This window comes from Balaenoptera ricei, chromosome 13 (assembly GCF_028023285.1).
Source record: "Balaenoptera ricei isolate mBalRic1 chromosome 13, mBalRic1.hap2, whole genome shotgun sequence".
Taxonomy (NCBI): Eukaryota; Metazoa; Chordata; class Mammalia; order Artiodactyla; family Balaenopteridae; genus Balaenoptera; species Balaenoptera ricei.
In genome coordinates, this window is record NC_082651.1 from 36,683,759 (window position 1) to 36,755,499 (window position 71,741).

Sequence of the window (71,741 nt, forward strand, 5' to 3'; positions counted from 1 at the left end):
AGCCCTGTCACTGACTGCAGCGTGGCAGGTAACCACTTCTCCCCCTAACAGGCACTCTGGATTCTTTGGCTGGATTTTGGCCTTGGGAGCGCCACTGATAGGCTCAGAGGCTTTCTGTTTGTTCTTCCTGGGTTGATCAGAGGGAACCTTTATGACACTTGGCTTTTCCTGCACCTGATTCACCTTAATGGCTCTGGTGTCTTTAGCTTTGATCACGTTGGGACCTTGGGATTGATCAAGATCTTTCAAAGGATTAAAGAGCTGGGGAAGGTGAATATCCTCCGCCAGTGTAGTAATGTCTGCAAGACCACTGCTAGGTTCAGTCCCATTTTCAAGTGTCCCTAGGTCCTGACGACTCCGGCTGTTCTCTCCCAGATCAGCATTTTCAGAACCAGGCTGCTCCTCTTGGCTGAGGGGATCGGTGCAGGCCAGCGGCTGGTGAATATCAGGGATTCCTAAAGGGAGTAGTGGAGGATCTTGGTTCTCTGTTGGGATCTGGTAGGCATCCAGAGGCTTTGAAAGCTTGGTTTTGATATCATCCACGTGCTTACTCTCTATTTGTCCCTGGCTTGGAGCTGGAGGCAGGGCCAGGAGACGCCTGGCACTCTGGACTGGAGCTGTCACTGAAATGTCCCCAAGTTCAGATGGTGGGTTACTCTCAAGTATGTGGCTGTTTCTGCTACTGCAGGACTTGGGGAGTTCTTGACTTTGTGTCACACAAAACGTCTGGCTTGGAGGTTGCAATCCCAGGGAATTTTTCATCACCAGGGGGGAGGTCTCCATCCCTACAAAGGGATCAAGGGAGAAGTCAGTCCCTGGTAAGTGAGATGCTCCCCCTAAACACCAACACAGCAGTCGTGTACCTTTCAAGGGGTTCAGGGGCAAGATGGGCAAGGCATTTCTACTAACTCTTCTTAAGGATCATGGACAGTGCCCTATGCTACGAGGTAAGCGGTGACTGTTGTAATTCTTACTGGTGAGCCTTTCCTGTCGCTGATTCTCGGCTCGCTTTGTATTTCATAGGACTGTTATAAGTCCAATACAAAATGAGTCTTATTTTTAAAAACCTGAAATGTTTTACAAAGCCTAGCATATTCTCATATAGGGTCCTTTCCATTCTCCCCACTCTCCCGAGAGGCCAAGAACACGTCACACCATGAACTAGGAGAGGGGGTAGAGCCCTTTCTGATGAAATACATCAGCAAAGACAGAGTCTTAGCCTGCTTGCTCTCTGGACAGGATCTCGGACCACAAGGTCTTCAATCCTGGTATAAATGAAGGAAGTGAGGACAGTTCAACTGGCACTCTCATAACAAGAGTTCTGAAACACCTTCCAAAGAGACTATAGCAGTAGATGAGGGAAGGGAGTGCTACAGTGTGGCAGTACAGGGGGAACGATCGGCTACAGCAGTGAAAAGTGTGGTACCGATTGGTGTGCTCTCGGGGTTCTTGTACATGTAGCATAGATGACCTCTACAGTGGCCCTCCCACCTTCCCACCTGCATTAGGTGTTCTTCTTTTTGTAATTTATGTTTATGTATTTATTTACTGTTTGAACTTATTTATTCTGCGTATTTATTTTTTTGGCTGCACTGGGTCTCTCATTGCTGTGCACGGGCTTTCTCTAGTTGGCGGCTAGCGGGGGCTACTCTTGGTTGCGGTGTGCGGGCTTCTCATCGCGGTGGCTTCTCTTGTTGCGGAGCATGGGCTGTAGGCACGTGGGCTTCGGTAGCTGAGGCTCACGGGCTCTAGAATGCAGGCTCCGTCGTTGTGGCACATGCGCTTAGTTGCTGCACGGCATGTGGGATCTCCGCAGACCAGGGCTCGAACCCGTGTCCCCCGCATTGCATTGGCAGGCGGATTCTTAACCACGGCGCCACCAGGGAAGCCCTAGGTGTTCTCATGTAGAGTCTAAAAACAGAGGGCACTGAGCGAAGGTAGTGGTTATTAAAGGCTCAGGATCTAAATTCTACCTGCCTCTACACCCCTTCCCAGCTGTCGATTTGACCCCATTTTTGAATGCCGACCTCATTCTTCAACTTTCTCTGGCGTTTGTTATACTCACCTTGAAAACTTGTTTCTGTGATGCGTTGAGCAGGCACAGGGTGGCAGACTGCAGAGGTGGAAGCTGGTGGTCGGATATTTGTGGGCTGAATCTCCTTCAGTCCCATTCCCATTTCTGGTTGCCCAGAGGCCCGACTTCCTGTGTATGACGCCGAGCCGTAGGATTGCGGGCAGGAGCCAAGTTCTCCATACAGTAAAGACCCCAGTGTGCCTTGGTTATAGTAATATACCTGGCTTCCTTCCTGGCAGGGAAGTGACAGGCGGCTCTGCCCCTGATTTGGAATCTGAGATGGTGTTCCCTGAGCAAGGCTGGCAGAAAGCGATGGATGTAGAGGGACCATGTTCTTGGCGTCTGAAGTTTTATCATACTGGGCTGCCAGAAACATGGAGGAGGCAGCTGTGTGGCGGTCAGTGAGTGCCAGAGTAAAGTCTCCGAGTGAAGAAGAATTCTTTTCAGTGCTTGCTGTGATGTCCCACTCAAGAACACCTGGATAGGAAGCAGCTGAAGTGGAGATCTGGCTGTGGTCCGTAACTCCAGATAACATAGTCGTGCTAGAATGTTGGTAAAGGTAGGCACTACCCATGAGTGTCTGGAAAGGGGTACCAGTAGCCGATGCCGAACTGACGGCAGGGGCAGAGACTCTGGAGAAGTTGCAGACACTTCGTGTTAGGGAAGTTGCATTGCTCACCACAGGAGGAGAATGCTGCAGAGAATTTAGAGTTCCACGTAGAGATGGATGTTGGAAATTTTCTGTAAGAACAAGAGGGTCATGACAAACTCAGGGAGGTTGAGAAATTCTCACTACGTTTGAGGAACGGCATCATCTGAAGGTTCTTGCTATCAGGACACCTCTACTATCACTACTTCCTGAGAAACCCAAAATCAGACAGTTAATGATGGCTGTAAGGACTGAGCAGTTTTCCACTCTTCTCTATTAACTGCCTGTGCTCCCAATCTTGGGCACAGACGGGCAGAAGAGCCAAGTGGTGTGGTTCAGAGATTGTTCTCTAGGCTGGAAGCAACCTTCTCCCTGCCCTGTCTTTCCCTTCAGCCTGCACTCGTATTGACTTCTATGCTATTTCCTAGACTGGAAGCATTTTAGAACTAGGAGGCCCTTAGAGAACTTCGATGTTCTCAGTCTCATTTCGTGAGTAAGGAAACTGAGGCTCAGAGAGGTCGGGTTGACTTGTTCAAGTTCTCTCATTATGTTAGTATCATTACCAGGTTTCAGAACCTAAGTATCCTGACTTCCTTGCCAGGACTCCACTCTGAGCATGATACTGCCAGAAAGCAGGAGAAACAGAACTTATAATATAGGCATTTTTTTTGTCCATTAGAAAACAGTACGGCTATTACCATTGTCGTCTTCAGTGTCTCCCTTTGCTTGTGCAGTTCCCACGCTATTACCTAGAGGTGACGTACAGCTCAGTCCAACTGGTGAATTGAAAGAGTCATTTTTGCCCTCTTCAAGCCTGGTTTCTCATCCTACCTCAAAATGATTACCCGAAAGTGGATTTCTTAAGTGCTTTTGGAAAGGGAAAAGTTATCTGATTCCTTCAGATTACTCATCTATAAAGTGGTTATAACACCACCACCAATAATAATAGCAGTAATAATTAATAGATGAATAAGCTGATCTATTGCGTATGGTTTATATGGAGGAAGATACAATAAGTTCTAGAAAGACAAAGAAAAATCATGACAAGCATATTACGTTAACGAAAAAGAAATCCATAGATATTAATGAAAACTGGGGTATGTGGCAAGTATCGAAGCCTAATGAATTTACTAACAAATGGCATTCTGTACCATCCATGCAACATTATGAAAGTGAATTTTGCCCACTCTATTTTAGTGAATACTATTAACCAGAAAACACGATGGAGGTGATAGAGGTGAATGAATTCCTAGCCAATGCATACAGACAGAGAAGGTATGTCAGTAAAAAATGCATAACAAGCAACAGAATGCAATAAATGTGCATGTATAGGTAGCCACAACACACATAGACAAGTATTTCAATGAAAACCGGTGCGAAGCAGACGGCAAAATAATAAGTGTAAAAGAGTTTCATTATTGTGCTCCTTCATATTTTTACCCAGCAAGTAAGAGGTATTAAGCCTAGGAGAAATATATATTTCAATGAATATAGCTTATATAATAAGCAGAAAGGAAGCTTAAAATGTATCAGGAAGGTTTTTGGATTTATCCTAGAACTTAGATTAGAATCATCTTCAGCATCCAAGAAGATGGCATCCCAAAACCTCAAAAAACCATCATGCCTAGAATCCCATTAAAAAAGATTTTCAAATGTAAGAAAATCCACAGGACTCCACAATATGGTTTTCGATAAACGTGGATGTTTGTTTGTTTTGTTTCTTTGGCCGCGCCGCGTGGCCCTGGCCGTGAAAGCACCGAGTCCTAAGCACTGGACCGCCAGGGAATTCCCTAAGTGGGGGGGAATTAGAGATGTGGGGCTTGACTTTTTCTTCTTCTTCTTCTTCTTCGGTAGCTAAGATCTACAAGCGAACGATGGCTGTTGATCAATGTGCTCTCTGTGTTAGGAAGGAAATAACTGTAAAAATGAAAAGCAGCCTTGCCCTAGAACCTACATATCACACAAAGGAAAATAGTCCTTCTGATTCAATTTAGAAGATATCACTTAAAATGTTGAATTGGCGAAATGTCTACCTAGTTTAAAAATTAGAAAGAATAAAACACTGAAAAGCAGCCCCCTAGATAACCACTGTGGTTGCTTGTTTATAGGAGGCATCATTTCTAAAACGTATTTCTAAAACGTTTATATTCAAAACTGTCAAGTGGCCAACTGTATTCAGAGAGGCAATAAAAGAAAGAAAACGGAGTATGACTTTTCTGATAAGCTGCCTTTCCTGGCGATCCCCTGTTCTGGCCTTACTTTCCTTCTTAGTCTGTTAATGTAAGGGTTTGCTACCATCAACTTGGTTTTGCCCTGCTCTGAGCAGGTTTCCCTCTGTGCTGTTTCTGCTTTAATTGAAAATCTTTGGTTCCCATCAGCATTCCATTGCAAACTCCGTTTTTCTTGAGAGCTCCTCTATGCTTTCCCTCTTCATTCTTACATTTTCTCCCATCTCTTGGTGCCTGTTGGCCTGTGCTAATGAAAACCATCCTAAACTTCCTTACGCTCGACTCTGTGCCTCCCTGTAGAGCCCAGTACTCTCCATCCTCTCTCCCTATTCTCTCTTTTCAACTAGTCGAAATCCTAGTGGAGGGAGACCATTAGAGATGAAACATCTTGGTATATATTGCTAGTTTTCTATGTCCCCTGGCTTTTCTACGTTTCTGTTGAAACACTCTTGAGAAGTGTCTGATTTCGTTTTCTACATGGGTACCCTTTAAGGCTCAATACTGGAAAAGAAGGGGATCAGAGTGATCAACCCAATGTGGTATCCTAACGTAACAGTTAAGGAAAGCAACAGGCTTTGTGAGACAGCCAGTGATTTGTCCAAAGTCACACAGATAGTAAACGTCAAAGTCAAAAGTGAAATTAGGTCTCCAGACTTGTAGTTCAATACTTTCCCTCATTATTCCATGCTATTTTGAATCTCCTACTCAATTTAGGGGCAAAAGAAATCGAACGCAAAACTTTCCAAAGTTTCTTTTCTTACCTGACATGGTCAGAGAAGAGGAAGCATCCACTGCAGGTACAAGGGATGAGGAGACAACACTAGAGGATGTCTGAGTGGCTGCAGCTGAACGGCGCACGTGTCCAGTACAGAGGTCACTGGTTACTGGTCCAAACAGCTCCACGGAAACCCCAAGACTCTACCAAGTGGTAGTAGGTTTGGTAGGAGAGTGATGTCACAAAGCAGGCAGTTGAAAGGTATGAGAGAGCCAATAGGGAGGTCCGATCCCCAACAGGAAGGCGGGCTTGGGTGAAGAGAGTGTAGGAGAGCTAAAACAACACCTGAGTTTCTGAGCTCTGGGGAGGAAATCCTAGAAGACAGATTTACCTCCCCCAGGCTCTTCCATTAGGGAAATCATTGCAACATTTCTTACAGACGTTCATTAATACACTGAACTAAGAGTTACTTACATTCTACAGAGTATTCTATTTTATGTATCATATACTTAGAGCTATATAGATCTTATTTAATTAATAATCCTTAGGAAGGAAAGAGCCATCTAGTTTGAACTATTACAGTTGTTCTGAAATCATATGTGTCTAATGAGTGAACTGATAGCAGCTTTTAAGGAGCCAAAGTAGGGATTAAGAAGCTCTCTTTGTAACTTGGTTCAAGAGTAGGGTGAAGTTTCTTGAGTGTACCTTGTGGAGAATGTTGTGGTCCAAGGCTCTTCTCTTTTAGTTTCTTCTCCTTGACTCCTACCTTCCTTGGGCTGGGCTAGGCTGGGGGCCAGGTTGGACTTGCGACTTAACATTTCTCTTCCGCTTTCTCTTTGTTTTTTTTCTTCCATTATGGGCATTGCTTCGAGGACAAGCCTTGATCTTGCATTGGACGTTACTTCCTGTCAACTTCCAGCAGCAGGAGTCTTCTTTTCAGTGCTTGATGCCTCACGAAATAGACTCTGCCCGTTGGCAGCAAATACCAGAGAGCTAGGAGACAGAGCTGGTTGCAGACCTTTCCTCTTCCAGCCTTTGGTTGCAATTGTTTGGCCCGTAATTTGCTAGCTCTAGTTCCTTGGGCCACACAGGTATCCTGCCATCTCCAGCTCTTGTTATATGTGAGAGACATTCTGAACACTGTCCCTTTTTCTTTGCACAGAAGTATATACAGTGTGGCAGTTACTGTAATCTCCTCCGCCTTGCAAACAGCCACTCTAGAATTTTGGACCTCTAGGACTCTCTGTCTTGCATGCTTGGGGGCAAGGCCAAGCAAAATGAAGAGGAGAATAATTAGAGAAAGAGGAGGACGTTGGTGGAGAATTGGGAGCAGGTAAGGTGAAAAGGGCACAGGAGAAAAGAGATGCATGTAGACTTTTTGGTTTCTGTGGGAAACAGGTTGACACACTTGGGCCTCATTTGGTATTAACAGAACAGAGAGTTAAAGATCTAAGTAGCTAGATAGTGTGCAGCAACTGCCATGAAGTCTGTACACTGAAGAGAACAGTCTCACATCTAGTTTTCATTTTGTTTTATGTCATAGTACCTTATTTATAGCATTCACTGGTGTGTTTGTAGAATACAGATGTTTTCAAATGCTCTGGTTTTGTCTACATGGTTATCTCCTTGTCCTGTTTGTAAGGAATCCAACATTGTAAGACATATTGCATGTTTTTCTCTTGACGACTGTTGACCTTGAAGCGTCATGAGCTAACTTGAGCTGTTGGATTCTGTGGAGAAACGTTCAAAAGGGTCTGTGAAAAAGGCACTGTGGTGAGTCGCATTATGCACCCGAGCGTAAGGAGCAGATATCTGCCACCAGCCCAGCTTGGCCTGGATTGCCTCTGTTTTAGTTCCCCTGGTCAGTGCTTTTCTCCCTAACCACTCTTGTGACTGTGATAATGTGAGTAAGGGCGGAGTTGCTAATGATCTATGTGTGAGGTAAGCTGGTTTGAGGGAGGAAATCTATGGACCTAGTCATTTTCCTTGGTGGTAAGCTTTCAGGGGTGCAGAGATTGATCTTCCTGGGGCCTTTTCTGGTCCCAGGAAGATATCGCATAGATGGGACCCCCCAAGACACACATTGAATCTTTAGGCCTGTTTTTCCTATTATGAGGTACGAGTTTCTTCACTGATGGGGATGATGCTTATCTGAGAAGAAATTGTGAAAGGTGGTGTAGTGTAGAGGTGTGGCTTCAGCTTTTAAGTTTTCCTCCAGGTTTTTCCCCTAAGCTTCCTACTTCGGACGGCCTACTTACATGATACTAGTAGGTGATGTCCGGCTAACAACTTCCTAAATATACCTGCAAGCCAGATCAGTGTCTCTTTTCTCTGTATTCCCATGGAAGTCAAGAGTCCCGCCGAATTTTCCATCGAAACAGTTGATTTGTGTTGTCTCTAGGAATTCTAAAGGGCGTACCGTTGCTTCCTAACCGGTGTCATTTGGGAGATCCGCCTCTGTACGTTCAAATGATTAATTTTGAGACTTTGCTCATGTGTGCAGTAAACCCTTGAATTCCCTAAGACCTTCCTTTCCTCCATCTCCTACCCCATTAAGCCCGCTTCAGTTCATCTCCTGAATTTCTTTGGAATCTGTCAGCCAGCTCTTCCTCAACTTCCTAATACTGAACTTGCCTGTCTGTTGCGATTAGGTCCTAACTAGTGTCCATATATATCTTGTTTCCTTCCAATCCACTCTTCACACAAGAAACCTTCAAAGCAAGTTGGAACGGTGCTCATAAACATCGCTCACAAACATTGTTTTGAGAATAGAAAACACACTGTTGGCCTTTAAGACTCTGCGTGGTCTAGAATCCTCTCTGCTTCTCTAGTCCCATCTTGTGCCACTTTTGCCCTCACTTTCTATGCTTCAGATACACTGAATTAACCTTAGTTCTCACTCATCTGACAGAAGTCAGTTCAGATACTATTTTTCACTGTGATTCCTAGCATTAAGGAATTTGATTATCAGGTTTTGTATGAGGACTATTTCATCAGGGGTACAGAAGTTCTGGCCATCTCTGGTTTTGGATATCCCTTATTTGTTGAGACCTTTGCGTTGTTTGGTGTCCTTTTGTCTGTTTTCCAGATGGGAAAACAGGAACAAGGGAAGTATAGGTTATTACTAGGTGGGGTTGAACAAGTGGAGCAGCAAACTGCAAAGCAGAAAGAAGAGGGACGTACTATAGAGGGATATGACTTCCATTCTCAAGGCGCCTGCATCCTGTGCAGGGAGACAGCCTAACATAAAATGTGCCTAACAACAAATATATTGACTTCTTACTAAAAATCTCCAGTTCATAGAACCGAGGGGTTTGTACCTTCTCCTTTAAAAGTGATAGTCCTGGGACTTCCCCGGTGGTCCCGTGGTGAAGACTCTGCGCTTCCAATGCAGCAGGCGTGGGTTCAATCCCTGGTTGGGGAGCTAAGATCCCACATGCTGCGCAGCCAAAGAAATTTTTTTCGAACGTTATACTCCTGTATTATTGGCTTTAGTGGTTTCGATTTTGTTTTACTGTTAAGAAGATTTCAGTTTATTTACCGGGAACAAACAACACATAATGTAAAAATAGTTTCCCAGAAACGATTTCCATCATTCTCTTCTTCCCTTTCTCCCGCAGACTGGTGTTTCACCTTGACAAGTTCTCTGTCATTCCATAGGAAAGCTGTCTGGCTTGGAGGTTGCAATCCCAGGGAATTTTTCATCAGCGGGGAAGTCTCCATCACTACAGAGGAATCAAGGGAGAAGTCAGTCCCTGGTAAGTGAGATGCTCCCCCTAAACACCAACACAGCAGTCGTGTACCTTTCAAGGGGTTCAGGGGCAAGATGGGCAAAGGCATTTCTACTAACTCTTCTTAAGGATCACGGACAGTGCCCTATGCTACGAGGTAAGCGGTGACTGTTGTAGTTCTTACTGGTGATCCTTTCCTGTCACTGATTCTCGGCTTTCTTTGTATTTCATAGGACTGTTGTAAGTCCAATACAAAATGAGTCTTATTTTTAAAAACCTGAAATGTTTTACAGAGCCTAGCATTCTCATATAGGGTCCTTTCCATTCTGCCCACTTTCCCGAGAGGCCAAGAACACTTCACACCATGAACTAGGAGAGGGGGTAGAGCCCTTTCTGATGAAATACATCAACAAAGACAGAGCCTTAGCCTGCTTGCTCTCTGGACAGGATCTCGGACCACAAGGTCTTCACTCCTGGTATAAATGAAGGAAGTGAGGACAGTTCAACTGGCACTCTCATAACAAGAGTTCTGAAACACCTTCCAAAGAGACTATAGCAGTAGATGAGGGAAGGGAGTGCTACAGTGTGGCAGTACAGGGGGAACGATCGGCTACAGCAGTGAAAAGTGTGGTACCGATTGGTGTGCTCTCGGGGTTCTTGTACATGTAGCATAGATGACCTCTACAGTGGCCCTCCCACCTTCCCACCTGCATTAGGTGTTCTTTTTTTTTGTAATTTATGTTTATGTATTTATTTACTGTTTGAACTTATTTATTCTACGTATTTATTTTTTTGGCCGCACTGGGTCTCTCATTGCTGTGCACGGGCTTTCTCTAGTTGGCGGCTAGCGGGGGCTACTCTTGGTTGCGGTGTGCGGGCATCTCATCGCGGTGGCTTCTCTTGTTGCGGAGCATGGGCTGTAGGCACGTGGGCTTCGGTAGTTGAGGCTCACGGGCTCTAGAATGCAGGCTCCGTCGTTGTGGCACATGCGCTTAGTTGCTGCACGGCATGTGGGATCTTCGCAGACCAGGGCTCGAACCCGTGTCCCCCGCATTGCATTGGCAGGCGGATTCTTAACCACGGCGCCACCAGGGAAGCCCTAGGTGTTCCCATATAGAGTCTAAAAACAGAGGGCACTGAGCGAAGGTAGTGGTTATTAAAGGCTCAGGATCTAAATTCTACCTGCCTCTACACCCCTTCCCAGCTGTCGATTTGACCCCATTTTTGAATGCCGACCTCATTCTTCAACTTTCTCTGGCGTTTGTTATACTCACCTTGAAAACTTGTTTCCGTGATGCGTTGAGCAGACACAGGGTGGCAGACTGCAGAGGTGGAAGCTGGTGGTCGGATATTTGTGGGCTGAATCTCCTTCAGTCCCATTCCCATTTCTGGTTGCCCAGAGGCCCGACTTCCTGTGTATGACGCCGAGCCGTAGGATTGCGGGCAGGAGCCAAGTTCTCCATACAGTAAAGACCCCAGTGTGCCTTGGTTATAGTAATATACCTGGCTTCCTTCCTGGCAGGGAAGTGGCAGGCGGCTCTGCCCCTGATTTGGAATCTGAGATGGTGTTCCCTGAGCAAGGCTGGCAGAAAGCGATGGATGTAGAGGGACCATGTTCTTGGCGTCTGAAGTTTTATCATACTGGGCTGCCAGAAACATGGAGGAGGCAGCTGTGTGGCGGTCAGTGAGTGCCAGAGTAAAGTCTCCGAGTGAAGAAGAATTCTTTTCAGTGCTTGCTGTGATGTCCCACTCAAGAACACCTGGATAGGAAGCAGCTGAAGTGGAGATCTGGCTGTGGTCAGTAACTCCAGATAACATAGTCGTGCTAGAATGTTGGTAAAGGTAGGCACTACCCATGAGTGTCTGGAAAGGGGTACCAGTAGCCGATGCCGAACTGACGGCAGGGGCAGAGACTCTGGAGAAGTTGCAGACACTTCGTGTTAGGGAAGTTGCATTGCTCACCACAGGAGGAGAATGCTGCAGAGAATTTAGAGTTCCAAGTAGAGATGGATGTTGGAAATTTTCTGTAAGAACAAGAGGGTCATGACAAACTCAGGGAGGTTGAGAAATTCTCACTACGTTTGAGGAACGGCATCATCTGAAGGTTCTTGCTATCAGGACACCTCTACTATCACTACTTCCTGAGAAACCCAAAATCAGACAGTTAATGATGGCTGTAAGGACTGAGCAGTTTTCCACTCTTCTCTATTAACTGCCTGTGCTCCCAATCTTGGGCACAGACGGGCAGAAGAGCCAAGTGGTGTGGTTCAGAGATTGTTCTCTAGGCTGGAAGCAACCTTCTCCCTGCCCTGTCTTTCCCTTCAGCCTGCACTCGTATTGACTTCTATGCTATTTCCTAGACTGGAAGCATTTTAGAACTAGGAGGCCCTTAGAGAACTTCGATGTTCTCAGTCTCATTTCGTGAGTAAGGAAACTGAGGCTCAGAGAGGTCGGGTTGACTTGTTCAAGTTCTCTCATTATGTTAGTATCATTACCAGGTTTCAGAACCTAAGTATCCTGACTTCCTTGCCAGGACTCCACTCTGAGCATGATACTGCCAGAAAGCAGGAGAAACAGAACTTATAATATAGGCATTTTTTTTGTCCATTAGAAAACAGTACGGCTATTACCATTGTCGTCTTCAGTGTCTCCCTTTGCTTGTGCAGTTCCCACGCTATTACCTAGAGGTGACGTACAGCTCAGTCCAACTGGTGAATTGAAAGAGTCATTTTTGCCCTCTTCAAGCCTGGTTTCTCATCCTACCTCAAAATGATTACCCGAAAGTGGATTTCTTAAGTGCTTTTGGAAAGGGAAAAGTTATCTGATTCCTTCAGATTACTCATCTATAAAGTGGTTATAACACCACCACCAATAATAATAGCAGTAATAATTAATAGATGAATAAGCTGATCTATTGCGTATGGTTTATATGGAGGAAGATACAATAAGTTCTAGAAAGACAAAGAAAAATCATGACAAGCATATTACGTTAACGAAAAAGAAATCCATAGATATTAATGAAAACTGGGGTATGTGGCAAGTATCGAAGCCTAATGAATTTACTAACAAATGGCATTCTGTACCATCCATGCAACATTATGAAAGTGAATTTTGCCCACTCTATTTTAGTGAATACTATTAACCAGAAAACACGATGGAGGTGATAGAGGTGAATGAATTCCTAGCCAATGCATACAGACAGAGAAGGTATGTCAGTAAAAAATGCATAACAAGCAACAGAATGCAATAAATGTGCATGTATAGGTAGCCACAACACACATAGACAAGTATTTCAATGAAAACCGGTACGAAGCAGACGGCAAAATAATAAGTGTAAAAGAGTTTCATTATTGTGCTCCTTCATATTTTTACCCAGCAAGTAAGAGGTATTAAGCCTAGGAGAAATATATATTTCAATGAATATAGCTTATATAATAAGCAGAAAGGAAGCTTAAAATGTATCAGGAAGGTTTTTGGATTTATCCTAGAACTTAGATTAGAATCATCTTCAGCATCCAAGAAGATGGCATCCCAAAACCTCAAAAAACCATCATGCCTAGAATCCCATTAAAAAAGATTTTCAAATGTAAGAAAATCCACAGGACTCCACAATATGGTTTTCGATAAACGTGGATGTTTGTTTGTTTTGTTTCTTTGGCCGCGCCGCGTGGCCCTGGCCGTGAAAGCACCGAGTCCTAAGCACTGGACCGCCAGGGAATTCCCTAAGTGGGGGGGAATTAGAGATGTGGGGCTTGACTTTTTCTTCTTCTTCTTCTTCTTCGGTAGCTAAGATCTACAAGCGAACGATGGCTGTTGATCAATGTGCTCTCTGTGTTAGGAAGGAAATAACTGTAAAAATGAAAAGCAGCCTTGCCCTAGAACCTACATATCACACAAAGGAAAATAGTCCTTCTGATTCAATTTAGAAGATATCACTTAAAATGTTGAATTGGCGAAATGTCTACCTAGTTTAAAAATTAGAAAGAATAAAACACTGAAAAGCAGCCCCCTAGATAACCACTGTGGTTGCTTGTTTATAGGAGGCATCATTTCTAAAACGTATTTCTAAAACGTTTATATTCAAAACTGTCAAGTGGCCAACTGTATTCAGAGAGGCAATAAAAGAAAGAAAACGGAGTATGACTTTTCTGATAAGCTGCCTTTCCTGGTGATCCCCTGTTCTGGCCTTACTTTCCTTCTTAGTCTGTTAATGTAAGGGTTTGCTACCATCAACTTGGTTTTGCCCTGCTCTGAGCAGGTTTCCCTCTGTGCTGTTTCTGCTTTAATTGAAAATCTTTGGTTCCCATCAGCATTCCATTGCAAACTCCGTTTTTCTTGAGAGCTCCTCTATGCTTTCCCTCTTCATTCTTACATTTTCTCCCATCTCTTGGTGCCTGTTGGCCTGTGCTAATGAAAACCATCCTAAACTTCCTTACGCTCGACTCTGTGCCTCCCTGTAGAGCCCAGTACTCTCCATCCTCTCTCCCTATTCTCTCTTTTCAACTAGTCGAAATCCTAGTGGAGGGAGACCATTAGAGATGAAACATCTTGGTATATATTGCTAGTTTTCTATGTCCCCTGGCTTTTCTACGTTTCTGTTGAAACACTCTTGAGAAGTGTCTGATTTTGTTTTCTACATGGGTACCCTTTAAGGCTCAATACTGGAAAAGAAGGGGATCAGAGTGATCAACCCAATGTGGTATCCTAACGTAACAGTTAAGGAAAGCAACAGGCTTTGTGAGACAGCCAGTGATTTGTCCAAAGTCACACAGATAGTAAACGTCAAAGTCAAAAGTGAAATTAGGTCTCCAGACTTGTAGTTCAATACTTTCCCTCATTATTCCATGCTATTTTGAATCTCCTACTCAATTTAGGGGCAAAAGAAATCGAACGCAAAACTTTCCAAAGTTTCTTTTCTTACCTGACATGGTCAGAGAAGAGGAAGCATCCACTGCAGGTACAAGGGATGAGGAGACAACACTAGAGGATGTCTGAGTGGCTGCAGCTGAACGGCGCACGTGTCCAGTACAGAGGTCACTGGTTACTGGTCCAAACAGCTCCACGGAAACCCCAAGACTCTACCAAGTGGTAGTAGGTTTGGTAGGAGAGTGATGTCACAAAGCAGGCAGTTGAAAGGTATGAGAGAGCCAATAGGGAGGTCCGATCCCCAACAGGAAGGCGGGCTTGGGTGAAGAGAGTGTAGGAGAGCTAAAACAACACCTGAGTTTCTGAGCTCTGGGGAGGAAATCCTAGAAGACAGATTTACCTCCCCCAGGCTCTTCCATTAGGGAAATCATTGCAACATTTCTTACAGACGTTCATTAATACACTGAACTAAGAGTTACTTACATTCTACAGAGTATTCTATTTTATGTATCATATACTTAGAGCTATATAGATCTTATTTAATTAATAATCCTTAGGAAGGAAAGAGCCATCTAGTTTGAACTATTACAGTTGTTCTGAAATCATATGTGTCTAATGAGTGAACTGATAGCAGCTTTTAAGGAGCCAAAGTAGGGATTAAGAAGCTCTCTTTGTAACTTGGTTCAAGAGTAGGGTGAAGTTTCTTGAGTGTACCTTGTGGAGAATGTTGTGGTCCAAGGCTCTTCTCTTTTAGTTTCTTCTCCTTGACTCCTACCTTCCTTGGGCTGGGCTAGGCTGGGGGCCAGGTTGGACTTGCGACTTAACATTTCTCTTCCGCTTTCTCTTTGTTTTTTTTTCTTCCATTATGGGCATTGCTTCGAGGACAAGCCTTGATCTTGCATTGGACGTTACTTCCTGTCAACTTCCAGCAGCAGGAGTCTTCTTTTCAGTGCTTGATGCCTCACGAAATAGACTCTGCCCGTTGGCAGCAAATACCAGAGAGCTAGGAGACAGAGCTGGCTGCAGACCTTTCCTCTTCCAGCCTTTGGTTGCAATTGTTTGGCCCGTAATTTGCTAGCTCTAGTTCCTTGGGCCACACAGGTATCCTGCCATCTCCAGCTCTTGTTATATGTGAGAGACATTCTGAACACTGTCCCTTTTTCTTTGCACAGAAGTATATACAGTGTGGCAGTTACTGTAATCTCCTCCGCCTTGCAAACAGCCACTCTAGAATCTTGGACCTCTAGGACTCTCTGTCTTGCATGCTTGGGGGCAAGGCCAAGCAAAATGAAGAGGAGAATAATTAGAGAAAGAGGAGGACGTTGGTGGAGAATTGGGAGCAGGTAAGGTGAAAAGGGCACAGGAGAAAAGAGATGCATGTAGACTTTTTGGTTTCTGTGGGAAACAGGTTGACACACTTGGGCCTCATTTGGTATTAACAGAACAGAGAGTTAAAGATCTAAGTAGCTAGATAGTGTGCAGCAACTGCCATGAAGTCTGTACACTGAAGAGAACAGTCTCACATCTAGTTTTCATTTTGTTTTATGTCATAGTACCTTATTTATAGCATTCACTGGTGTGTTTGTAGAATACAGATGTTTTCAAATGCTCTGGTTTTGTCTACATGGTTATCTCCTTGTCCTGTTTGTAAGGAATCCAACATTGTAAGACATATTGCATGTTTTTCTCTTGACGACTGTTGACCTTGAAGCGTCATGAGCTAACTTGAGCTGTTGGATTCTGTGGAGAAACGTTCAAAAGGGTCTGTGAAAAAGGCACTGTGGTGAGTCGCATTATGCACCCGAGCGTAAGGAGCAGATATCTGCCACCAGCCCAGCTTGGCCTGGATTGCCTCTGTTTTAGTTCCCCTGGTCAGTGCTTTTCTCCCTAACCACTCTTGTGACTGTGATAATGTGAGTAAGGGCGGAGTTGCTAATGATCTATGTGTGAGGTAAGCTGGTTTGAGGGAGGAAATCTATGGACCTAGTCATTTTCCTTGGTGGTAAGCTTTCAGGGGTGCAGAGATTGATCTTCCTGGGGCCTTTTCTGGTCCCAGGAAGATATCGCATAGATGGGACCCCCCAAGACACACATTGAATCTTTAGGCCTGTTTTTCCTATTATGAGGTACGAGTTTCTTCACTGATGGGGATGATGCTTATCTGAGAAGAAATTGTGAAAGGTGGTGTAGTGTAGAGGTGTGGCTTCAGCTTTTAAGTTTTCCTCCAGGTTTTTCCCCTAAGCTTCCTACTTCGGACGGCCTACTTACATGATACTAGTAGGTGATGTCCGGCTAACAACTTCCTAAATATACCTGCAAGCCAGATCAGTGTCTCTTTTCTCTGTATTCCCATGGAAGTCAAGAGTCCCGCCGAATTTTCCATCGAAACAGTTGATTTGTGTTGTCTCTAGGAATTCTAAAGGGCGTACCGTTGCTTCCTAACCGGTGTCATTTGGGAGATCCGCCTCTGTACGTTCAAATGATTAATTTTGAGACTTTGCTCATGTGTGCAGTAAACCCTTGAATTCCCTAAGACCTTCCTTTCCTCCATCTCCTACCCCATTAAGCCCGCTTCAGTTCATCTCCTGAATTTCTTTGGAATCTGTCAGCCAGCTCTTCCTCAACTTCCTAATACTGAACTTGCCTGTCTGTTGCGATTAGGTCCTAACTAGTGTCCATATATATCTTGTTTCCTTCCAATCCACTCTTCACACAAGAAACCTTCAAAGCAAGTTGGAACGGTGCTCATAAACATCGCTCACAAACATTGTTTTGAGAATAGAAAACACACTGTTGGCCTTTAAGACTCTGCGTGGTCTAGAATCCTCTCTGCTTCTCTAGTCCCATCTTGTGCCACTTTTGCCCTCACTTTCTATGCTTCAGATACACTGAATTAACCTTAGTTCTCACTCATCTGACAGAAGTCAGTTCAGATACTATTTTTCACTGTGATTCCTAGCATTAAGGAATTTGATTATCAGGTTTTGTATGAGGACTATTTCATCAGGGGTACAGAAGTTCTGGCCATCTCTGGTTTTGGATATCCCTTATTTGTTGAGACCTTTGCGTTGTTTGGTGTCCTTTTGTCTGTTTTCCAGATGGGAAAACAGGAACAAGGGAAGTATAGGTTATTACTAGGTGGGGTTGAACAAGTGGAGCAGCAAACTGCAAAGCAGAAAGAAGAGGGACGTACTATAGAGGGATATGACTTCCATTCTCAAGGCGCCTGCATCCTGTGCAGGGAGACAGCCTAACATAAAATGTGCCTAACAACAAATATATTGACTTCTTACTAAAAATCTCCAGTTCATAGAACCGAGGGGTTTGTACCTTCTCCTTTAAAAGTGATAGTCCTGGGACTTCCCCGGTGGTCCCGTGGTGAAGACTCTGCGCTTCCAATGCAGCAGGCGTGGGTTCAATCCCTGGTTGGGGAGCTAAGATCCCACATGCTGCGCAGCCAAAGAAATTTTTTTCGAACGTTATACTCCTGTATTATTGGCTTTAGTGGTTTCGATTTTGTTTTACTGTTAAGAAGATTTCAGTTTATTTACCGGGAACAAACAACACATAATGTAAAAATAGTTTCCCAGAAACGATTTCCATCATTCTCTTCTTCCCTTTCTCCCGCAGACTGGTGTTTCACCTTGACAAGTTCTCTGTCATTCCATAGGAAAGCTGTCTGGCTTGGAGGTTGCAATCCCAGGGAATTTTTCATCAGCGGGGAAGTCTCCATCACTACAGAGGAATCAAGGGAGAAGTCAGTCCCTGGTAAGTGAGATGCTCCCCCTAAACACCAACACAGCAGTCGTGTACCTTTCAAGGGGTTCAGGGGCAAGATGGGCAAAGGCATTTCTACTAACTCTTCTTAAGGATCACGGACAGTGCCCTATGCTACGAGGTAAGCGGTGACTGTTGTAGTTCTTACTGGTGATCCTTTCCTGTCACTGATTCTCGGCTTTCTTTGTATTTCATAGGACTGTTGTAAGTCCAATACAAAATGAGTCTTATTTTTAAAAACCTGAAATGTTTTACAGAGCCTAGCATTCTCATATAGGGTCCTTTCCATTCTGCCCACTTTCCCGAGAGGCCAAGAACACTTCACACCATGAACTAGGAGAGGGGGTAGAGCCCTTTCTGATGAAATACATCAACAAAGACAGAGCCTTAGCCTGCTTGCTCTCTGGACAGGATCTCGGACCACAAGGTCTTCACTCCTGGTATAAATGAAGGAAGTGAGGACAGTTCAACTGGCACTCTCATAACAAGAGTTCTGAAACACCTTCCAAAGAGACTATAGCAGTAGATGAGGGAAGGGAGTGCTACAGTGTGGCAGTACAGGGGGAATGATCGGCTACAGCAGTGAAAAGTGTGGTACCGATTGGTGTGCTCTCGGGGTTCTTGTACATGTAGCATAGATGACCTCTACAGTGGCCCTCCCACCTTCCCACCTGCATTAGGTGTTCTTTTTTTTTGTAATTTATGTTTATGTATTTATTTACTGTTTGAACTTATTTATTCTACGTATTTATTTTTTTGGCCGCACTGGGTCTCTCATTGCTGTGCACGGGCTTTCTCTAGTTGGCGGCTAGCGGGGGCTACTCTTGGTTGCGGTGTGCGGGCATCTCATCGCGGTGGCTTCTCTTGTTGCGGAGCATGGGCTGTAGGCACGTGGGCTTCGGTAGTTGAGGCTCACGGGCTCTAGAATGCAGGCTCCGTCGTTGTGGCACATGCGCTTAGTTGCTGCACGGCATGTGGGATCTTCGCAGACCAGGGCTCGAACCCGTGTCCCCCGCATTGCATTGGCAGGCGGATTCTTAACCACGGCGCCACCAGGGAAGCCCTAGGTGTTCCCATATAGAGTCTAAAAACAGAGGGCACTGAGCGAAGGTAGTGGTTATTAAAGGCTCAGGATCTAAATTCTACCTGCCTCTACACCCCTTCCCAGCTGTCGATTTGACCCCATTTTTGAATGCCGACCTCATTCTTCAACTTTCTCTGGCGTTTGTTATACTCACCTTGAAAACTTGTTTCCGTGATGCGTTGAGCAGACACAGGGTGGCAGACTGCAGAGGTGGAAGCTGGTGGTCGGATATTTGTGGGCTGAATCTCCTTCAGTCCCATTCCCATTTCTGGTTGCCCAGAGGCCCGACTTCCTGTGTATGACGCCGAGCCGTAGGATTGCGGGCAGGAGCCAAGTTCTCCATACAGTAAAGACCCCAGTGTGCCTTGGTTATAGTAATATACCTGGCTTCCTTCCTGGCAGGGAAGTGGCAGGCGGCTCTGCCCCTGATTTGGAATCTGAGATGGTGTTCCCTGAGCAAGGCTGGCAGAAAGCGATGGATGTAGAGGGACCATGTTCTTGGCGTCTGAAGTTTTATCATACTGGGCTGCCAGAAACATGGAGGAGGCAGCTGTGTGGCGGTCAGTGAGTGCCAGAGTAAAGTCTCCGAGTGAAGAAGAATTCTTTTCAGTGCTTGCTGTGATGTCCCACTCAAGAACACCTGGATAGGAAGCAGCTGAAGTGGAGATCTGGCTGTGGTCAGTAACTCCAGATAACATAGTCGTGCTAGAATGTTGGTAAAGGTAGGCACTACCCATGAGTGTCTGGAAAGGGGTACCAGTAGCCGATGCCGAACTGACGGCAGGGGCAGAGACTCTGGAGAAGTTGCAGACACTTCGTGTTAGGGAAGTTGCATTGCTCACCACAGGAGGAGAATGCTGCAGAGAATTTAGAGTTCCAAGTAGAGATGGATGTTGGAAATTTTCTGTAAGAACAAGAGGGTCATGACAAACTCAGGGAGGTTGAGAAATTCTCACTACGTTTGAGGAACGGCATCATCTGAAGGTTCTTGCTATCAGGACACCTCTACTATCACTACTTCCTGAGAAACCCAAAATCAGACAGTTAATGATGGCTGTAAGGACTGAGCAGTTTTCCACTCTTCTCTATTAACTGCCTGTGCTCCCAATCTTGGGCACAGACGGGCAGAAGAGCCAAGTGGTGTGGTTCAGAGATTGTTCTCTAGGCTGGAAGCAACCTTCTCCCTGCCCTGTCTTTCCCTTCAGCCTGCACTCGTATTGACTTCTATGCTATTTCCTAGACTGGAAGCATTTTAGAACTAGGAGGCCCTTAGAGAACTTCGATGTTCTCAGTCTCATTTCGTGAGTAAGGAAACTGAGGCTCAGAGAGGTCGGGTTGACTTGTTCAAGTTCTCTCATTATGTTAGTATCATTACCAGGTTTCAGAACCTAAGTATCCTGACTTCCTTGCCAGGACTCCACTCTGAGCATGATACTGCCAGAAAGCAGGAGAAACAGAACTTATAATATAGGCATTTTTTTTGTCCATTAGAAAACAGTACGGCTATTACCATTGTCGTCTTCAGTGTCTCCCTTTGCTTGTGCAGTTCCCACGCTATTACCTAGAGGTGACGTACAGCTCAGTCCAACTGGTGAATTGAAAGAGTCATTTTTGCCCTCTTCAAGCCTGGTTTCTCATCCTACCTCAAAATGATTACCCGAAAGTGGATTTCTTAAGTGCTTTTGGAAAGGGAAAAGTTATCTGATTCCTTCAGATTACTCATCTATAAAGTGGTTATAACACCACCACCAATAATAATAGCAGTAATAATTAATAGATGAATAAGCTGATCTATTGCGTATGGTTTATATGGAGGAAGATACAATAAGTTCTAGAAAGACAAAGAAAAATCATGACAAGCATATTACGTTAACGAAAAAGAAATCCATAGATATTAATGAAAACTGGGGTATGTGGCAAGTATCGAAGCCTAATGAATTTACTAACAAATGGCATTCTGTACCATCCATGCAACATTATGAAAGTGAATTTTGCCCACTCTATTTTAGTGAATACTATTAACCAGAAAACACGATGGAGGTGATAGAGGTGAATGAATTCCTAGCCAATGCATACAGACAGAGAAGGTATGTCAGTAAAAAATGCATAACAAGCAACAGAATGCAATAAATGTGCATGTATAGGTAGCCACAACACACATAGACAAGTATTTCAATGAAAACCGGTACGAAGCAGACGGCAAAATAATAAGTGTAAAAGAGTTTCATTATTGTGCTCCTTCATATTTTTACCCAGCAAGTAAGAGGTATTAAGCCTAGGAGAAATATATATTTCAATGAATATAGCTTATATAATAAGCAGAAAGGAAGCTTAAAATGTATCAGGAAGGTTTTTGGATTTATCCTAGAACTTAGATTAGAATCATCTTCAGCATCCAAGAAGATGGCATCCCAAAACCTCAAAAAACCATCATGCCTAGAATCCCATTAAAAAAGATTTTCAAATGTAAGAAAATCCACAGGACTCCACAATATGGTTTTCGATAAACGTGGATGTTTGTTTGTTTTGTTTCTTTGGCCGCGCCGCGTGGCCCTGGCCGTGAAAGCACCGAGTCCTAAGCACTGGACCGCCAGGGAATTCCCTAAGTGGGGGGGAATTAGAGATGTGGGGCTTGACTTTTTCTTCTTCTTCTTCTTCTTCGGTAGCTAAGATCTACAAGCGAACGATGGCTGTTGATCAATGTGCTCTCTGTGTTAGGAAGGAAATAACTGTAAAAATGAAAAGCAGCCTTGCCCTAGAACCTACATATCACACAAAGGAAAATAGTCCTTCTGATTCAATTTAGAAGATATCACTTAAAATGTTGAATTGGCGAAATGTCTACCTAGTTTAAAAATTAGAAAGAATAAAACACTGAAAAGCAGCCCCCTAGATAACCACTGTGGTTGCTTGTTTATAGGAGGCATCATTTCTAAAACGTATTTCTAAAACGTTTATATTCAAAACTGTCAAGTGGCCAACTGTATTCAGAGAGGCAATAAAAGAAAGAAAACGGAGTATGACTTTTCTGATAAGCTGCCTTTCCTGGTGATCCCCTGTTCTGGCCTTACTTTCCTTCTTAGTCTGTTAATGTAAGGGTTTGCTACCATCAACTTGGTTTTGCCCTGCTCTGAGCAGGTTTCCCTCTGTGCTGTTTCTGCTTTAATTGAAAATCTTTGGTTCCCATCAGCATTCCATTGCAAACTCCGTTTTTCTTGAGAGCTCCTCTATGCTTTCCCTCTTCATTCTTACATTTTCTCCCATCTCTTGGTGCCTGTTGGCCTGTGCTAATGAAAACCATCCTAAACTTCCTTACGCTCGACTCTGTGCCTCCCTGTAGAGCCCAGTACTCTCCATCCTCTCTCCCTATTCTCTCTTTTCAACTAGTCGAAATCCTAGTGGAGGGAGACCATTAGAGATGAAACATCTTGGTATATATTGCTAGTTTTCTATGTCCCCTGGCTTTTCTACGTTTCTGTTGAAACACTCTTGAGAAGTGTCTGATTTTGTTTTCTACATGGGTACCCTTTAAGGCTCAATACTGGAAAAGAAGGGGATCAGAGTGATCAACCCAATGTGGTATCCTAACGTAACAGTTAAGGAAAGCAACAGGCTTTGTGAGACAGCCAGTGATTTGTCCAAAGTCACACAGATAGTAAACGTCAAAGTCAAAAGTGAAATTAGGTCTCCAGACTTGTAGTTCAATACTTTCCCTCATTATTCCATGCTATTTTGAATCTCCTACTCAATTTAGGGGCAAAAGAAATCGAACGCAAAACTTTCCAAAGTTTCTTTTCTTACCTGACATGGTCAGAGAAGAGGAAGCATCCACTGCAGGTACAAGGGATGAGGAGACAACACTAGAGGATGTCTGAGTGGCTGCAGCTGAACGGCGCACGTGTCCAGTACAGAGGTCACTGGTTACTGGTCCAAACAGCTCCACGGAAACCCCAAGACTCTACCAAGTGGTAGTAGGTTTGGTAGGAGAGTGATGTCACAAAGCAGGCAGTTGAAAGGTATGAGAGAGCCAATAGGGAGGTCCGATCCCCAACAGGAAGGCGGGCTTGGGTGAAGAGAGTGTAGGAGAGCTAAAACAACACCTGAGTTTCTGAGCTCTGGGGAGGAAATCCTAGAAGACAGATTTACCTCCCCCAGGCTCTTCCATTAGGGAAATCATTGCAACATTTCTTACAGACGTTCATTAATACACTGAACTAAGAGTTACTTACATTCTACAGAGTATTCTATTTTATGTATCATATACTTAGAGCTATATAGATCTTATTTAATTAATAATCCTTAGGAAGGAAAGAGCCATCTAGTTTGAACTATTACAGTTGTTCTGAAATCATATGTGTCTAATGAGTGAACTGATAGCAGCTTTTAAGGAGCCAAAGTAGGGATTAAGAAGCTCTCTTTGTAACTTGGTTCAAGAGTAGGGTGAAGTTTCTTGAGTGTACCTTGTGGAGAATGTTGTGGTCCAAGGCTCTTCTCTTTTAGTTTCTTCTCCTTGACTCCTACCTTCCTTGGGCTGGGCTAGGCTGGGGGCCAGGTTGGACTTGCGACTTAACATTTCTCTTCCGCTTTCTCTTTGTTTTTTTTTCTTCCATTATGGGCATTGCTTCGAGGACAAGCCTTGATCTTGCATTGGACGTTACTTCCTGTCAACTTCCAGCAGCAGGAGTCTTCTTTTCAGTGCTTGATGCCTCACGAAATAGACTCTGCCCGTTGGCAGCAAATACCAGAGAGCTAGGAGACAGAGCTGGCTGCAGACCTTTCCTCTTCCAGCCTTTGGTTGCAATTGTTTGGCCCGTAATTTGCTAGCTCTAGTTCCTTGGGCCACACAGGTATCCTGCCATCTCCAGCTCTTGTTATATGTGAGAGACATTCTGAACACTGTCCCTTTTTCTTTGCACAGAAGTATATACAGTGTGGCAGTTACTGTAATCTCCTCCGCCTTGCAAACAGCCACTCTAGAATCTTGGACCTCTAGGACTCTCTGTCTTGCATGCTTGGGGGCAAGGCCAAGCAAAATGAAGAGGAGAATAATTAGAGAAAGAGGAGGACGTTGGTGGAGAATTGGGAGCAGGTAAGGTGAAAAGGGCACAGGAGAAAAGAGATGCATGTAGACTTTTTGGTTTCTGTGGGAAACAGGTTGACACACTTGGGCCTCATTTGGTATTAACAGAACAGAGAGTTAAAGATCTAAGTAGCTAGATAGTGTGCAGCAACTGCCATGAAGTCTGTACACTGAAGAGAACAGTCTCACATCTAGTTTTCATTTTGTTTTATGTCATAGTACCTTATTTATAGCATTCACTGGTGTGTTTGTAGAATACAGATGTTTTCAAATGCTCTGGTTTTGTCTACATGGTTATCTCCTTGTCCTGTTTGTAAGGAATCCAACATTGTAAGACATATTGCATGTTTTTCTCTTGACGACTGTTGACCTTGAAGCGTCATGAGCTAACTTGAGCTGTTGGATTCTGTGGAGAAACGTTCAAAAGGGTCTGTGAAAAAGGCACTGTGGTGAGTCGCATTATGCACCCGAGCGTAAGGAGCAGATATCTGCCACCAGCCCAGCTTGGCCTGGATTGCCTCTGTTTTAGTTCCCCTGGTCAGTGCTTTTCTCCCTAACCACTCTTGTGACTGTGATAATGTGAGTAAGGGCGGAGTTGCTAATGATCTATGTGTGAGGTAAGCTGGTTTGAGGGAGGAAATCTATGGACCTAGTCATTTTCCTTGGTGGTAAGCTTTCAGGGGTGCAGAGATTGATCTTCCTGGGGCCTTTTCTGGTCCCAGGAAGATATCGCATAGATGGGACCCCCCAAGACACACATTGAATCTTTAGGCCTGTTTTTCCTATTATGAGGTACGAGTTTCTTCACTGATGGGGATGATGCTTATCTGAGAAGAAATTGTGAAAGGTGGTGTAGTGTAGAGGTGTGGCTTCAGCTTTTAAGTTTTCCTCCAGGTTTTTCCCCTAAGCTTCCTACTTCGGACGGCCTACTTACATGATACTAGTAGGTGATGTCCGGCTAACAACTTCCTAAATATACCTGCAAGCCAGATCAGTGTCTCTTTTCTCTGTATTCCCATGGAAGTCAAGAGTCCCGCCGAATTTTCCATCGAAACAGTTGATTTGTGTTGTCTCTAGGAATTCTAAAGGGCGTACCGTTGCTTCCTAACCGGTGTCATTTGGGAGATCCGCCTCTGTACGTTCAAATGATTAATTTTGAGACTTTGCTCATGTGTGCAGTAAACCCTTGAATTCCCTAAGACCTTCCTTTCCTCCATCTCCTACCCCATTAAGCCCGCTTCAGTTCATCTCCTGAATTTCTTTGGAATCTGTCAGCCAGCTCTTCCTCAACTTCCTAATACTGAACTTGCCTGTCTGTTGCGATTAGGTCCTAACTAGTGTCCATATATATCTTGTTTCCTTCCAATCCACTCTTCACACAAGAAACCTTCAAAGCAAGTTGGAACGGTGCTCATAAACATCGCTCACAAACATTGTTTTGAGAATAGAAAACACACTGTTGGCCTTTAAGACTCTGCGTGGTCTAGAATCCTCTCTGCTTCTCTAGTCCCATCTTGTGCCACTTTTGCCCTCACTTTCTATGCTTCAGATACACTGAATTAACCTTAGTTCTCACTCATCTGACAGAAGTCAGTTCAGATACTATTTTTCACTGTGATTCCTAGCATTAAGGAATTTGATTATCAGGTTTTGTATGAGGACTATTTCATCAGGGGTACAGAAGTTCTGGCCATCTCTGGTTTTGGATATCCCTTATTTGTTGAGACCTTTGCGTTGTTTGGTGGCCTTTTGTCTGTTTTCCAGATGGGAAAACAGGAACAAGGGAAGTATAGGTTATTACTAGGTGGGGTTGAACAAGTGGAGCAGCAAACTGCAAAGCAGAAAGAAGAGGGACGTACTATAGAGGGATATGACTTCCATTCTCAAGGCGCCTGCATCCTGTGCAGGGAGACAGCCTAACATAAAATGTGCCTAACAACAAATATATTGACTTCTTACTAAAAATCTCCAGTTCATAGAACCGAGGGGTTTGTACCTTCTCCTTTAAAAGTGATAGTCCTGGGACTTCCCCGGTGGTCCCGTGGTGAAGACTCTGCGCTTGCAATGCAGCAGGCGTGGGTTCAATCCCTGGTTGGGGAGCTAAGATCCCACATGCTGCGCAGCCAAAGAAATTTTTTTCGAACGTTATACTCCTGTATTATTGGCTTTAGTGGTTTCGATTTTGTTTTACTGTTAAGAAGATTTCAGTTTATTTACCGGGAACAAACAACACATAATGTAAAAATAGTTTCCCAGAAACGATTTCCATCATTCTCTTCTTCCCTTTCTCCCGCAGACTGGTGTTTCACCTTGACAAGTTCTCTGTCATTCCATAGGAAAGCTGTCTGGCTTGGAGGTTGCAATCCCAGGGAATTTTTCATCAGCGGGGAAGTCTCCATCACTACAGAGGAATCAAGGGAGAAGTCAGTCCCTGGTAAGTGAGATGCTCCCCCTAAACACCAACACAGCAGTCGTGTACCTTTCAAGGGGTTCAGGGGCAAGATGGGCAAGGCATTTCTACTAACTCTTCTTAAGGATCACGGACAGCGCCCTGTGCTACGAGGTAAGCGGTGACTGTTGTAGTTCTTACTGGTGATCCTTTCCTGTCACTGATTCTCGGCTTTCTTTGTATTTCATAGGACTGTTGTCAGTCCAATACAAAATGAGTCTTATTTTTAAAAACCTGAAATGTTTTACAGAGCCTAGCATTCTCATATAGGGTCCTTTCCATTCTCCCCACTTTCCCGAGAGGCCAAGAACACTTCACACCATGAACTAGGAGAGGGGGTAGAGCCCTTTCTGATGAAATACATCAACAAAGACAGAGTCTTAGCCTGCTTGCTCTCTGGACAGGATCTCGGACCACAAGGTCTTCACTCCTGGTGTAAATGAAGGAAGTGAGGACAGTTCAACTGGCACTCTCATAACAAGAGTTCTGAAACACCTTCCAAAGAGACTATAGCAGTAGATGAGGGAAGGGAGTGCTACAGTGTGGCAGTACCGGGGGAATGATCGGCTACAGCAGTGAAAAGTGTGGTACCGATTGGTGTGCTCTCGGGGTTCTTGTACATGTAGCATAGATGACCTCTACAGTGGCCCTCCCACCTTCCCACCTGCATTAGGTGTTCTTTTTTTTTTGTAATTTATGTTTATGTATTTATTTACTGTTTGAACTTATTTATTCTACGTATTTATTTTTTTGGCTGCACTGGGTCTCTCATTGCTGTGCACGGGCTTTCTCTAGTTGGCGGCTAGCGGGGGCTACTCTTGGTTGCGGTGTGCGGGCATCTCATCGCGGTGGCTTCTCTTGTTGCGGAGCATGGGCTGTAGGCACGTGGGCTTCGGTAGTTGAGGCTCACGGGCTCTAGAATGCAGGCTCCGTCGTTGTGGCACATGCGCTTAGTTGCTGCACGGCATGTGGGATCTTCGCAGACCAGGGCTCGAACCCGTGTCCCCTGCATTGGCAGGCGCCACCAGGGAAGCCCTAGGTGTTCTCATATAGAGTCTAAAAACAGAGAGCACTGAGAGAAGGTAGTGGTTATTAAAGGCTCAGGATCTAAATTCTACCTGTCTCTACACCCCTTCCCAGCTGTCGATTTGACCCCATTTTTCAATGCTGACCTCATTGTTCAACTTTTCTCTGCCGTCTGTATACTCACCTTGAAAACTTGTTTCTGTGATGCGTTGAGCAGACACAGGGTGGCAGATTGCAGAGGTGGAAGCTGGTGGTCGGATATTTGTGGGCTGAATCTCCTTCAGTCCCATTCCCATTTCTGGTTGCCCAGAGGCCCGACTTCCTGTGTGTGACGCAGAGCCGTAGGATTGCGGGCAGGAGCCAAGTTCTCCATACAGTAAAGACCCCAGTGTGCCTTGGTTATAGTAATATACCTGGCTTCCTTCCTGGCAGGGAAGTGACAGGCGGCTATGCCCCTGATTTGTTCGTGGGCCTCCTGATCCAGCAGTTCCCTTGGCTCTGCCCCTGTCGTCAGCTGCCCCTAGGATAACTCTGAGCCCTAGCCACTTCTCTGGTAGATTTCCCTATTCCCCCACTACAGTCACACCTGAATAAGGCGACTCAGACCTTTCAGAGATGTGTCCTGAACCTCTTGTTTTCTGAAATACCTATCTGGTGGTTGTGAGACTTAAGGCCAGCGTCCCCGAGAGACTTTTTCTATTTCTCCTAGTAAACCTAGACTCCTCTTCTGTCACCTTCAACTCTACTCCAATTGTGTTCTTTCAACCCAGACCTCTGACCTTGCTTTTTACTTCTGCCATTTCATCCTCACTCCTGCTTCCTTTCCTAAATCCATACGTCTCTTTTGGCCTTCCTAGCCCTGGGCCAAGTTCCTTCCTCTTTGCTCAGTTTTTACCCCTTTCCTTCATTCTCCCATCCAACTTTCAGTCCTTCCTTTCTCACGCCCCAGTTAGCAGCATCTGAAAATTCGAAAGGTTTGTTACTCGTCTATTAATTGTATTCCATTTACTTATTCAGTTCTATACCTGTCTTACCTGTGTATGGAAGAACAGCTGGTAGCCAAGGTGGCACCAAGAATCCTAGCAGCTCTCACTTGACGTATCCGTAGTAGTCGGCAATTTCCATTTCGTTTTCCCTCTCGGTGAAAAATTGCAGCTTGCCCGAAGAGGTGTATCTGGCAGCATTCTCCCGTTGTTGTTGAGCCCGCCTCTTCATGGCCTCTCGCTCTGGCCTCTGCTCTTGTTCGATGGGCTTTGACATGACTGGCTCAGGCACGTTGGGTTCCCTCCATGGAACTCGTTGCTTGCTGAAGTCTTGGAGTAGAAATTGGGTTTGGAGCTTGGGTGGGGCCTGGCGCTTATTCACAGCAGGGGGAACAGGCTCCCGCTGGAGAGGAGGGCCAGATGAAGTTTTGGAGGGTGCAGGCCTAGGAGCAGCAGACTGAGGGACACGAGGCTGGGTGTGGTTGGTCCAAGCCGGTTGGGTTGGGTTGGTCACAGTTGGCTGAGCTGGTTTGGCGGGGCCTGGCAAAGAGGCAGGAGCTGGCTGGGATGAATTGACTGCAGCAGGTTGAGCTGAGTCAGTAGAACCAGGCTGGGCACGGTAAGCCCCAGCAGGCCGATGTGAGGCCAGAGACTGTGGCCTCCGAGGAGCGGGTCGAGCTTGAGGCTTGTCCCAGGCAGAAAAAGGCAGAGGTATCAACTTGACCTTCCCAGGAGGAGGCCGCTCATACTGGGCTGGAGATGGACACTCTGTTTCAGCACTGCTGTCTGGTTTCTGGGCTTGGACTTGCGTTTTCTCAGGACCCTTCCCCTCACGTGGGGTATGCCGCCATGGCTGGATAGCTGGGGGTGGCTGGGGGTCTTTGGGGTTGCTTGACTTTCCCAAGAGCCGACAGGAAGAGAGCCCAGTTTTCGTCTCATTCTTCTTCCCCAGCGCATGAAGAACCTTCACAGACTCCAGCATGCGCACGCCAAGGGAGGTTCGAGGCTTTTGAAAGCTCTGTTGGAGAAGCTCAGTTTGGTGTTCCTTTCGCTTCGTGTGGGGGATTGCTGGCTTCTCTTCTGCCTTGACTTTGTTCCCTGACTGCTTGTTCTCTTCAGCCTTGTTTCTCCCTCTGGTCCTTTTGGTCTTTTCCTGCCCGTGGCTCTTAGTTTTGCTGATCTTTCTGGATGCAGCTTTCTGAGGTTTGCCTTGAGAGTGCTTGGCCGTGTTCACAGGAGCCCTGTCACTGACTGCAGCGTGGCAGGTAACCACTTCTCCCCCTAACAGGCACTCTGGATTCTTTGGCTGGATTTTGGCCTTGGGAGCGCCACTGATAGGCTCAGAGGCTTTCTGTTTGTTCTTCCTGGGTTGATCAGAGGGAACCTTTATGACACTTGGCTTTTCCTGCACCTGATTCACCTTAATGGCTCTGGTGTCTTTAGCTTTGATCACGTTGGGACCTTGGGATTGATCAAGCTCTTTCAAAGGATTAAAGAGCTGGGGAAGGTGAATATCCTCCGCCAGTGTAGTAATGTCTGCAAGACCACTGCTAGGTTCAGTCCCATTTTCAAGTGTCCCTAGGTCCTGACGACTCCGGCTGTTCTCTCCCAGATCAGCATTTTCAGAACCAGGCTGCTCCTCTTGGCTGAGGGGATCGGTGCAGGCCAGCGGCTGGTGAATATCAGGGATTCCTAAAGGGAGTAGTGGAGGATCTTGGTTCTCTGTTGGGATCTGGTAGGCATCCAGAGGCTTTGAAAGCTTGGTTTTGATATCATCCACGTGCTTACTCTCTATTTGTCCCTGGCTTGGAGCTGGAGGCAGGGCCAGGAGACGCCTGGCACTCTGGACTGGAGCTGTCACTGAAATGTCCCCAAGTTCAGATGGTGGGTTACTCTCAAGTATGTGGCTGTTTCTGCTACTGCAGGACTTGGGGAGTTCTTGACTTTGTGTCACACAAAACGTCTGGCTTGGAGGTTGCAATCCCAGGGAATTTTTCATCACCAGGGGGGAGGTCTCCATCCCTACAAAGGGATCAAGGGAGAAGTCAGTCCCTGGTAAGTGAGATGCTCCCCCTAAACACCAACACAGCAGTCATGTACCTTTCAAGGGGTTCAGGGGCAAGATGGGCAAGGCATTTCTACTAACTCTTCTTAAGGATCATGGACAGTGCCCTATGCTACGAGGTAAGCGGTGACTGTTGTAATTCTTACTGGTGAGCCTTTCCTGTCACTGATTCTCGGCTCGCTTTGTATTTCATAGGACTGTTATAAGTCCAATACAAAATGAGTCTTATTTTTAAAAACCTGAAATGTTTTACAGAGCCTAGCATATTCTCATATAGGGTCCTTTCCATTCTCCCCACTCTCCCGAGAGGCCAAGAACACGTCACACCATGAACTAGGAGAGGGGGTAGAGCCCTTTCTGATGAAATACATCAGCAAAGACAGAGTCTTAGCCTGCTTGCTCTCTGGACAGGATCTCGGACCACAAGGTCTTCAATCCTGGTATAAATGAAGGAAGTGAGGACAGTTCAACTGGCACTCTCATAACAAGAGTTCTGAAACACCTTCCAAAGAGACTATAGCAGTAGATGAGGGAAGGGAGTGCTACAGTGTGGCAGTACAGGGGGAACGATCGGCTACAGCAGTGAAAAGTGTGGTACCGATTGGTGTGCTCTCGGGGTTCTTGTACATGTAGCATAGATGACCTCTACAGTGGCCCTCCCACCTTCCCACCTGCATTAGGTGTTCTTCTTTTTGTAATTTATGTTTATGTATTTATTTACTGTTTGAACTTATTTATTCTGCGTATTTATTTTTTTGGCTGCACTGGGTCTCTCATTGCTGTGCACGGGCTTTCTCTAGTTGGCGGCTAGCGGGGGCTACTCTTGGTTGCGGTGTGCGGGCTTCTCATCGCGGTGGCTTCTCTTGTTGCGGAGCATGGGCTGTAGGCACGTGGGCTTCGGTAGCTGAGGCTCACGGGCTCTAGAATGCAGGCTCCGTCGTTGTGGCACATGCGCTTAGTTGCTGCACGGCATGTGGGATCTCCGCAGACCAGGGCTCGAACCCGTGTCCCCCGCATTGCATTGGCAGGCGGATTCTTAACCACGGCGCCACCAGGGAAGCCCTAGGTGTTCTCATGTAGAGTCTAAAAACAGAGGGCACTGAGCGAAGGTAGTGGTTATTAAAGGCTCAGGATCTAAATTCTACCTGCCTCTACACCCCTTCCCAGCTGTCGATTTGACCCCATTTTTGAATGCCGACCTCATTCTTCAACTTTCTCTGGCGTTTGTTATACTCACCTTGAAAACTTGTTTCTGTGATGCGTTGAGCAGGCACAGGGTGGCAGACTGCAGAGGTGGAAGCTGGTGGTCGGATATTTGTGGGCTGAATCTCCTTCAGTCCCATTCCCATTTCTGGTTGCCCAGAGGCCCGACTTCCTGTGTATGACGCCGAGCCGTAGGATTGCGGGCAGGAGCCAAGTTCTCCATACAGTAAAGACCCCAGTGTGCCTTGGTTATAGTAATATACCTGGCTTCCTTCCTGGCAGGGAAGTGACAGGCGGCTCTGCCCCTGATTTGGAATCTGAGATGGTGTTCCCTGAGCAAGGCTGGCAGAAAGCGATGGATGTAGAGGGACCATGTTCTTGGCGTCTGAAGTTTTATCATACTGGGCTGCCAGAAACATGGAGGAGGCAGCTGTGTGGCGGTCAGTGAGTGCCAGAGTAAAGTCTCCGAGTGAAGAAGAATTCTTTTCAGTGCTTGCTGTGATGTCCCACTCAAGAACACCTGGATAGGAAGCAGCTGAAGTGGAGATCTGGCTGTGGTCCGTAACTCCAGATAACATAGTCGTGCTAGAATGTTGGTAAAGGTAGGCACTACCCATGAGTGTCTGGAAAGGGGTACCAGTAGCCGATGCCGAACTGACGGCAGGGGCAGAGACTCTGGAGAAGTTGCAGACGCTTCGTGTTAGGGAAGTTGCATTGCTACAACAGATTTTTAAGCAACAGAGCAATCCAGCCAAGTTTATATTTTAGAGAGAGAACATCTTCCATGTGGAGGATCAGTTGAAATAGAAGAGATTGTTAGAATTGTAGGGCGGTAGTATTCCAGGCAGGAGATGACGAATGCCAGACACCACCTAGTCACAGACATAGCTTTTGCAGAGATCAGCTACATGTTGTTGTTTTTTATTTACTCTCTCATATAATTTTTTTTAAGTCCTGGACCACAAAATACTGTGGCATCGTTGGAAAAATCTGAGACTCGATTCTAGTCTTTTTTCTGTTTGCCTGCTCTGCAGCTTGGGCTTACGTTCTCAAGCCTTACTTTTTCATTGTGAAATAAGAACGGTGCTACTTAACCCGAGAACTCCCCAGGCACATAGACCCGTGGCGTGTGAGGAGCAGTGAAGGAGAGAAGGAATGGAAGTGCTTTGGGGACCCCAAGAGCCCTTCAGAAACCGTTTGTTCTTTTTAATATTGAGCATTAAAAGTGAAGGCATTCCATTTGTTTCACTCAAAAACAAATTCTGTTCTTCTGATAGCCTGTTTTTTTTTTCCACTCCCTTTTTCTATAGTCAGATCAGTTCCTGATGGGCATTCTCCAGTCCACACTATTGCATCTGATTGGAGGCTATGCAAAATTTCCCAGAGACAATGAATTTTGACGGTATAGTAGTTAATTCTTTATAGTACGTTCCTGCAAAAACACTCTTTTCTTCAGAGTTTTTCCTTTTCAGGATAGTGGTAGTGTTGTGGTAACTAATAAAGGCTACTCTTCAGAAAATTGTATAACTCGTTTTTAGTGTATCTACTTCGCTTACTTAATTCCATATTCCCTGTTTTCTAGACAGACTTCTTGGTGTCCACTGTACCCATGGTTTCAACAGGACTGGCTACCTCATGTGCAGGTGAGTTGCCAACCCCAAGAGGCAGAGCATGTTTAAATTGTTCTGTTTACAATAGTAATGTAAGCTAATGTAAGCTGAATGCAAAAAATGCAGTCAGAGAAGTGTATGAAGTGGAAGGCAATTTTGCCCCCTACTCAGATGTTACCACCAGTAATAATTTAGCACATATTTTTTCAGACGTAAAAAATGCAGATATAAGCATATACAATGGTCCCTTGGTATCTGCAGGGGGATTGGTTTTAGGACTCCCCATGGATCCGAAAATCCTCGGATGCTCAAGTCCCGTATGTAAAATGGTGTAGTACAGTCGGGCTTCCATATCTGCAGGTTATGGAACCGTTGGATATACAGAACTGACTGTACCTGTGATTTAATGGTATAGTGTTTTAGACATTCTGGTTTATAATTTAATATATGGAGGACATCTTCGTCTGACAATATTTGGAGACCTCATTCTTATTTATTTATTATTCTTTTTTTTCCTCCAAATTTGCTTTATGTAGTTGGATATAAATAAATGAGCACAAACTTAAGCAAGATACATGTAACAATTTAATAGAACCTGATACTCTTAATTCTTTCAGTGTTTCTCCAACTCATCATGGGGCTCGTAAGAAAAGTAACCAACATGGATACTACTACAGTTGAATGTCAAATCTTTAAGTGCTTAGGACATACTAAATCCTTGTATAATGCACTTATGAGGAACCCTTCAAGAGACTTGTGTTTTGTATGTAGCAAAAAGTGTTAAGAGTCAAATATTCAACTCAGTATAAAATAATAAGAAACACTTCTGATTTGTTAGGTTGAGATTGCTTCTCCTTTTACTAATGAATGATTGTTTTAGCTGTAAGATCACTGAGCTGAACAAATATGTCACCTTGGAGTACATAAGGAAAAATAAACACATGCTAAATGGGTAAAACATTACAACTACATCTTTACTAGACCATCTCTACTAACGCTTCAGAAGCTTAGAGATTTAGAGTGTTCTTACGTTAATTGCAAGAAAAATAGAAAGAGAGAAATTCCTTCTTTTTTGAGATCACAGCTGTGAAGTCGTGATTATACAAATTCTTCACTTGTGTGCAAAACATGAAACACATTTCTCTTAATTCTCCCTGCTTAGAATTGTCAGTCAACTAGCAGGACTTTCCTTCCAAGAAACAAGAGACTGAGATGTGTTTTATATAACTTCAGTAACCTCAGCACTACAGTAAGAAGACATGCAGTATCCTTTTGCTGTGCTTCAAGACAACAGGGAAGGAGGTCACAGGAAAGAAGAAATCAAAATGGTTACAACTGAGAAACTTTTCTCAGTGTAACCATGGTGCCACTTTCATTTTTACATAAGCATGGTGGCATAATTCAAGCTCAATACATCAGAATTCTTAATATTTAAAATTTACCTTGACTTTTAATTATCACCATGTTAACAACCAAAATAATTTGACGAAACTCATAAGAAAGGGTAATGTTAAACCCCACTTTACTAGAGTTAGTTTCTGGACACATTAGCTCATTTTTTTTTATAGAAGAGGGACAGTGAATCTCAGTTGGCTTACAAGCTAGGAGATCACTTTGAATTCTGCATTTCTTAACTGCAAACAGATATAGCACTTGTAACAGGTTATAACTGGTTTTCAGCTGGTTTTCAAGCACAGAGCCAGCCCCAACAGTAATAGTACACTATTGAAAAAGACCTAAGGCAATGAATTCCATTTCCAGTGGAAAGAAAGAATCGTATGGTCTTGGACAAACAATTCTGATGGTTTACTTAACAGTCACTTAGTAGTTCTTCCTTGCTCATAGAACTTTATGACTTTTTTGAGGAGTGAAGCATTCAGCTTGAGTGGATAAATCCTTGTTAGGCTAAGACAATCATTATCATATCCCTCTTTGCCATGAATTGTCTTATGAATGGTCATATCAGTCTGTTTTGGCAAATGAGTAATTAAGGGAAGGCTGTTATTGTGCTTATGAGAATGATATTTTTCTCTGAGAAAAGATAAATAGGCATTAGGAAAATGACCATTTGGGCTCTTTTTCTGCTTCCTCCTTGTTTTGTGAGAATATGATATTTGGTTTTACAGCAGCCATCTTGTGACCCTGAGATGATCATATGCCAATAATGACAAATGGTAGATTAGAAAGAACCAGCAAAGACAGAAAACAGCAACGTCAGTAGTAACAAGAATCACAGCAAAAGAACAATGGGACCTTAACTTGTGGAGTTCCTATAAAGTAAAAAATATAAGTGCTCTATGTTTATTCTAAAACAAAAAAAGAACTATGCAAACCAGCTTAAAACTCCTTTTTTTGTGCCAGTGTTCTAAAATGTGGCTTTTCATAAAACCTTGACCCAAATGCCAGCAACTTCAGAAAAGAATTTGGGTAGGGGGAAGAAGAAAGTTATCTCACTTAGGAAAAACAACCACTATCTTTATCCTAATCTTTGGCACACAGTTGAAACATATACAGCTGCTGTAACACTTTACACAATTCCTATGTACTGGAGGAATAACAAGATCTAAATAACAATTATATTTTTCAACACTGGGTGAAGGCTTTACATAAAAATACCATCCTCCTTTTTCCCCCTAAATTTCTAAAATATCACGTGCTTTTCCCCAACATCTGCAGCCGTTCAGGAATTTTTAGGAAACTTTCATGCATGATCTTAATTCCTAATCCCTGGCTCTTTGGGCTCAACCACAAAAGATCAAAACCACCAAAAATGATGGTTCACTTGAAGTCAGGTGAGAGACACTGGCTCAGTTAGTCTCGTAGGACAAAAGCAGTGCTGCATCAACTGTCTCCATGCAGGAGGGGCACGTGAAGGATCTCATCAGCCAGTCATCTGTACAGCCCAGGTGATCTGCATACACAGCAGAAATCAAATTGGGTTCTCATAAACAAAGTGCATCATACAGATCACACACTCCCCGATCTTTTTTTTAAATATTTGTTTTATTTTATTTATTCATTTATTTGGTTGCGCCGGGTCTTAATTGCAGTCGGTGGGCTCCTTAGTTGTGGCATGCAAACTCTTAGTTGCGGCATGCATGTGGGATCTAGTTCCCTGACCGGGGAACGAACCCGGGCCCCCTGCGTTGGGAGTGTGGAGTCTTTAGCCGCTGCACCACCAGGGAAGTCCCCCGGATCCTTTTTTCTGATCCATTTCTTCCAGGGTCATAAACTCCTTCAGGCTGATCCTGTATGAGGCCTATTCTTTGAGCTATCCTAATTTGCTCCTCTCAGCTGAGGTGCTAGGCGAGTCTGACTAGGTGTTGGATGAGAGACCAAAACTGGAACTTGATCCAGATATGGCAGCAGCAGCTCCTGATCCAGCTCCGTCCCCTTGCCAAAGCTAGCCCAGTCGGATTGAGACTTGTGAGGCAGGGAGATGTCATCCGAAGTGGGGGACTTAAGGCAGTTCCCCATCTTCCGGGGCTTGAGTGTGTGATCTGTGTGCTGTTTTGACAGTCTCCCAACCTCATTCTTTTTTTTTTTTTTTTTTTTTAATTAGTTTATTTATTTATTTATTTTTGAATTTAAAAAATTTATTTATTTTTTATACAGCAGGTTCTTATTAGTTATCTATTGTATACATATTAGTGTATATATGTCAATCCCAATCTCCCAATTCATCTCACCACCACCGACCCCCGCCCTGCCCCGCTTTCCCCCCTTGATGTCCATACGTTTGTTCTCTACATCTGTGTCTCTATTTCTGCCTTGCAAACCGGTTCTTCTGTACCACTTTTCTAGATTCCACATATATGCATTAATATATAATATTTGTTTTTCTCTTTCTGACTGACTTCACTTTGTATGACAGTCTCGAGGTCCATCCACGTCTCTACAAATGACCCAAGTTCGTTCTTTTTTATCGCTGAGTAATATTCCATTGTATATGCGTACCACATCTTCTTTGTCCGTGCACCTGTCGATGGGCGTTTAGGTTGCTTCCGTGACCTAGCTATTGTGAATAGTGCTGCAGTGAACATTGGGGTGCATATGTCTTTTTGAATTATGGTTTTCTCTGGGTATATGCCCAGTAGTGGGATTACTGGGTCATATGGTAATTCTATTTTTAGTTTTTAAGGAACCTGCATACTGTTCTCCATAGTGGCTGTATCAGTTTACATTCCCACCAGCAGTGCAAGAGGGTTCCCTTTCCTCACATCCTCTCCAGCATTTGCTGTTTGTAGATTTTCTGATGATGCCCATTCTAAGCGGTGTGAGGTGATACCTCATTGTAGTTTTGATTTGCATTTCTTTAATAATTAGTGATGTTGAGCAGCTTTTCGTGTGCTTCTTGGCCATCTGTATGTCTTCTTTGGAGAAATGTCTATTTAGGTCTTCTGCCCATTTTTTGATTGGGTTGTTTGTGTTTTTAATAGTGAGCTGCATGACCTATTGATATATTTTGGAGATTAATCCTTTGTTGATCGGTTTATTTTTTTTTTTAAGGCTGCATTGTTCCTTTGCTTACTGATGAACATGTACAAGTCAGAAGTTTTTGATATTATAAAACATCAAAGTAATGAACATTCCTGTGTGAACATCTTTGAATATATATGCTTTGTCTCAGTTAACTTCACTCAGAATGGGACTTCTGCATCAAGGAGTTTATGCCCTTATGCTTTTTGTGGGTGTTGCTACACTGTACCAATGTATGGTTGTTCATGCAGGAAACACGTATTGAGCATCTGTTATGTTTAAGCACTGTGCTGGGTGCTAGCAAAAAGACTTGAGAAATTTTGTGAGTGAGGAGACTTGACCTGCCTGCCCTTTGTGAATTCTAGCAGTCCAGAGAGGGAATAGCTATTCAAGAATCACACTCTGCATGTAGAATTACAACTCTGACAGGTGCCAAGGAGAGGGACATGGTACCATGAGAGCATATTTTAGGGAGGATTTGATCTCATCATGGAGATTAGAGAAGGTTTAGGGATGTTTCAGCTGATATCTGAAGGATGAGTAGGTATTAACCAGATAGGGACGTTGGGGAGAGATTTCTGAGCATAAGGAATAGCAAAAGACCCTCTAAGAGGAAAGCATATGCTGTGTTGGAGGAACTGGCCAGGAAGGTGGGGCCGTTGGGGGAGCATGTCATCATAATGGAGCTGCAAGTGTGGGTAGGAGCTCGATCGTGCAGGCTTATGTTTAAGGTTTCAGACTTGAAGAGTAATAGAAAACCATTGAACTATTTTTGTTGAAGGTGAGTGTGTGGAACATACCCAATTGCATTTTCAACCTATCGTTTTGCTACCGAGTGGAGAATACACTGCAGGGAGAAAGAGTGGAAGCGAGGAAGCAAGTTAGGAGACTTGTGTAGAAATTGGGCATAATGGTGGCTTGGACCAGGGTATGGTGGTCATTTTGGTGGAAAGATGTGGACAGATTCTAGAGGTATGTAGGCAGTATCATTGTCAGCACTGGTGGTGGGTTGAGGATGAGGGTGAGGGAGAAATAGCTGTCAGTGATGGTGATTCCTAAGTTTCTGGCTCCTATGGTTGGTTAGATAGGGTTTTTTAGATATGATGTTAATATTTGTCCTAATTTGTCTTTTGTTATTTGTTGGTTCTTGATGAATACTCTTGTCATATTAAGTCTCCTGTTTTTAGTGTGCAAAGCATTTTGACCGAAACTGACCGTTGTATGTTATCAGATAACTTTTTAACATCTGCCAGTTTGGTCCTGTATTTTATTCTCTTTCATTTATTGATTAAATTGTTGTATTAATGTAAATAACTATATTAATAGATTTTCTAAAGTTGCGTTATCCTTGCATCCTTGGTCCTTGGAATAAAGCCTGTTTTTTTTTTGTTTGTTTGTTTTTTTGGCTGTGTTGGGTCTTTGTTTCTATGCGAGCGCTTTCCCTAGTTGCGGCAAGCGGGGGCCACTGTTCATCGCGGTGGGCGGGCCTCTCACTATCGCGGCCTCTCTTGTTGCAGAGCACGGGCTCCAGACGCGCAGGCTCAGTAGTTGTGGCTCACGGACCCAGTCGCTCCGGGGCATGTGCGATCTTCCCAGACCAGAGCTCGAATCCGTGTCCCGTGCATTGGCAGGCAGATTCTCAACACTGCGCCACCAGGGAAACTCCGGAATAAAGCCTTTTTGTAGTCATGGTATATATCATGCTTTAATAATTATTGATTAGATATGCTGATATTTTCTTAGGATTTTTCTATCTGTATTTGTAAAGCACAATTGGACCTTTTTTTGCAAAAACTTGATTTTCTTTCCTTTTTATTTACAAATGACTCGAATTTTGTTGTTTTGTAGATATTTGATTGATGTAGAAGGCATGTGGCCAGATGATGCAATTGAATGTAAGTATAAGGGTTGTCACTACTTTTCCCTTGTTATAAAATTTGAAGGGAGAAATGTAAGGGAATTTCTCAAATTTTGGAAAAATAGAAAAGTCTGTAATTCATTTGTTCTGACATACGATAACCTTTTACCAAAAGTTTATAAAGGGATGTATCTGGAAATAGCAAGATATAATAGCCTGAATAATTAGTCAGTGGATTTCAGCATTTTTTTTTCTTTTTTAAATTTATTTAATTAATTAATTTACTTTTGATATTATATCCACTGCCCCACCAAGGAAGTCCCTTTTTCTTCCTTCCTTCTTTCCTTCCTCCCTTCCTTCCTTCCTTCCTTTAAAGCTCCAAGTCATTTAAAATACATGACTTCTTACTAAAAATCTCCAGTTCATAGAACCAAGGGGTTTATAACTTCTCCTTTAAAAGTGATATTCCTGGGACTTCCCTGGTGGTCCAGTGGTGAAGACTCTGCGCTTCCAATGCAGCAGGCGTGGGTTCAACCCCTGGTTGGGGAGCTAAGATCCCACATGCTGCGCAGCCAAAGAACTTTTTTTCAAAAGTTATATTCCTGTATTATTGACTTTAGTGGTTTAGATTTTTTTTTTAATGTTTAGAAGATTTCAGTTTCTTTACCAGGAACAAACAAAACGTAATGTAAAACTAGTTTTGCAGAAACGATTTCCATCATTCTCTTCTTCCCTTTCTCCTGCAGACTGGTGTTTTATCTTTACAAGTTCTCCGTCATTCCATAAGAAAGCTGCTCGTCTTCTGGTTTCATAAGAGATGGTGAACAGTGGTAAAATATCCAGTTGACCGAAATTTCTAGAGTACACTTCAGGGAGCGAGTGATGGGGTGGAATGTTGGGGCAGAGTGAGAGATACAGATTCTGGTGAGACTGAGAGTCATGCACAAAAATTACTGGGCTGTGGTGAAGGGAGAACAAAACTAAATCAGGTTCCTGCTGGTGGACAGGAAGCCAAGATGAAGAAGAATGGTGCGTAGCTGGGCAGTGTAATTAGGCCCCTAAGTGCTGTGTCTCCTGATAGTAATTATGAACAGAAACCAAATAATAGTTACTAATAACATGGAGGTGACCAATCCTTGAGAGCTGAGGCAGAGAGAAGGAAAGATGGCATTATGCCTTGTCTCTGGTGCCTTGAGTTTCCCAGGCTGGTTTGTGACCAATCTTGGGTGAAATCATAACTAAGTCATTTCTGCTAAGGTGATCAGCTTTCGTGGGGTCCTTTCTCTGCACTCTGTCCAATGGTAAAGCCCACTGGTTTATGCCTCCTGGAAAACAGTTATTCCAAAGCAGTATAAGTGAAGCATTGATGAAACAGCCATGAAGAGCATGTTTCCACATGGCCTCGCACCACCTTTTCAAAGTGCTGTAAAACTTTTTTCATCCAAAAATCAGTAACAGAAAAGGATTGGGATCAAATCCCGTACAGAGGTAGTGTAAGAAAAAAGAGAATAAGGAGCAGAATAGCATGTCTTCAGACAATAAAATCAAGTTGGAAAAGACAGGTCCACAAAACAGATCAAAACTGTAACCTATTATTTCAAAGTGGGCTAAAAGATGTTAGGAAAAACAATGCGAAAGATGAAAGAACATGGATCGAGGAGGGAATGGGAAGTTATTGTTTAGTGGCTATAGAGTCTCTGTTTGGGATGGTGGAAAAGTTCTGGAAATGGTAAATGCTGATAAATGCCACCTATGGGTGTTTGGTTTTAGTTGATCTTCTTCCATGAAAGGGTTTGGAGAGATTCAGAAGCTATGCTGCTGCCTCCATCTTTCTGATGTCCTGCTCAATCTTTTGACATAATTATTTTGAATTTGCACAGTGGTGATGGTTGCACAGCATTGTGAATGTATTTAATGTCACTGAATTGTATACTTGAAAATGGTTGAAATAATAAATTTTGTTTTATGTATATTTTACCATAATAAAAAAAAGATGAAAGAACAGCATAAACCAGAATTAGGTAAGATGATAGAACTCAAGACAGAATTCAAAATAAAAGAAAAAAGTTTCAGAAATGAGGACTAAATTTAAAATAATACAAGAGTGGGGACTTCCCTGGTTGTCCAGTGGTTAAGAATCCACCTTGCAGTGCAGGGGATGCAGGTTCGGTCCCTGGTTGGGGAACTGAGATCCCACATGCTGCAGGGCAACTAAGCCCGCACGCCGCAACTACTGAGCCCACGTACTCTGGAGCCCACGCGCCACAACTGGAGAGCCCACGAGCCGCAAGGAAGAGCCCACGCACTGCAACAAAGAGCCCACGTGCTGCAACTAATACCCGACACCTCCAAAAATAAATAAGTTAATTAATTAAATAAATTAAATAAAATAATACGAGTGAATGAACATAATGGATAATGCCTTAAGAGAAACAAACAAGAAGAGGAAAAAAATTTTTTAAATCAAAAAGAAGATAAAAAGAATTTTAGAGAAATGGCAAACATAACAGATAGGCAAGAAAGAGTCAGGACAGCTCTGAAAAGAGAAATATAAATACGTATAAGGGGCTTTCCTGGTGGTGCAGTGGTTAAAAATCCTCCTGCCAATGCAGGGGATATGGGTTCGATCCCTGGCCCAGGAAGATCCCACATGCCATGGAGAAGCTAAGCCCGTGAGACACAACTACTGAGCCTGTGTGCCACAACTACTGAAGCCCACGCGCCTAGAGCCCGTGCTCGGCAACACGAGGAGCCACCGCAATGAGAAGCCCGCTTGCCGCAACTAGAGAAAGCCTGCGCACAGCAACAAAGACCCAAAGCAGCCAAAAATAAATAAATAAATACATTAAAATATATATATATATATATATATATATATACGTATAAGAATCTGTTATACCATAAAAGTGACATTTCAAATCAGTGGGACAGATTAGTCAATAAGTTGTGATACATAAATGTTGGGGTATAAATATTTCTCTGGAAGGATCCACAGCACGGCCAAAGCAGATGTCTCTGAGGAGGGAAATGTGTGGCTGGGGAATGTGGGGAAAAGGGTCACTTTTCATTGAATACCCTTGTGTACCTTTTCTAGTGTTCTGTCATGTGAATCTATTACCTCTGAAGTTTGCCTGAGTTCAAACCCCAGTTCCCCCAATTGCTAGCTCTTAATCTAGGGCAAACTCTTCACACTCTCCAAGCCTCTTAATCTGTGAAGTAAGGTCAGTAACTCAGCCTGGTGCTGCCTGGCACAGAATAAACTCTCAAAAAATGGACATTATTAGTGAAAAAAACCCAAATGCCCATCAGTGGATGAATGGATTTTTTAAATGTGGTGGATATGTGAAATATTATACAGCCATAAAAAGGAATGAAGTACTAACACATGCTACAACATGGACGAACTTGAAAACATTATGCTAAGTGAAAGAAGCCAGAGACAGCGGTCACATTCATTTGTATTATTTCATGAAATGTCCAGAAAAGGCAAAACCATAGCAACAGAAAGCAAATTAATGGTTGCCAGGGCTGAAGGAAGAGGGGATGAAGAGTGCCTGCTCATGCTTAAGGGGGCTTCTTTTTGGGGTGATGAAAACGTGATGGGTTAGATGCCGGTGATGGTTGCATAGGCTTGTGGATGTACTAAATGACACTGAATTTGCAGTTTCAGAAGGTGAATTTTATGGCATGTGAATGACATCTCAAAAAAATAATTTTGAAAATGAAAATTGCCCATTTTCCCATAGTCACTATCCACTGTCTCCATCTCTCCCTTCTCCCCACTGCATTCCTTTTCACGCCCAGCCCTGCCGCTCTCTCCCATCGTCACTCCCTCGAGCTGCCCCACGAGGCCTCCCAGGGAGCCTCTGAACCCCTGGGCGCCTGCGTCCTGTGGCTGTTGGAGCTGCTGCCCAGTGCGCGTGCCCCCACCACTCTCACCCGTGAGAGTGGACGCTTCCGTCGGATTTTTTCTCATGCGTTTCAGTAGATGGTGATGTTTACAAAAGGCGGCACGTGCCCTGCTCAATGGAGGAAGCCCCTCAAGTTAATATTTAGGCGCGTGCAGAAGTTTGATCTCGTCCACCAGTAACCTCAGGATGCTGTGCTCTGAAAGCCAGGTTGGCCGCCTACGGGCATCTGCAAATACAGAGGACTTCAGAGGCATTTGGGCCTCAAATTGAGTCCTTGTACCTCCACATGGGATGTGACCTCAGCCCTTTGCTGCACCTCTGTAAGTGAAGTGGCACAGGAATACCGGCCTTGCCTGTCTTTGCCAAGGTTAACTGAAGAGCGCATTCGCTCCCCTCGTGCTTAGGTGTTGAGTACATCGTGATTTACATACCAGGCCCTATTCGTGGGCCTCCTGATGCAGCAGTTTCCTTGGCTCTGCCCCTGTCGTCAGCTGCCCCTAGGATAACTCTGAGCCCTAGCCACTTCTCTGGTAGATTTCCCTATTCCCCCACTACAGTCACACCTGAATAAGGCGACTCAGACCTTTCAGAGATGTGTCCTGAACCTCTTGTTTTCTGAAATACCTATCTGGTGGTTGTGAGACTTAAGGCCAGCGTCCCCGAGAGACTTTTTCTATTTCTCCTAGTAAACCTAGACTCCTCTTCTGTCACCTTCAACTCTACTCCAATTGTGTTCTTTCAACCCAGACCTCTGACCCTGCTTTTTACTTCTGCCATTTCATCCTCACTCCTGCTTCCTTTCCTAAATCCATACGTCTCTTTTGGCCTTCCTAGCCCTGGGCCAAGTTCCTTCCTCTTTGCTCAGTTTTTACCCCTTTCCTTCATTCTCCCATCCAACTTTCAGTCCTTCCTTTCTCACGCCCCAGTTAGCAGCATCTGAAAATTCGAAAGGTTTGTTACTCGTCTATTAATTGTATTCCATTTACTTATTCAGTTCTATACCTGTCTTACCTGTGTATGGAAGAACAGCTGGTAGCCAAGGTGGCACCAAGAATCCTAGCAGCTCTCACTTGACGTATCCGTAGTAGTCGGCAATTTCCATTTCGTTTTCCCTCTCGGTGAAAAATTGCAGCTTGCCCGAAGAGGTGTATCTGGCAGCATTCTCCCGTTGTTGTTGAGCCCGCCTCTTCATGGCCTCTCGCTCTGGCCTCTGCTCTTGTTCGATGGGCTTTGACATGACTGGCTCAGGCACGTTGGGTTCCCTCCATGGAACTCGTTGCTTGCTGAAGTCTTGGAGTAGAAATTGGGTTTGGAGCTTGGATGGGGACTGGCGCTTAGTCACAGCAGGGGGAACAGGCTCCCGCTGGAGAGAAGCGCCAGATGAAGTTTTGTAGGGTGCAGGCCTAAGAGCAGCAGACTGAGGGGACACGAGGCTGGGTATGGTTGGTCCAAGCCGGTTGGGTTGGGTTGGTCACAGTTGGCTGAGCTGGTTTGGCGGGGCCTGGCAGAGAGGCAGGAGCTGGCTGGGATGAATTGACTGCAGCAGGTTGCGCTGAGTCAGTAGAACCAGGCTGGGCACGGTAAGCCCCAGCAGGCCGATGTGAGGCCAGAGACTGTGGCCTCCGAGGAGCGGGTCGAGCTTGAGGCTTGTCCCAGGCAGAAAAAGGCAGAGGTATCAACTTGACCTTCCCAGGAGGAGGCCGCTCATACTGGGATGAGGATAGACACTCTGTTTCAGCACTGCTGACTGGTTTCTGGGCTTCGACTTGAGTTTTCTCAGCACTCTTACCCTCATGTGGGGTATGCCGCCATGGCTGGATAGCTGGGGGTCTTTGGGGTTGCTTGACTTTCCCAAGACCCGACAGGAAGAGAGCCCAGTTTTCTTATCATCCTTCTTCCCCAGCGCATGAAGAACCTTCACAGACTCCAGCATGCGCACGCCTAGGGAGGTTCGAGGCTTTTGAAAGCTCTGTTGGAGAAGCTCAGTTTGGTGTTCCTTTCGCTTCGTGTGGGGGATTGCTGGCTTCTCTTCTGCCTTGACTTTGTTCCCTGACTGCTTGTTCTCTTCAGCCTTGTTTCTCCCTCTGGTCCTTTTGGTCTTTTCCTGCCCGTGGCTCTTAGTTTTGCTGATCTTTCTGGATGCAGCTTTCTGAGGTTTGCCTTGAGAGTGCTTGGCCGTGTTCACAGGAGCCCTGTCACTGACTGCAGCGTGGCAGGTAACCACTTCTCCCCCTAACAGGCACTCTGGATTCTTTGGCTGGATTTTGGCCTTGGGAGCGCCGCTGATAGGCTCAGAGGCTTTCTGTTTGTTCTTCCTGGGTTGATCAGAGGGAACCTTTATGACACTTGGCTTTTCCTGCACCTGATTCACCTTAAAGGCTCTGGCATCTTTGGCTTTGATCCCGTTGGGACCTTGGGATTGATCAAGATCTTTCAAAGAACTAAAGAGCTGGGGAAGGTGAATATCCTCCGCCAGTGTAGTAATGTCTGCAAAACCACTGCTGGATTCGATCCCATTTTCGAGTGTCCCTAGGTCCTCACGACTCAGGCTGTTCTTTCCCAGATCAGCATTTTCAGAACCAGGCTGCTCCTCTTGGCTGAGGGGATCGGTGCAGGCCAGCGGCTGGTGAATATCAGGGATTCCTAAAGGGAGTAGTGGAGGATCTTGGTTCTCTGTTGGGATCTGGTAGGCATCCAGAGGCTTTGAAAGCTTGGTTTTGATATCATCCACGTGCTTACTCTCTATTTGTCCCTGGCTTGGAGCTGGAGGCAGGGCCAGGAGACGCCTGGCACTCTGGACTGGAGCTGTCACTGAAATGTCCCCAAGTTCAGATGGTGGGTTACTCTCAAGTATGTGGCTGTTTCTGCTACTGCAGGACTTGGGGAGTTCTTGACTTTGTGTCACACAAAACGTCTGGCTTGGAGGTTGCAATCCCAGGGAATTTTTCATCACCAGGGGGGAGGTCTCCATCCCTACAAAGGGATCAAGGGAGAAGTCAGTCCCTGGTAAGTGAGATGCTCCCCCTAAACACCAACACAGCAGTCATGTACCTTTCAAGGGGTTCAGGGGCAAGATGGGCAAGGCATTTCTACTAACTCTTCTTAAGGATCATGGACAGTGCCCTATGCTACGAGGTAAGCGGTGACTGTTGTAATTCTTACTGGTGAGCCTTTCCTGTCACTGATTCTCGGCTCGCTTTGTATTTCATAGGACTGTTATAAGTCCAATACAAAATGAGTCTTATTTTTAAAAACCTGAAATGTTTTACAGAGCCTAGCATATTCTCATATAGGGTCCTTTCCATTCTCCCCACTCTCCCGAGAGGCCAAGAACACGTCACACCATGAACTAGGAGAGGGGGTAGAGCCCTTTCTGATGAAATACATCAGCAAAGACAGAGTCTTAGCCTGCTTGCTCTCTGGACAGGATCTCGGACCACAAGGTCTTCAATCCTGGTATAAATGAAGGAAGTGAGGACAGTTCAACTGGCACTCTCATAACAAGAGTTCTGAAACACCTTCCAAAGAGACTATAGCAGTAGATGAGGGAAGGGAGTGCTACAGTGTGGCAGTACAGGGGGAACGATCGGCTACAGCAGTGAAAAGTGTGGTACCGATTGGTGTGCTCTCGGGGTTCTTGTACATGTAGCATAGATGACCTCTACAGTGGCCCTCCCACCTTCCCACCTGCATTAGGTGTTCTTCTTTTTGTAATTTATGTTTATGTATTTATTTACTGTTTGAACTTATTTATTCTGCGTATTTATTTTTTTGGCTGCACTGGGTCTCTCATTGCTGTGCACGGGCTTTCTCTAGTTGGCGGCTAGCGGGGGCTACTCTTGGTTGCGGTGTGCGGGCTTCTCATCGCGGTGGCTTCTCTTGTTGCGGAGCATGGGCTGTAGGCACGTGGGCTTCGGTAGCTGAGGCTCACGGGCTCTAGAATGCAGGCTCCGTCGTTGTGGCACATGCGCTTAGTTGCTGCACGGCATGTGGGATCTCCGCAGACCAGGGCTCGAACCCGTGTCCCCCGCATTGCATTGGCAGGCGGATTCTTAACCACGGCGCCACCAGGGAAGCCCTAGGTGTTCTCATGTAGAGTCTAAAAACAGAGGGCACTGAGCGAAGGTAGTGGTTATTAAAGGCTCAGGATCTAAATTCTACCTGCCTCTACACCCCTTCCCAGCTGTCGATTTGACCCCATTTTTGAATGCCGACCTCATTCTTCAACTTTCTCTGGCGTTTGTTATACTCACCTTGAAAACTTGTTTCTGTGATGCGTTGAGCAGGCACAGGGTGGCAGACTGCAGAGGTGGAAGCTGGTGGTCGGATATTTGTGGGCTGAATCTCCTTCAGTCCCATTCCCATTTCTGGTTGCCCAGAGGCCCGACTTCCTGTGTATGACGCCGAGCCGTAGGATTGCGGGCAGGAGCCAAGTTCTCCATACAGTAAAGACCCCAGTGTGCCTTGGTTATAGTAATATACCTGGCTTCCTTCCTGGCAGGGAAGTGACAGGCGGCTCTGCCCCTGATTTGGAATCTGAGATGGTGTTCCCTGAGCAAGGCTGGCAGAAAGCGATGGATGTAGAGGGACCATGTTCTTGGCGTCTGAAGTTTTATCATACTGGGCTGCCAGAAACATGGAGGAGGCAGCTGTGTGGCGGTCAGTGAGTGCCAGAGTAAAGTCTCCGAGTGAAGAAGAATTCTTTTCAGTGCTTGCTGTGATGTCCCACTCAAGAACACCTGGATAGGAAGCAGCTGAAGTGGAGATCTGGCTGTGGTCCGTAACTCCAGATAACATAGTCGTGCTAGAATGTTGGTAAAGGTAGGCACTACCCATGAGTGTCTGGAAAGGGGTACCAGTAGCCGATGCCGAACTGACGGCAGGGGCAGAGACTCTGGAGAAGTTGCAGACGCTTCGTGTTAGGGAAGTTGCATTGCTACAACAGATTTTTAAGCAACAGAGCAATCCAGCCAAGTTTATATTTTAGAGAGAGAACATCTTCCATGTGGAGGATCAGTTGAAATAGAAGAGATTGTTAGAATTGTAGGGCGGTAGTATTCCAGGCAGGAGATGACGAATGCCAGACACCACCTAGTCACAGACATAGCTTTTGCAGAGATCAGCTACATGTTGTTGTTTTTTATTTACTCTCTCATATAATTTTTTTTAAGTCCTGGACCACAAAATACTGTGGCATCGTTGGAAAAATCTGAGACTCGATTCTAGTCTTTTTTCTGTTTGCCTGCTCTGCAGCTTGGGCTTACGTTCTCAAGCCTTACTTTTTCATTGTGAAATAAGAACGGTGCTACTTAACCCGAGAACTCCCCAGGCACATAGACCCGTGGCGTGTGAGGAGCAGTGAAGGAGAGAAGGAATGGAAGTGCTTTGGGGACCCCAAGAGCCCTTCAGAAACCGTTTGTTCTTTTTAATATTGAGCATTAAAAGTGAAGGCATTCCATTTGTTTCACTCAAAAACAAATTCTGTTCTTCTGATAGCCTGTTTTTTTTTTCCACTCCCTTTTTCTATAGTCAGATCAGTTCCTGATGGGCATTCTCCAGTCCACACTATTGCATCTGATTGGAGGCTATGCAAAATTTCCCAGAGACAATGAATTTTGACGGTATAGTAGTTAATTCTTTATAGTACGTTCCTGCAAAAACACTCTTTTCTTCAGAGTTTTTCCTTTTCAGGATAGTGGTAGTGTTGTGGTAACTAATAAAGGCTACTCTTCAGAAAATTGTATAACTCGTTTTTAGTGTATCTACTTCGCTTACTTAATTCCATATTCCCTGTTTTCTAGACAGACTTCTTGGTGTCCACTGTACCCATGGTTTCAACAGGACTGGCTACCTCATGTGCAGGTGAGTTGCCAACCCCAAGAGGCAGAGCATGTTTAAATTGTTCTGTTTACAATAGTAATGTAAGCTAATGTAAGCTGAATGCAAAAAATGCAGTCAGAGAAGTGTATGAAGTGGAAGGCAATTTTGCCCCCTACTCAGATGTTACCACCAGTAATAATTTAGCACATATTTTTTCAGACGTAAAAAATGCAGATATAAGCATATACAATGGTCCCTTGGTATCTGCAGGGGGATTGGTTTTAGGACTCCCCATGGATCCGAAAATCCTCGGATGCTCAAGTCCCGTATGTAAAATGGTGTAGTACAGTCGGGCTTCCATATCTGCAGGTTATGGAACCGTTGGATATACAGAACTGACTGTACCTGTGATTTAATGGTATAGTGTTTTAGACATTCTGGTTTATAATTTAATATATGGAGGACATCTTCGTCTGACAATATTTGGAGACCTCATTCTTATTTATTTATTATTCTTTTTTTTCCTCCAAATTTGCTTTATGTAGTTGGATATAAATAAATGAGCACAAACTTAAGCAAGATACATGTAACAATTTAATAGAACCTGATACTCTTAATTCTTTCAGTGTTTCTCCAACTCATCATGGGGCTCGTAAGAAAAGTAACCAACATGGATACTACTACAGTTGAATGTCAAATCTTTAAGTGCTTAGGACATACTAAATCCTTGTATAATGCACTTATGAGGAACCCTTCAAGAGACTTGTGTTTTGTATGTAGCAAAAAGTGTTAAGAGTCAAATATTCAACTCAGTATAAAATAATAAGAAACACTTCTGATTTGTTAGGTTGAGATTGCTTCTCCTTTTACTAATGAATGATTGTTTTAGCTGTAAGATCACTGAGCTGAACAAATATGTCACCTTGGAGTACATAAGGAAAAATAAACACATGCTAAATGGGTAAAACATTACAACTACATCTTTACTAGACCATCTCTACTAACGCTTCAGAAGCTTAGAGATTTAGAGTGTTCTTACGTTAATTGCAAGAAAAATAGAAAGAGAGAAATTCCTTCTTTTTTGAGATCACAGCTGTGAAGTCGTGATTATACAAATTCTTCACTTGTGTGCAAAACATGAAACACATTTCTCTTAATTCTCCCTGCTTAGAATTGTCAGTCAACTAGCAGGACTTTCCTTCCAAGAAACAAGAGACTGAGATGTGTTTTATATAACTTCAGTAACCTCAGCACTACAGTAAGAAGACATGCAGTATCCTTTTGCTGTGCTTCAAGACAACAGGGAAGGAGGTCACAGGAAAGAAGAAATCAAAATGGTTACAACTGAGAAACTTTTCTCAGTGTAACCATGGTGCCACTTTCATTTTTACATAAGCATGGTGGCATAATTCAAGCTCAATACATCAGAATTCTTAATATTTAAAATTTACCTTGACTTTTAATTATCACCATGTTAACAACCAAAATAATTTGACGAAACTCATAAGAAAGGGTAATGTTAAACCCCACTTTACTAGAGTTAGTTTCTGGACACATTAGCTCATTTTTTTTTATAGAAGAGGGACAGTGAATCTCAGTTGGCTTACAAGCTAGGAGATCACTTTGAATTCTGCATTTCTTAACTGCAAACAGATATAGCACTTGTAACAGGTTATAACTGGTTTTCAGCTGGTTTTCAAGCACAGAGCCAGCCCCAACAGTAATAGTACACTATTGAAAAAGACCTAAGGCAATGAATTCCATTTCCAGTGGAAAGAAAGAATCGTATGGTCTTGGACAAACAATTCTGATGGTTTACTTAACAGTCACTTAGTAGTTCTTCCTTGCTCATAGAACTTTATGACTTTTTTGAGGAGTGAAGCATTCAGCTTGAGTGGATAAATCCTTGTTAGGCTAAGACAATCATTATCATATCCCTCTTTGCCATGAATTGTCTTATGAATGGTCATATCAGTCTGTTTTGGCAAATGAGTAATTAAGGGAAGGCTGTTATTGTGCTTATGAGAATGATATTTTTCTCTGAGAAAAGATAAATAGGCATTAGGAAAATGACCATTTGGGCTCTTTTTCTGCTTCCTCCTTGTTTTGTGAGAATATGATATTTGGTTTTACAGCAGCCATCTTGTGACCCTGAGATGATCATATGCCAATAATGACAAATGGTAGATTAGAAAGAACCAGCAAAGACAGAAAACAGCAACGTCAGTAGTAACAAGAATCACAGCAAAAGAACAATGGGACCTTAACTTGTGGAGTTCCTATAAAGTAAAAAATATAAGTGCTCTATGTTTATTCTAAAACAAAAAAAGAACTATGCAAACCAGCTTAAAACTCCTTTTTTTGTGCCAGTGTTCTAAAATGTGGCTTTTCATAAAACCTTGACCCAAATGCCAGCAACTTCAGAAAAGAATTTGGGTAGGGGGAAGAAGAAAGTTATCTCACTTAGGAAAAACAACCACTATCTTTATCCTAATCTTTGGCACACAGTTGAAACATATACAGCTGCTGTAACACTTTACACAATTCCTATGTACTGGAGGAATAACAAGATCTAAATAACAATTATATTTTTCAACACTGGGTGAAGGCTTTACATAAAAATACCATCCTCCTTTTTCCCCCTAAATTTCTAAAATATCACGTGCTTTTCCCCAACATCTGCAGCCGTTCAGGAATTTTTAGGAAACTTTCATGCATGATCTTAATTCCTAATCCCTGGCTCTTTGGGCTCAACCACAAAAGATCAAAACCACCAAAAATGATGGTTCACTTGAAGTCAGGTGAGAGACACTGGCTCAGTTAGTCTCGTAGGACAAAAGCAGTGCTGCATCAACTGTCTCCATGCAGGAGGGGCACGTGAAGGATCTCATCAGCCAGTCATCTGTACAGCCCAGGTGATCTGCATACACAGCAGAAATCAAATTGGGTTCTCATAAACAAAGTGCATCATACAGATCACACACTCCCCGATCTTTTTTTTAAATATTTGTTTTATTTTATTTATTCATTTATTTGGTTGCGCCGGGTCTTAATTGCAGTCGGTGGGCTCCTTAGTTGTGGCATGCAAACTCTTAGTTGCGGCATGCATGTGGGATCTAGTTCCCTGACCGGGGAACGAACCCGGGCCCCCTGCGTTGGGAGTGTGGAGTCTTTAGCCGCTGCACCACCAGGGAAGTCCCCCGGATCCTTTTTTCTGATCCATTTCTTCCAGGGTCATAAACTCCTTCAGGCTGATCCTGTATGAGGCCTATTCTTTGAGCTATCCTAATTTGCTCCTCTCAGCTGAGGTGCTAGGCGAGTCTGACTAGGTGTTGGATGAGAGACCAAAACTGGAACTTGATCCAGATATGGCAGCAGCAGCTCCTGATCCAGCTCCGTCCCCTTGCCAAAGCTAGCCCAGTCGGATTGAGACTTGTGATGTGATGTGATGAGGCAGGGAGATGTCATCCGAAGTGGGGGACTTAAGGCAGTTCCCCATCTTCCGGGGCTTGAGTGTGTGATCTGTGTGCTGTTTTGACAGTCTCCCAACCTCATTCTTTTTTTTTTTTTTTTTTTTTAATTAGTTTATTTATTTATTTATTTTTGAATTTAAAAAATTTATTTATTTTTTATACAGCAGGTTCTTATTAGTTATCTATTTTATACATATTAGTGTATATATGTCAATCCCAATCTCCCAATTCATCTCACCACCACCGACCCCCGCCCTGCCCCGCTTTCCCCCCTTGATGTCCATACGTTTGTTCTCTACATCTGTGTCTCTATTTCTGCCTTGCAAACCGGTTCTTCTGTACCACTTTTCTAGATTCCACATATATGCATTAATATATAATATTTGTTTTTCTCTTTCTGACTGACTTCACTTTGTATGACAGTCTCGAGGTCCATCCACGTCTCTACAAATGACCCAAGTTCGTTCTTTTTTATCGCTGAGTAATATTCCATTGTATATGCGTACCACATCTTCTTTGTCCGTGCACCTGTCGATGGGCGTTTAGGTTGCTTCCGTGACCTAGCTATTGTGAATAGTGCTGCAGTGAACATTGGGGTGCATATGTCTTTTTGAATTATGGTTTTCTCTGGGTATATGCCCAGTAGTGGGATTACTGGGTCATATGGTAATTCTATTTTTAGTTTTTAAGGAACCTGCATACTGTTCTCCATAGTGGCTGTATCAGTTTACATTCCCACCAGCAGTGCAAGAGGGTTCCCTTTCCTCACATCCTCTCCAGCATTTGCTGTTTGTAGATTTTCTGATGATGCCCATTCTAAGCGGTGTGAGGTGATACCTCATTGTAGTTTTGATTTGCATTTCTTTAATAATTAGTGATGTTGAGCAGCTTTTCGTGTGCTTCTTGGCCATCTGTATGTCTTCTTTGGAGAAATGTCTATTTAGGTCTTCTGCCCATTTTTTGATTGGGTTGTTTGTGTTTTTAATAGTGAGCTGCATGACCTATTGATATATTTTGGAGATTAATCCTTTGTTGATCGGTTTATTTTTTTTTTTAAGGCTGCATTGTTCCTTTGCTTACTGATGAACATGTACAAGTCAGAAGTTTTTGATATTATAAAACATCAAAGTAATGAACATTCCTGTGTGAACATCTTTGAATATATATGCTTTGTCTCAGTTAACTTCACTCAGAATGGGACTTCTGCATCAAGGAGTTTATGCCCTTATGCTTTTTGTGGGTGTTGCTACACTGTACCAATGTATGGTTGTTCATGCAGGAAACACGTATTGAGCATCTGTTATGTTTAAGCACTGTGCTGGGTGCTAGCAAAAAGACTTGAGAAATTTTGTGAGTGAGGAGACTTGACCTGCCTGCCCTTTGTGAATTCTAGCAGTCCAGAGAGGGAATAGCTATTCAAGAATCACACTCTGCATGTAGAATTACAACTCTGACAGGTGCCAAGGAGAGGGACATGGTACCATGAGAGCATATTTTAGGGAGGATTTGATCTCATCATGGAGATTAGAGAAGGTTTAGGGATGTTTCAGCTGATATCTGAAGGATGAGTAGGTATTAACCAGATAGGGACGTTGGGGAGAGATTTCTGAGCATAAGGAATAGCAAAAGACCCTCTAAGAGGAAAGCATATGCTGTGTTGGAGGAACTGGCCAGGAAGGTGGGGCCGTTGGGGGAGCATGTCATCATAATGGAGCTGCAAGTGTGGGTAGGAGCTCGATCGTGCAGGCTTATGTTTAAGGTTTCAGACTTGAAGAGTAATAGAAAACCATTGAACTATTTTTGTTGAAGGTGAGTGTGTGGAACATACCCAATTGCATTTTCAACCTATCGTTTTGCTACCGAGTGGAGAATACACTGCAGGGAGAAAGAGTGGAAGCGAGGAAGCAAGTTAGGAGACTTGTGTAGAAATTGGGCATAATGGTGGCTTGGACCAGGGTATGGTGGTCATTTTGGTGGAAAGATGTGGACAGATTCTAGAGGTATGTAGGCAGTATCATTGTCAGCACTGGTGGTGGGTTGAGGATGAGGGTGAGGGAGAAATAGCTGTCAGTGATGGTGATTCCTAAGTTTCTGGCTCCTATGGTTGGTTAGATAGGGTTTTTTAGATATGATGTTAATATTTGTCCTAATTTGTCTTTTGTTATTTGTTGGTTCTTGATGAATACTCTTGTCATATTAAGTCTCCTGTTTTTAGTGTGCAAAGCATTTTGACCGAAACTGACCGTTGTATGTTATCAGATAACTTTTTAACATCTGCCAGTTTGGTCCTGTATTTTATTCTCTTTCATTTATTGATTAAATTGTTGTATTAATGTAAATAACTATATTAATAGATTTTCTAAAGTTGCGTTATCCTTGCATCCTTGGTCCTTGGAATAAAGCCTGTTTTTTTTTTGTTTGTTTGTTTTTTTGGCTGTGTTGGGTCTTTGTTTCTATGCGAGCGCTTTCCCTAGTTGCGGCAAGCGGGGGCCACTGTTCATCGCGGTGGGCGGGCCTCTCACTATCGCGGCCTCTCTTGTTGCAGAGCACGGGCTCCAGACGCGCAGGCTCAGTAGTTGTGGCTCACGGACCCAGTCGCTCCGGGGCATGTGCGATCTTCCCAGACCAGAGCTCGAATCCGTGTCCCGTGCATTGGCAGGCAGATTCTCAACACTGCGCCACCAGGGAAACTCCGGAATAAAGCCTTTTTGTAGTCATGGTATATATCATGCTTTAATAATTATTGATTAGATATGCTGATATTTTCTTAGGATTTTTCTATCTGTATTTGTAAAGCACAATTGGACCTTTTTTTGCAAAAACTTGATTTTCTTTCCTTTTTATTTACAAATGACTCGAATTTTGTTGTTTTGTAGATATTTGATTGATGTAGAAGGCATGTGGCCAGATGATGCAATTGAATGTAAGTATAAGGGTTGTCACTACTTTTCCCTTGTTATAAAATTTGAAGGGAGAAATGTAAGGGAATTTCTCAAATTTTGGAAAAATAGAAAAGTCTGTAATTCATTTGTTCTGACATACGATAACCTTTTACCAAAAGTTTATAAAGGGATGTATCTGGAAATAGCAAGATATAATAGCCTGAATAATTAGTCAGTGGATTTCAGCATTTTTTTTTCTTTTTTAAATTTATTTAATTAATTAATTTACTTTTGATATTATATCCACTGCCCCACCAAGGAAGTCCCTTTTTCTTCCTTCCTTCTTTCCTTCCTCCCTTCCTTCCTTCCTTCCTTTAAAGCTCCAAGTCATTTAAAATACATGACTTCTTACTAAAAATCTCCAGTTCATAGAACCAAGGGGTTTATAACTTCTCCTTTAAAAGTGATATTCCTGGGACTTCCCTGGTGGTCCAGTGGTGAAGACTCTGCGCTTCCAATGCAGCAGGCGTGGGTTCAACCCCTGGTTGGGGAGCTAAGATCCCACATGCTGCGCAGCCAAAGAACTTTTTTTCAAAAGTTATATTCCTGTATTATTGACTTTAGTGGTTTAGATTTTTTTTTTAATGTTTAGAAGATTTCAGTTTCTTTACCAGGAACAAACAAAACGTAATGTAAAACTAGTTTTGCAGAAACGATTTCCATCATTCTCTTCTTCCCTTTCTCCTGCAGACTGGTGTTTTATCTTTACAAGTTCTCCGTCATTCCATAAGAAAGCTGCTCGTCTTCTGGTTTCATAAGAGATGGTGAACAGTGGTAAAATATCCAGTTGACCGAAATTTCTAGAGTACACTTCAGGGAGCGAGTGATGGGGTGGAATGTTGGGGCAGAGTGAGAGATACAGATTCTGGTGAGACTGAGAGTCATGCACAAAAATTACTGGGCTGTGGTGAAGGGAGAACAAAACTAAATCAGGTTCCTGCTGGTGGACAGGAAGCCAAGATGAAGAAGAATGGTGCGTAGCTGGGCAGTGTAATTAGGCCCCTAAGTGCTGTGTCTCCTGATAGTAATTATGAACAGAAACCAAATAATAGTTACTAATAACATGGAGGTGACCAATCCTTGAGAGCTGAGGCAGAGAGAAGGAAAGATGGCATTATGCCTTGTCTCTGGTGCCTTGAGTTTCCCAGGCTGGTTTGTGACCAATCTTGGGTGAAATCATAACTAAGTCATTTCTGCTAAGGTGATCAGCTTTCGTGGGGTCCTTTCTCTGCACTCTGTCCAATGGTAAAGCCCACTGGTTTATGCCTCCTGGAAAACAGTTATTCCAAAGCAGTATAAGTGAAGCATTGATGAAACAGCCATGAAGAGCATGTTTCCACATGGCCTCGCACCACCTTTTCAAAGTGCTGTAAAACTTTTTTCATCCAAAAATCAGTAACAGAAAAGGATTGGGATCAAATCCCGTACAGAGGTAGTGTAAGAAAAAAGAGAATAAGGAGCAGAATAGCATGTCTTCAGACAATAAAATCAAGTTGGAAAAGACAGGTCCACAAAACAGATCAAAACTGTAACCTATTATTTCAAAGTGGGCTAAAAGATGTTAGGAAAAACAATGCGAAAGATGAAAGAACATGGATCGAGGAGGGAATGGGAAGTTATTGTTTAGTGGCTATAGAGTCTCTGTTTGGGATGGTGGAAAAGTTCTGGAAATGGTAAATGCTGATAAATGCCACCTATGGGTGTTTGGTTTTAGTTGATCTTCTTCCATGAAAGGGTTTGGAGAGATTCAGAAGCTATGCTGCTGCCTCCATCTTTCTGATGTCCTGCTCAATCTTTTGACATAATTATTTTGAATTTGCACAGTGGTGATGGTTGCACAGCATTGTGAATGTATTTAATGTCACTGAATTGTATACTTGAAAATGGTTGAAATAATAAATTTTGTTTTATGTATATTTTACCATAATAAAAAAAAGATGAAAGAACAGCATAAACCAGAATTAGGTAAGATGATAGAACTCAAGACAGAATTCAAAATAAAAGAAAAAAGTTTCAGAAATGAGGACTAAATTTAAAATAATACAAGAGTGGGGACTTCCCTGGTTGTCCAGTGGTTAAGAATCCACCTTGCAGTGCAGGGGATGCAGGTTCGGTCCCTGGTTGGGGAACTGAGATCCCACATGCTGCAGGGCAACTAAGCCCGCACGCCGCAACTACTGAGCCCACGTACTCTGGAGCCCACGCGCCACAACTGGAGAGCCCACGAGCCGCAAGGAAGAGCCCACGCACTGCAACAAAGAGCCCACGTGCTGCAACTAATACCCGACACCTCCAAAAATAAATAAGTTAATTAATTAAATAAATTAAATAAAATAATACGAGTGAATGAACATAATGGATAATGCCTTAAGAGAAACAAACAAGAAGAGGAAAAAAATTTTTTAAATCAAAAAGAAGATAAAAAGAATTTTAGAGAAATGGCAAACATAACAGATAGGCAAGAAAGAGTCAGGACAGCTCTGAAAAGAGAAATATAAATACGTATAAGGGGCTTTCCTGGTGGTGCAGTGGTTAAAAATCCTCCTGCCAATGCAGGGGATATGGGTTCGATCCCTGGCCCAGGAAGATCCCACATGCCATGGAGAAGCTAAGCCCGTGAGACACAACTACTGAGCCTGTGTGCCACAACTACTGAAGCCCACGCGCCTAGAGCCCGTGCTCGGCAACACGAGGAGCCACCGCAATGAGAAGCCCGCTTGCCGCAACTAGAGAAAGCCTGCGCACAGCAACAAAGACCCAAAGCAGCCAAAAATAAATAAATAAATACATTAAAATATATATATATATATATATATATATATACGTATAAGAATCTGTTATACCATAAAAGTGACATTTCAAATCAGTGGGACAGATTAGTCAATAAGTTGTGATACATAAATGTTGGGGTATAAATATTTCTCTGGAAGGATCCACAGCACGGCCAAAGCAGATGTCTCTGAGGAGGGAAATGTGTGGCTGGGGAATGTGGGGAAAAGGGTCACTTTTCATTGAATACCCTTGTGTACCTTTTCTAGTGTTCTGTCATGTGAATCTATTACCTCTGAAGTTTGCCTGAGTTCAAACCCCAGTTCCCCCAATTGCTAGCTCTTAATCTAGGGCAAACTCTTCACACTCTCCAAGCCTCTTAATCTGTGAAGTAAGGTCAGTAACTCAGCCTGGTGCTGCCTGGCACAGAATAAACTCTCAAAAAATGGACATTATTAGTGAAAAAAACCCAAATGCCCATCAGTGGATGAATGGATTTTTTAAATGTGGTGGATATGTGAAATATTATACAGCCATAAAAAGGAATGAAGTACTAACACATGCTACAACATGGACGAACTTGAAAACATTATGCTAAGTGAAAGAAGCCAGAGACAGCGGTCACATTCATTTGTATTATTTCATGAAATGTCCAGAAAAGGCAAAACCATAGCAACAGAAAGCAAATTAATGGTTGCCAGGGCTGAAGGAAGAGGGGATGAAGAGTGCCTGCTCATGCTTAAGGGGGCTTCTTTTTGGGGTGATGAAAACGTGATGGGTTAGATGCCGGTGATGGTTGCATAGGCTTGTGGATGTACTAAATGACACTGAATTTGCAGTTTCAGAAGGTGAATTTTATGGCATGTGAATGACATCTCAAAAAAATAATTTTGAAAATGAAAATTGCCCATTTTCCCATAGTCACTATCCACTGTCTCCATCTCTCCCTTCTCCCCACTGCATTCCTTTTCACGCCCAGCCCTGCCGCTCTCTCCCATCGTCACTCCCTCGAGCTGCCCCACGAGGCCTCCCAGGGAGCCTCTGAACCCCTGGGCGCCTGCGTCCTGTGGCTGTTGGAGCTGCTGCCCAGTGCGCGTGCCCCCACCACTCTCACCCGTGAGAGTGGACGCTTCCGTCGGATTTTTTCTCATGCGTTTCAGTAGATGGTGATGTTTACAAAAGGCGGCACGTGCCCTGCTCAATGGAGGAAGCCCCTCAAGTTAATATTTAGGCGCGTGCAGAAGTTTGATCTCGTCCACCAGTAACCTCAGGATGCTGTGCTCTGAAAGCCAGGTTGGCCGCCTACGGGCATCTGCAAATACAGAGGACTTCAGAGGCATTTGGGCCTCAAATTGAGTCCTTGTACCTCCACATGGGATGTGACCTCAGCCCTTTGCTGCACCTCTGTAAGTGAAGTGGCACAGGAATACCGGCCTTGCCTGTCTTTGCCAAGGTTAACTGAAGAGCGCATTCGCTCCCCTCGTGCTTAGGTGTTGAGTACATCGTGATTTACATACCAGGCCCTATTCGTGGGCCTCCTGATGCAGCAGTTTCCTTGGCTCTGCCCCTGTCGTCAGCTGCCCCTAGGATAACTCTGAGCCCTAGCCACTTCTCTGGTAGATTTCCCTATTCCCCCACTACAGTCCCACCTGAATAAGGCGACTCAGACCTTTCAGAGATGTGTCCTGAACCTCTTGTTTTCTGAAATACCTATCTGGTGGTTGTGAGACTTAAGGCCAGCGTCCCCGAGAGACTTTTTCTATTTCTCCTAGTAAACCTAGACTCCTCTTCTGTCACCTTCAACTCTACTCCAATTGTGTTCTTTCAACCCAGACCTCTGACCCTGCTTTTTACTTCTGCCATTTCATCCTCACTCCTGCTTCCTTTCCTAAATCCATACGTCTCTTTTGGCCTTCCTAGCCCTGGGCCAAGTTCCTTCCTCTTTGCTCAGTTTTTACCCCTTTCCTTCATTCTCCCATCCAACTTTCAGTCCTTCCTTTCTCACGCCCCAGTTAGCAGCATCTGAAAATTCGAAAGGTTTGTTACTCGTCTATTAATTGTATTCCATTTACTTATTCAGTTCTATACCTGTCTTACCTGTGTATGGAAGAACAGCTGGTAGCCAAGGTGGCACCAAGAATCCTAGCAGCTCTCACTTGACGTATCCGTAGTAGTCGGCAATTTCCATTTCGTTTTCCCTCTCGGTGAAAAATTGCAGCTTGCCCGAAGAGGTGTATCTGGCAGCATTCTCCCGTTGTTGTTGAGCCCGCCTCTTCATGGCCTCTCGCTCTGGCCTCTGCTCTTGTTCGATGGGCTTTGACATGACTGGCTCAGGCACGTTGGGTTCCCTCCATGGAACTCGTTGCTTGCTGAAGTCTTGGAGTAGAAATTGGGTTTGGAGCTTGGATGGGGACTGGCGCTTAGTCACAGCAGGGGGAACAGGCTCCCGCTGGAGAGAAGCGCCAGATGAAGTTTTGTAGGGTGCAGGCCTAAGAGCAGCAGACTGAGGGGACACGAGGCTGGGTATGGTTGGTCCAAGCCGGTTGGGTTGGGTTGGTCACAGTTGGCTGAGCTGGTTTGGCGGGGCCTGGCAGAGAGGCAGGAGCTGGCTGGGATGAATTGACTGCAGCAGGTTGCGCTGAGTCAGTAGAACCAGGCTGGGCACGGTAAGCCCCAGCAGGCCGATGTGAGGCCAGAGACTGTGGCCTCCGAGGAGCGGGTCGAGCTTGAGGCTTGTCCCAGGCAGAAAAAGGCAGAGGTATCAACTTGACCTTCCCAGGAGGAGGCCGCTCATACTGGGATGAGGATAGACACTCTGTTTCAGCACTGCTGACTGGTTTCTGGGCTTCGACTTGAGTTTTCTCAGCACTCTTACCCTCATGTGGGGTATGCCGCCATGGCTGGATAGCTGGGGGTCTTTGGGGTTGCTTGACTTTCCCAAGACCCGACAGGAAGAGAGCCCAGTTTTCTTATCATCCTTCTTCCCCAGCGCATGAAGAACCTTCACAGACTCCAGCATGCGCACGCCTAGGGAGGTTCGAGGCTTTTGAAAGCTCTGTTGGAGAAGCTCAGTTTGGTGTTCCTTTCGCTTCGTGTGGGGGATTGCTGGCTTCTCTTCTGCCTTGACTTTGTTCCCTGACTGCTTGTTCTCTTCAGCCTTGTTTCTCCCTCTGGTCCTTTTGGTCTTTTCCTGCCCGTGGCTCTTAGTTTTGCTGATCTTTCTGGATGCAGCTTTCTGAGGTTTGCCTTGAGAGTGCTTGGCCGTGTTCACAGGAGCCCTGTCACTGACTGCAGCGTGGCAGGTAACCACTTCTCCCCCTAACAGGCACTCTGGATTCTTTGGCTGGATTTTGGCCTTGGGAGCGCCGCTGATAGGCTCAGAGGCTTTCTGTTTGTTCTTCCTGGGTTGATCAGAGGGAACCTTTATGACACTTGGCTTTTCCTGCACCTGATTCACCTTAAAGGCTCTGGCATCTTTGGCTTTGATCCCGTTGGGACCTTGGGATTGATCAAGATCTTTCAAAGAACTAAAGAGCTGGGGAAGGTGAATATCCTCCGCCAGTGTAGTAATGTCTGCAAAACCACTGCTGGATTCGATCCCATTTTCGAGTGTCCCTAGGTCCTCACGACTCAGGCTGTTCTTTCCCAGATCAGCATTTTCAGAACCAGGCTGCTCCTCTTGGCTGAGGGGATCGGTGCAGGCCAGCGGCTGGTGAATATCAGGGATTCCTAAAGGGAGTAGTGGAGGATCTTGGTTCTCTGTTGGGATCTGGTAGGCATCCAGAGGCTTTGAAAGCTTGGTTTTGATATCATCCACGTGCTTACTCTCTATTTGTCCCTGGCTTGGAGCTGGAGGCAGGGCCAGGAGACGCCTGGCACTCTGGACTGGAGCTGTCACTGAAATGTCCCCAAGTTCAGATGGTGGGTTACTCTCAAGTATGTGGCTGTTTCTGCTACTGCAGGACTTGGGGAGTTCTTGACTTTGTGTCACACAAAACGTCTGGCTTGGAGGTTGCAATCCCAGGGAATTTTTCATCACCAGGGGGGAGGTCTCCATCCCTACAAAGGGATCAAGGGAGAAGTCAGTCCCTGGTAAGTGAGATGCTCCCCCTAAACACCAACACAGCAGTCATGTACCTTTCAAGGGGTTCAGGGGCAAGATGGGCAAGGCATTTCTACTAACTCTTCTTAAGGATCATGGACAGTGCCCTATGCTACGAGGTAAGCGGTGACTGTTGTAATTCTTACTGGTGAGCCTTTCCTGTCACTGATTCTCGGCTCGCTTTGTATTTCATAGGACTGTTATAAGTCCAATACAAAATGAGTCTTATTTTTAAAAACCTGAAATGTTTTACAGAGCCTAGCATATTCTCATATAGGGTCCTTTCCATTCTCCCCACTCTCCCGAGAGGCCAAGAACACGTCACACCATGAACTAGGAGAGGGGGTAGAGCCCTTTCTGATGAAATACATCAGCAAAGACAGAGTCTTAGCCTGCTTGCTCTCTGGACAGGATCTCGGACCACAAGGTCTTCAATCCTGGTATAAATGAAGGAAGTGAGGACAGTTCAACTGGCACTCTCATAACAAGAGTTCTGAAACACCTTCCAAAGAGACTATAGCAGTAGATGAGGGAAGGGAGTGCTACAGTGTGGCAGTACAGGGGGAACGATCGGCTACAGCAGTGAAAAGTGTGGTACCGATTGGTGTGCTCTCGGGGTTCTTGTACATGTAGCATAGATGACCTCTACAGTGGCCCTCCCACCTTCCCACCTGCATTAGGTGTTCTTCTTTTTGTAATTTATGTTTATGTATTTATTTACTGTTTGAACTTATTTATTCTGCGTATTTATTTTTTTGGCTGCACTGGGTCTCTCATTGCTGTGCACGGGCTTTCTCTAGTTGGCGGCTAGCGGGGGCTACTCTTGGTTGCGGTGTGCGGGCTTCTCATCGCGGTGGCTTCTCTTGTTGCGGAGCATGGGCTGTAGGCACGTGGGCTTCGGTAGCTGAGGCTCACGGGCTCTAGAATGCAGGCTCCGTCGTTGTGGCACATGCGCTTAGTTGCTGCACGGCATGTGGGATCTCCGCAGACCAGGGCTCGAACCCGTGTCCCCCGCATTGCATTGGCAGGCGGATTCTTAACCACGGCGCCACCAGGGAAGCCCTAGGTGTTCTCATGTAGAGTCTAAAAACAGAGGGCACTGAGCGAAGGTAGTGGTTATTAAAGGCTCAGGATCTAAATTCTACCTGCCTCTACACCCCTTCCCAGCTGTCGATTTGACCCCATTTTTGAATGCCGACCTCATTCTTCAACTTTCTCTGGCGTTTGTTATACTCACCTTGAAAACTTGTTTCTGTGATGCGTTGAGCAGGCACAGGGTGGCAGACTGCAGAGGTGGAAGCTGGTGGTCGGATATTTGTGGGCTGAATCTCCTTCAGTCCCATTCCCATTTCTGGTTGCCCAGAGGCCCGACTTCCTGTGTATGACGCCGAGCCGTAGGATTGCGGGCAGGAGCCAAGTTCTCCATACAGTAAAGACCCCAGTGTGCCTTGGTTATAGTAATATACCTGGCTTCCTTCCTGGCAGGGAAGTGACAGGCGGCTCTGCCCCTGATTTGGAATCTGAGATGGTGTTCCCTGAGCAAGGCTGGCAGAAAGCGATGGATGTAGAGGGACCATGTTCTTGGCGTCTGAAGTTTTATCATACTGGGCTGCCAGAAACATGGAGGAGGCAGCTGTGTGGCGGTCAGTGAGTGCCAGAGTAAAGTCTCCGAGTGAAGAAGAATTCTTTTCAGTGCTTGCTGTGATGTCCCACTCAAGAACACCTGGATAGGAAGCAGCTGAAGTGGAGATCTGGCTGTGGTCCGTAACTCCAGATAACATAGTCGTGCTAGAATGTTGGTAAAGGTAGGCACTACCCATGAGTGTCTGGAAAGGGGTACCAGTAGCCGATGCCGAACTGACGGCAGGGGCAGAGACTCTGGAGAAGTTGCAGACGCTTCGTGTTAGGGAAGTTGCATTGCTACAACAGATTTTTAAGCAACAGAGCAATCCAGCCAAGTTTATATTTTAGAGAGAGAACATCTTCCATGTGGAGGATCAGTTGAAATAGAAGAGATTGTTAGAATTGTAGGGCGGTAGTATTCCAGGCAGGAGATGACGAATGCCAGACACCACCTAGTCACAGACATAGCTTTTGCAGAGATCAGCTACATGTTGTTGTTTTTTATTTACTCTCTCATATAATTTTTTTTAAGTCCTGGACCACAAAATACTGTGGCATCGTTGGAAAAATCTGAGACTCGATTCTAGTCTTTTTTCTGTTTGCCTGCTCTGCAGCTTGGGCTTACGTTCTCAAGCCTTACTTTTTCATTGTGAAATAAGAACGGTGCTACTTAACCCGAGAACTCCCCAGGCACATAGACCCGTGGCGTGTGAGGAGCAGTGAAGGAGAGAAGGAATGGAAGTGCTTTGGGGACCCCAAGAGCCCTTCAGAAACCGTTTGTTCTTTTTAATATTGAGCATTAAAAGTGAAGGCATTCCATTTGTTTCACTCAAAAACAAATTCTGTTCTTCTGATAGCCTGTTTTTTTTTTCCACTCCCTTTTTCTATAGTCAGATCAGTTCCTGATGGGCATTCTCCAGTCCACACTATTGCATCTGATTGGAGGCTATGCAAAATTTCCCAGAGACAATGAATTTTGACGGTATAGTAGTTAATTCTTTATAGTACGTTCCTGCAAAAACACTCTTTTCTTCAGAGTTTTTCCTTTTCAGGATAGTGGTAGTGTTGTGGTAACTAATAAAGGCTACTCTTCAGAAAATTGTATAACTCGTTTTTAGTGTATCTACTTCGCTTACTTAATTCCATATTCCCTGTTTTCTAGACAGACTTCTTGGTGTCCACTGTACCCATGGTTTCAACAGGACTGGCTACCTCATGTGCAGGTGAGTTGCCAACCCCAAGAGGCAGAGCATGTTTAAATTGTTCTGTTTACAATAGTAATGTAAGCTAATGTAAGCTGAATGCAAAAAATGCAGTCAGAGAAGTGTATGAAGTGGAAGGCAATTTTGCCCCCTACTCAGATGTTACCACCAGTAATAATTTAGCACATATTTTTTCAGACGTAAAAAATGCAGATATAAGCATATACAATGGTCCCTTGGTATCTGCAGGGGGATTGGTTTTAGGACTCCCCATGGATCCGAAAATCCTCGGATGCTCAAGTCCCGTATGTAAAATGGTGTAGTACAGTCGGGCTTCCATATCTGCAGGTTATGGAACCGTTGGATATACAGAACTGACTGTACCTGTGATTTAATGGTATAGTGTTTTAGACATTCTGGTTTATAATTTAATATATGGAGGACATCTTCGTCTGACAATATTTGGAGACCTCATTCTTATTTATTTATTATTCTTTTTTTTCCTCCAAATTTGCTTTATGTAGTTGGATATAAATAAATGAGCACAAACTTAAGCAAGATACATGTAACAATTTAATAGAACCTGATACTCTTAATTCTTTCAGTGTTTCTCCAACTCATCATGGGGCTCGTAAGAAAAGTAACCAACATGGATACTACTACAGTTGAATGTCAAATCTTTAAGTGCTTAGGACATACTAAATCCTTGTATAATGCACTTATGAGGAACCCTTCAAGAGACTTGTGTTTTGTATGTAGCAAAAAGTGTTAAGAGTCAAATATTCAACTCAGTATAAAATAATAAGAAACACTTCTGATTTGTTAGGTTGAGATTGCTTCTCCTTTTACTAATGAATGATTGTTTTAGCTGTAAGATCACTGAGCTGAACAAATATGTCACCTTGGAGTACATAAGGAAAAATAAACACATGCTAAATGGGTAAAACATTACAACTACATCTTTACTAGACCATCTCTACTAACGCTTCAGAAGCTTAGAGATTTAGAGTGTTCTTACGTTAATTGCAAGAAAAATAGAAAGAGAGAAATTCCTTCTTTTTTGAGATCACAGCTGTGAAGTCGTGATTATACAAATTCTTCACTTGTGTGCAAAACATGAAACACATTTCTCTTAATTCTCCCTGCTTAGAATTGTCAGTCAACTAGCAGGACTTTCCTTCCAAGAAACAAGAGACTGAGATGTGTTTTATATAACTTCAGTAACCTCAGCACTACAGTAAGAAGACATGCAGTATCCTTTTGCTGTGCTTCAAGACAACAGGGAAGGAGGTCACAGGAAAGAAGAAATCAAAATGGTTACAACTGAGAAACTTTTCTCAGTGTAACCATGGTGCCACTTTCATTTTTACATAAGCATGGTGGCATAATTCAAGCTCAATACATCAGAATTCTTAATATTTAAAATTTACCTTGACTTTTAATTATCACCATGTTAACAACCAAAATAATTTGACGAAACTCATAAGAAAGGGTAATGTTAAACCCCACTTTACTAGAGTTAGTTTCTGGACACATTAGCTCATTTTTTTTTATAGAAGAGGGACAGTGAATCTCAGTTGGCTTACAAGCTAGGAGATCACTTTGAATTCTGCATTTCTTAACTGCAAACAGATATAGCACTTGTAACAGGTTATAACTGGTTTTCAGCTGGTTTTCAAGCACAGAGCCAGCCCCAACAGTAATAGTACACTATTGAAAAAGACCTAAGGCAATGAATTCCATTTCCAGTGGAAAGAAAGAATCGTATGGTCTTGGACAAACAATTCTGATGGTTTACTTAACAGTCACTTAGTAGTTCTTCCTTGCTCATAGAACTTTATGACTTTTTTGAGGAGTGAAGCATTCAGCTTGAGTGGATAAATCCTTGTTAGGCTAAGACAATCATTATCATATCCCTCTTTGCCATGAATTGTCTTATGAATGGTCATATCAGTCTGTTTTGGCAAATGAGTAATTAAGGGAAGGCTGTTATTGTGCTTATGAGAATGATATTTTTCTCTGAGAAAAGATAAATAGGCATTAGGAAAATGACCATTTGGGCTCTTTTTCTGCTTCCTCCTTGTTTTGTGAGAATATGATATTTGGTTTTACAGCAGCCATCTTGTGACCCTGAGATGATCATATGCCAATAATGACAAATGGTAGATTAGAAAGAACCAGCAAAGACAGAAAACAGCAACGTCAGTAGTAACAAGAATCACAGCAAAAGAACAATGGGACCTTAACTTGTGGAGTTCCTATAAAGTAAAAAATATAAGTGCTCTATGTTTATTCTAAAACAAAAAAAGAACTATGCAAACCAGCTTAAAACTCCTTTTTTTGTGCCAGTGTTCTAAAATGTGGCTTTTCATAAAACCTTGACCCAAATGCCAGCAACTTCAGAAAAGAATTTGGGTAGGGGGAAGAAGAAAGTTATCTCACTTAGGAAAAACAACCACTATCTTTATCCTAATCTTTGGCACACAGTTGAAACATATACAGCTGCTGTAACACTTTACACAATTCCTATGTACTGGAGGAATAACAAGATCTAAATAACAATTATATTTTTCAACACTGGGTGAAGGCTTTACATAAAAATACCATCCTCCTTTTTCCCCCTAAATTTCTAAAATATCACGTGCTTTTCCCCAACATCTGCAGCCGTTCAGGAATTTTTAGGAAACTTTCATGCATGATCTTAATTCCTAATCCCTGGCTCTTTGGGCTCAACCACAAAAGATCAAAACCACCAAAAATGATGGTTCACTTGAAGTCAGGTGAGAGACACTGGCTCAGTTAGTCTCGTAGGACAAAAGCAGTGCTGCATCAACTGTCTCCATGCAGGAGGGGCACGTGAAGGATCTCATCAGCCAGTCATCTGTACAGCCCAGGTGATCTGCATACACAGCAGAAATCAAATTGGGTTCTCATAAACAAAGTGCATCATACAGATCACACACTCCCCGATCTTTTTTTTAAATATTTGTTTTATTTTATTTATTCATTTATTTGGTTGCGCCGGGTCTTAATTGCAGTCGGTGGGCTCCTTAGTTGTGGCATGCAAACTCTTAGTTGCGGCATGCATGTGGGATCTAGTTCCCTGACCGGGGAACGAACCCGGGCCCCCTGCGTTGGGAGTGTGGAGTCTTTAGCCGCTGCACCACCAGGGAAGTCCCCCGGATCCTTTTTTCTGATCCATTTCTTCCAGGGTCATAAACTCCTTCAGGCTGATCCTGTATGAGGCCTATTCTTTGAGCTATCCTAATTTGCTCCTCTCAGCTGAGGTGCTAGGCGAGTCTGACTAGGTGTTGGATGAGAGACCAAAACTGGAACTTGATCCAGATATGGCAGCAGCAGCTCCTGATCCAGCTCCGTCCCCTTGCCAAAGCTAGCCCAGTCGGATTGAGACTTGTGAGGCAGGGAGATGTCATCCGAAGTGGGGGACTTAAGGCAGTTCCCCATCTTCCGGGGCTTGAGTGTGTGATCTGTGTGCTGTTTTGACAGTCTCCCAACCTCATTCTTTTTTTTTTTTTTTTTTTTTAATTAGTTTATTTATTTATTTATTTTTGAATTTAAAAAATTTATTTATTTTTTATACAGCAGGTTCTTATTAGTTATCTATTGTATACATATTAGTGTATATATGTCAATCCCAATCTCCCAATTCATCTCACCACCACCGACCCCCGCCCTGCCCCGCTTTCCCCCCTTGATGTCCATACGTTTGTTCTCTACATCTGTGTCTCTATTTCTGCCTTGCAAACCGGTTCTTCTGTACCACTTTTCTAGATTCCACATATATGCATTAATATATAATATTTGTTTTTCTCTTTCTGACTGACTTCACTTTGTATGACAGTCTCGAGGTCCATCCACGTCTCTACAAATGACCCAAGTTCGTTCTTTTTTATCGCTGAGTAATATTCCATTGTATATGCGTACCACATCTTCTTTGTCCGTGCACCTGTCGATGGGCGTTTAGGTTGCTTCCGTGACCTAGCTATTGTGAATAGTGCTGCAGTGAACATTGGGGTGCATATGTCTTTTTGAATTATGGTTTTCTCTGGGTATATGCCCAGTAGTGGGATTACTGGGTCATATGGTAATTCTATTTTTAGTTTTTAAGGAACCTGCATACTGTTCTCCATAGTGGCTGTATCAGTTTACATTCCCACCAGCAGTGCAAGAGGGTTCCCTTTCCTCACATCCTCTCCAGCATTTGCTGTTTGTAGATTTTCTGATGATGCCCATTCTAAGCGGTGTGGGGTGATACCTCATTGTAGTTTTGATTTGCATTTCTTTAATAATTAGTGATGTTGAGCAGCTTTTCGTGTGCTTCTTGGCCATCTGTATGTCTTCTTTGGAGAAATGTCTATTTAGGTCTTCTGCCCATTTTTTGATTGGGTTGTTTGTGTTTTTAATAGTGAGCTGCATGACCTATTGATATATTTTGGAGATTAATCCTTTGTTGATCGGTTTATTTTTTTTTTTAAGGCTGCATTGTTCCTTTGCTTACTGATGAACATGTACAAGTCAGAAGTTTTTGATATTATAAAACATCAAAGTAATGAACATTCCTGTGTGAACATCTTTGAATATATATGCTTTGTCTCAGTTAACTTCACTCAGAATGGGACTTCTGCATCAAGGAGTTTATGCCCTTATGCTTTTTGTGGGTGTTGCTACACTGTACCAATGTATGGTTGTTCATGCAGGAAACACGTATTGAGCATCTGTTATGTTTAAGCACTGTGCTGGGTGCTAGCAAAAAGACTTGAGAAATTTTGTGAGTGAGGAGACTTGACCTGCCTGCCCTTTGTGAATTCTAGCAGTCCAGAGAGGGAATAGCTATTCAAGAATCACACTCTGCATGTAGAATTACAACTCTGACAGGTGCCAAGGAGAGGGACATGGTACCATGAGAGCATATTTTAGGGAGGATTTGATCTCATCATGGAGATTAGAGAAGGTTTAGGGATGTTTCAGCTGATATCTGAAGGATGAGTAGGTATTAACCAGATAGGGACGTTGGGGAGAGATTTCTGAGCATAAGGAATAGCAAAAGACCCTCTAAGAGGAAAGCATATGCTGTGTTGGAGGAACTGGCCAGGAAGGTGGGGCCGTTGGGGGAGCATGTCATCATAATGGAGCTGCAAGTGTGGGTAGGAGCTCGATCGTGCAGGCTTATGTTTAAGGTTTCAGACTTGAAGAGTAATAGAAAACCATTGAACTATTTTTGTTGAAGGTGAGTGTGTGGAACATACCCAATTGCATTTTCAACCTATCGTTTTGCTACCGAGTGGAGAATACACTGCAGGGAGAAAGAGTGGAAGCGAGGAAGCAAGTTAGGAGACTTGTGTAGAAATTGGGCATAATGGTGGCTTGGACCAGGGTATGGTGGTCATTTTGGTGGAAAGATGTGGACAGATTCTAGAGGTATGTAGGCAGTATCATTGTCAGCACTGGTGGTGGGTTGAGGATGAGGGTGAGGGAGAAATAGCTGTCAGTGATGGTGATTCCTAAGTTTCTGGCTCCTATGGTTGGTTAGATAGGGTTTTTTAGATATGATGTTAATATTTGTCCTAATTTGTCTTTTGTTATTTGTTGGTTCTTGATGAATACTCTTGTCATATTAAGTCTCCTGTTTTTAGTGTGCAAAGCATTTTGACCGAAACTGACCGTTGTATGTTATCAGATAACTTTTTAACATCTGCCAGTTTGGTCCTGTATTTTATTCTCTTTCATTTATTGATTAAATTGTTGTATTAATGTAAATAACTATATTAATAGATTTTCTAAAGTTGCGTTATCCTTGCATCCTTGGTCCTTGGAATAAAGCCTGTTTTTTTTTTGTTTGTTTGTTTTTTTGGCTGTGTTGGGTCTTTGTTTCTATGCGAGCGCTTTCCCTAGTTGCGGCAAGCGGGGGCCACTGTTCATCGCGGTGGGCGGGCCTCTCACTATCGCGGCCTCTCTTGTTGCAGAGCACGGGCTCCAGACGCGCAGGCTCAGTAGTTGTGGC

General features: G+C 43.9%; 1 long non-coding RNA gene and 3 pseudogenes across 6 annotated transcripts; 1 reads left to right on the forward strand and 3 right to left on the reverse strand.

The window, feature by feature from the left end:
• The first annotated feature begins 32,561 nt into the window (after positions 1 to 32,561).
• Positions 32,562 to 57,937, forward strand: LOC132376916 (uncharacterized). 6 transcript variants are annotated; one of them, XR_009506466.1, is made up of 9 exons: positions 32,562 to 33,332; positions 33,513 to 33,573; positions 39,537 to 39,710; positions 39,868 to 39,914; positions 40,624 to 40,707; positions 49,318 to 49,409; positions 49,590 to 49,650; positions 55,958 to 56,004; positions 56,714 to 57,937. It is a non-coding gene; the product is annotated as an uncharacterized LOC132376916 (long non-coding RNA). The 6 variants fall into 6 exon arrangements; XR_009506465.1 differs by lacking the exon at positions 39,537 to 39,710 and adding an exon at positions 55,627 to 55,800; XR_009506464.1 differs by lacking the exon at positions 39,537 to 39,710.
• LOC132376914 (RING finger protein 11-like) lies at positions 36,327 to 37,056 on the reverse strand (annotated as a pseudogene).
• On the reverse strand, positions 52,404 to 53,107 carry LOC132376915 (RING finger protein 11-like; annotated as a pseudogene).
• A 10,556-nt stretch (positions 57,938 to 68,493) lies between the features above and the next one.
• On the reverse strand, positions 68,494 to 69,223 carry LOC132376913 (RING finger protein 11-like; annotated as a pseudogene).
• Positions 69,224 to 71,741: the final 2,518 nt, after the last annotated feature.